This window comes from Eurosta solidaginis, chromosome 5 (assembly GCF_040869045.1).
Source record: "Eurosta solidaginis isolate ZX-2024a chromosome 5, ASM4086904v1, whole genome shotgun sequence".
NCBI lineage: Eukaryota > Metazoa > Arthropoda > Insecta > Diptera > Tephritidae > Eurosta > Eurosta solidaginis.
Window position 1 is genome coordinate 273,720,024 of NC_090323.1, and position 72,089 is coordinate 273,792,112.

At 36.2% G+C, this 72,089-nt stretch overlaps 4 protein-coding genes across 6 annotated transcripts; 1 reads left to right on the plus strand and 3 right to left on the minus strand.

Annotated features, from left to right (window-relative positions):
* Positions 1-8,708: 8,708 nt before the first annotated feature.
* On the minus strand, positions 8,709-54,489 carry ZnT63C (zinc transporter 63C). Of its 3 annotated transcripts, none has more exons than XM_067790849.1 (11): positions 54,348-54,489; positions 12,412-12,598; positions 12,209-12,333; positions 12,057-12,154; positions 11,863-11,993; positions 11,672-11,797; positions 11,448-11,594; positions 11,265-11,377; positions 10,089-10,320; positions 9,922-10,003; positions 8,709-9,335 (listed from the first exon to the last, which is right to left on the minus strand). In XM_067790849.1, exons 1-11 carry the CDS (start codon positions 54,428-54,430, stop codon positions 9,241-9,243), a joined length of 1,419 nt encoding a protein of 472 aa, XP_067646950.1. In that variant the 5' UTR covers positions 54,431-54,489; the 3' UTR covers positions 8,709-9,240. The 3 variants fall into 3 exon arrangements, with proteins under 3 accessions (XP_067646950.1, XP_067646951.1, XP_067646952.1); XM_067790850.1 differs by having other exon boundaries at positions 54,111-54,463; XM_067790851.1 differs by lacking the exon at positions 54,348-54,489 and adding an exon at positions 19,052-19,630.
* LOC137253600 (piggyBac transposable element-derived protein 3-like) lies at positions 20,164-26,351 on the minus strand. The gene is made up of 2 exons (XM_067790848.1): positions 25,988-26,351; positions 20,164-25,904 (listed from the first exon to the last, which is right to left on the minus strand). The coding sequence occupies exons 1-2, from the start codon at positions 26,349-26,351 to the stop codon at positions 24,649-24,651; spliced, it is 1,620 nt and encodes a 539-aa protein (XP_067646949.1). The 3' UTR covers positions 20,164-24,648.
* LOC137253030 (uncharacterized) lies at positions 21,052-28,930 on the minus strand. The gene is made up of 2 exons (XM_067789268.1): positions 27,608-28,930; positions 21,052-27,536 (listed from the first exon to the last, which is right to left on the minus strand). The coding sequence occupies exons 1-2, from the start codon at positions 28,928-28,930 to the stop codon at positions 27,528-27,530; spliced, it is 1,332 nt and encodes a 443-aa protein (XP_067645369.1). The 3' UTR covers positions 21,052-27,527.
* Positions 54,490-62,957: 8,468 nt separating the features above from the next.
* Positions 62,958-67,904, plus strand: LOC137253599 (uncharacterized). The gene is made up of 8 exons (XM_067790847.1): positions 62,958-65,040; positions 65,823-66,017; positions 66,077-66,446; positions 66,523-66,728; positions 66,794-67,184; positions 67,237-67,373; positions 67,430-67,600; positions 67,656-67,904. The coding sequence occupies exons 1-8, from the start codon at positions 63,104-63,106 to the stop codon at positions 67,834-67,836; spliced, it is 3,588 nt and encodes a 1,195-aa protein (XP_067646948.1). The 5' UTR covers positions 62,958-63,103; the 3' UTR covers positions 67,837-67,904.
* Positions 67,905-72,089: the final 4,185 nt, after the last annotated feature.

A 72,089-nucleotide genomic window follows, 5' to 3' on the forward strand; every position in this document is an offset into this window, starting at 1 on the left:
CCGAATTGTATCAAAAATTAAAAACATTGGAACCGACCCCTACAACATCGTGCATCCACGGTAATAACCACCCACTACAACTTAAATTTGCAGAATTGCCTTTGGTAGATCGACTTCCCTCGTTCCGAGGTAATCATCGTGAGTGGATTCAGTTCCGCGATATATTTACTGCTGAAGTTATTCAAAATCCACACCTTACCAATCTGCAACGGCTTCGTCGCCTGCAGAGCTGTGTGAAAGACGATGCGGCTAGAGCATTGGGTTATTGACCACAGCGAGACAACAGCTTCGTTGACGCATGGAAAACATTATGCATGACATATGATAATGAATATTTGTGCCATGCAGCCCATTGCTCAGCTATTTACGATTTACCAGTATGGTCACAGGCTACTCATGCATTGATTAGGGATATGCTTGATGTTACTAGGAATAGTATGCGAATGGTGGCAAGACAGTTGGGAGCTGAGGAACAACGCGATTTATTTATATTGAACTTTCTAGAGTCCAGATTAGATAGCGTGTCACGTAGTCAGTGGGAATTGTTTCGGCCCACAGATCGAATTCCGAACTTGCAAAAAGATTTTTTCTCTTGGCTTGAGCGTCGTGGTAGCGGGCTGTTAAGCCAAACCATACCGGCCGTCGGTAAGTATAGTGAGAAGCGCACAAACAATCCTGTCATGGATCAGCGTGCAAAGTTAAACAGTTCGTCCATGGTTAAGTACAAGCCATGTCTCAGCTGCTCAGGAGATCATGCATTCCATAGATGCCCTACAATTGGACGTATGAGTCGTGACCAGAAAATTAAGCGAATTTTTGAGCTGGGGTTATGTCAAAATTGCTTGCGGAAAGGACATACAGCTCGGAACTGTCTATCTAGTCGCTGTCCCAGGAGTGAAAGGGCACCCCATAATAGCATTATTTGTCCGAAGTTAGGTCCGAACTCCAAAGGGGAAGTTCCGCATGAGTTAATGGTAGCAACTGTGGAGGCGAGTTTCGATAAGGACCAATAGCAACCAAAAAGCGAAGTGGAAACTGGCCTCGGGGATTCCAGTGCTGTTACTCCATCAGAATTCTGCGAACCTGTGAATAAGCCCGTCATAATGCGATCATCACCTATCAATCCTTGCTCCACTCTATTGGCTACTGCTCAGGTTCGTTTTGTAACGCAGGGTTGTATGACTATAAGACTACGTGCCATATGTGACACTGGCGCAAAAGTGAACCTGATCAGCAAGGATGTCGTAGCTGATAATCAAATTTGCACGCATCGAACAAAGGTTAATGTTTCGTCGGCTATTGGAGCGCAATCCCAAGTTTATAACAAGGCAATATCGGGTCATCTCATGTCACTTTACCTGGACGATTTGAGCATCTTTGTCACTTGTCTAGTGGTTCCATCGATTTTAGGTAAAATGTTATTGCCTCAAACACGATTACGGAAGCAAGATTTGCCCAGCGATATATCAACGTTTTTGGCTGATCCAACTTTCGACCAACCATCACCAGTACAAATGCTTTTGGGCGTGGGTATATGGGCTCAACTGATGCAGGAAAATATGCGTCGATTAGCGTCATGCTTTGTAGCACAGGAGACTCGTTTTGGCTGGTTTTTATTCGGCGAAATGCCGACTAACGCTAGCGTTGTGGCAGTCCATGTAGCAGGAGTGGTAGATAGAATGGAAAATGAGTATCAACTTGAGCACTTAGTACAACGTTTCTTTGAAGTAGAAAGCTCGCCAGTTGATGACTCCAATTGGACGACGGAGCAACAGGAATGTGAAACCCATTTCTTGGAGACCCACACTTTCGACCCACAGGAGGGGCTCTATACTCTAGAAATTCCCTTACGACGCGACTGGGATCGTATTAGATTTTTTTTTTGAACCCCCCTAAAGACAACATTTTTTTATTTATTTAACTGCCCCCAAGGTAATTTACTTGCTACGCCCCTGAATCAGTTTATGAAGGAACATTACCTCTAGTAATTATTTTTTTTTGGAATAGGTCGGTCCCTTGTCCAGTTCCCGGAAAAGGTTTTCCTTATTATTAACCTAAGCCAAAAGCTACTTATGTACAAAATTTCAAGCAAATCGCTCTCCAAATGTGAACCTTAGCCAAAAGCTAGCTCTGTAGCAAGTTTGAACCGAGTCGTTAAAGAAATAAGCCCTCTAAACTAAAATTCTTGCCCTGACTGGAATTGTGCGTGGATTCCATTTCGAATATTAGAATCACATTCAAACTTATACCGAATCACAATTTCGTTTAATGAAATAACTAAGTTCACCTTTTCACACAGGGTCACTTGCTTCATTAAGCTAACATCTGTCATCAGCCCAAAAAAAAAAATATTACGCTTTTAGAAAAAATAGTTTAGATGGATGGCAGTGGTTTCCTCCTTAATTATTAAGGCAATCAAAATAAAATTATTGATGTTGCACCTAGCCAAATATGTGCATATTCTCCCAACAGCAATTGCAGCGAAAACAACATTTTTAATTTTTTTGAAGTTTTTCTATTTTGTGTAAATTATTGAAAATAATTTATTTTTGATTGTCCTTTGTTATATCGACAATAAAATTATTATAATCTCACGGTTTTACAATAATAATTATTTTGAAATTATATTAAGCGATACGGAAAACAGTTTAAATTATGGTAAGAAAAATCTTCGACTGAAAAAATATGACAAAAACATTTTTTTCTTCATAAACTTGAATTACATAAATTGCTACAATTTCGACACCCCTTCTCAAGCATGTAATCCTAGCTTACAACATAAATTATTAAATCTACTTGTATTTAAACCTTTTGTAAATAAATCTGCTAACTGGTCTTCGGTACTGATTGCAGTCGGTTTTATCATGTCTCTTAGAAAATGATGTTTTATGTCAATATGTTTTGTGCGTTTAATTTCAAAAGTGTTTGCCATTCCAATGCATCCGTTATTATGTTCAAGTATTTCTATTGCTTGATCTGTGATTTGTTTTAGGTCATTCAATAAACCATGTAACCATACTGCTTCAGTTACTGCCGCACTCAATGCTATGTATTCTGATTCGCTAGAAGAAAGCGCAACGGTCGGTTGTTTCTTACTTGACCAAGAAACCGTACATCCATATACTTGAAATACAAAACCGCTCACTGATTTCCGATCAGTCACATCACTTCCCCAATCTGCATCAGCGAAACCAATAAGAGGCTTGTTAAGAGTTTCCTTGAATATCAACTTCTTTCCTTTGGTGCTTTTGAGATACCTCAAAACTCTCTTTAGGCATTGCCAATGCTCTTCACTTGCATTCTGCTGATATCTCCCCATGTAGTCAATTGAAAAAACAAATATTAGGTCTTACGCAAAGCATAATGTACATTAGGCTCCCTAGCAATTCTCTATAGGGCTTGTCACAACTGATTTTTTCTTTACTTTGCAATAGTTGTAATCCTTTTTCCATAGGACTTCGCACATTATTACAGTCTTCCATTCCAAATTTTCCCAATACTTTATCAATACTAGCTTCTTGTGATAAAGTAATATGATCACCAAAATTATCAATTTTAATTCCCAGAAAATATTTCAATTACCACAATCTGAAATTTTTCATTCAGTCTTTTTCAACCAGTTAATAGAAGCAATCGGCTTACCAGCAATAAGGAGGTCATAGACATACATTGTTACAATTAAGAAATCCCCATTAGAAAATTTAGTGTATAAACAATAATCATGATTTGATCTTTTGAATCCTATACTTAACAAAGGTTTATTGAATTTTTGGTTCCAGCATCGTGGTGCTTGTTTTAACCCATACAAAGATTTACGTAGTTTGGACAGTTTGTCTGGTTCTGCTTCAAATGCCTTCTGGAATAGCCATATAAATATCTTCTTGCAATTCATCATGTAAAAATGCTGTTTTTATATCTAGTTGGTGAAACAACAAATGCTCATGTACACCAACTGCTAGCACAACTCTAATTGTTTTAAATTTGGCTACTGGAGCATATGTTTCATTGTAATCAATTCCTTCCTTTTGCAAGAAACCTTTTGCCATTCCCATCTTCTTTTACTCGGAAAATCCATTTACTTTTAAGTGGCTTAACATCCTTCGGAAGAGATACTATGTCCCAGACATTATTTTTGTACATAGATTCCAATTCCTCATAAATAGCTTTCATCCAAAACAACTCACATCACTTCTACTTTCAATTTATCTATATGTTTCAGGATAATCTGTAGTATAGGCAGCCGAAGTAGCTCTATATCTAATAAAATAATCAAACAGCTTTCGTGAAGTTCGGCGCTCTCGTTCACTACGTCTAAGAGTATGCTCATTTGGAACATCGTTATTCTCTGAAGGAATTTCTTCACCATCATTCTCATTTACAACGTCATTAAATGTATTTGTTTCACTTTGCCCTAGTTCTTGCTGCTGTTACTTTCGTTGTTGTTGTTGTTGCTGTATCATCTCTTCGCTGGAAATTTCTCTGCGTACTGGAACACAATCGGAAACACCATCTGCCACGATAACCTCATCATCTTTTTCCCCTTCTTGCTCGTGGTAGCGTTTAATACGTACTTCTTTATTATCAGCTTTGTTAAATACTTCCTCTTTAAGCAGGAAAACTGATTCATCGAATACGACATCTCGTGCAATTAATATCTTCTGATTTTTTATGTCCCACAGTCTATACCCATTAGCAACATAACCAATCATTACTGTCTTACAGCTCTTCGAATCTAACTTCTTCCTCTTCTGATTGGGTATCCATGCGAATGCCTTACAACCAAATATACGCAATTTACTTACATCTGGCTTTACACCATACCACATCTCAGCTGGTGTAATGAAACCATCCAATGACATTGTTGGACTACGATTTATGATATATACACCTGTATATACCGCTTCACACCACATTCGCTTTGGCACGTTAGATTCAATCAACATTGATCTAACTTTTTCCAACAAAGTCCTATTAAATCGCTCGGCAACTCCATTTTGCTGAGGTGAATAGGCAACCGTTGATTCCACTTGAATCCCCTTCTTTTTGTACCAATCTTGTTGCTCATTGGAAAAGTATTCCCTACCTTGATCAACAGTTAATTTCGATATGGAGGTTCCAAATTTAGCAGTTACCATAGCTTCATATTGCTTCAACATTTTAAAAACATCGGACTTCTTTTTAATATTATAGACGAATGCAAAATGCGCATAATCGTCTGTAAACGAAACATAGTACTTTGATCCATCCCATGCAACAGGATCAAATGGTCCACATACGTCAGAGTGGATCCTTTCAAGTGGCCGTTTAGCTCGAATACGATGTCCATTGAAAGAATCTCGAGAATATTTAGCTTCAACACAAACATTGCAAAAATTTAATTTTTCTCTATTTACTTCTAACCCATTTACCATTTGTTTGGTAATTAAATCATCAAATGCTTGTTGGCCAATGTGACCAAATCGTTTATGCCAAAGTTTAACCTTATCCTGATTACACATTAATGCTGACGACCGTTCATCGTCACAAGAAGTAGCAGACGGCTCAACTTCAATTTCAATTTCATACAACCCATTCCGTAGATGTGCAGTTGCTAAGAGTTCTCCATTCTTTATATTTGCCTTCCTTTTGCAAAATATCACATCAACACCGGCGTTTGTAAGTTTTCGAACTGACAACAAATTGTCCCTTAACTCTAGCACATACAGGACATCTTGCATAATAAACCATACCTTTATTACTCAACCCACTGATTTGCCCTGAATATCTAGCAATTAGTCTGATTATCTTTAGCTACATCAATGAGAACATGGTTATCCAATTTAATTAGATTTTTATAATACCATTTCTCATTAGCCATATGGTCACTCGCTCCAGAGTCAAATTTAAATTTAAGGTTTGAACCATACGCTTTCTTCGAATCGTTTCCACGATCAGCAACAAAACAAATACTATTCGATTTTTTTATTATTTACTGCGCTTTTAGCTTCTACTTGCCGACAATCTTTGGCTCTATGACCAACTTTTCCGCATTTAAAACACTTGCCTTGAAACTTTGGAGGCTTTTTCACGTATTTCTTACTACTGAATGCTGTCTTCTCAGAATAATCCCTTTGATGGCGATCAACACTACTTTACAACACTAATCGTCAACTTAGCATCACTTAAGTTTTGCAAAGCAGTTACAAGCGAATCAAATTTTTCCGGTAACGTTAAAAATAACTGCGCCAACAGATCTTCTTCATTGATTGTAGCACCCACCATCTTCAGCTGTCTCACAAAATTTTCAAAAATATTCAAATGACTGATCACAGAATCGTCTTCCCTCATTCGGAGCGTTGCTAGCTGCTTCCGCACCAACAGCTGGCTCACAATTGATTTTCGTGCAAAACTAATTTGGAGATTATCCCACATTTCTTTAGTCGTTGTCTTTTCGCGAACATAGCCCAAACAATCGTTATGAATAAATCCAACTAACAAGTCTTTGGCCTTCTTGTCCTTCTTTAAAAATTCTGCCTTCGCCGCTTCTTCATTTGGAGGATAGCCCATTAAAACGTCGCCCAAACCAACCAAGAGCATCAAAATGCATTTCGACACGGAATCGCCAGTCGTCGAAACCAGTACCATTAAACTGAAGTATCCCGTGATCTTTTAGTTCGCCCATAACCTATTATAATCTCAGGGTTTTATAATAATAATTTATTTAAAATTATATTAAGCGATATAGAAAACAGTTTAAATTATGGTAAGAAAAATCTTCGACTGAAAAAATATGTTAAAAACATTTTTTTCTTCATAAACTTGAATTACATAGATTGCTACAATTTCAACAAAAATCCGACCCAATCAGCAAAGTACTAGATTTTTGATCCATTGAGCTTTCAATAAAGCAATAACGAGATAAAAGAGGATTTTTATTTTGTATGAAAGATCGAGTTCAATAAGGGCTTTAATGTAGAAAAATTGATTATTTAATTAACCCTCTGTATGAAATTGGTATTAGATGCAAATAAAAAAAAAACAACGTGACATCAGGACGGACAAGGCGACAGCTGTTTCGATTATACCTTGTAAATCTCTTCAAAACCTTTTTTCCCGGGAGTGGGATTCGAACCCGCACTCCTACGATAGTTGAAATGGTTACAAAGGCTTTCAGCTACGTCATGCCTTAGTTGTTGCAACTGTTGTCCTGATGTCACGTTGTTTAAAATTTTCCCAAATTATTAAATAAATTATAAAATTAAAAATTGCTTGGAATAAATGTTTTCATACATTTAAAGCAATGCGGGCAATCCCCGATAAACTCATATAAAAAAAAAAAAAAACAATCAAAAAAACACCATATCAACATACAAACATTATTGATGACCAACCTTTTACGGAGAATTACTCAATTCTTTATTCATATTTTATATGCACTATGTATATGTATATAAATTTGAATAAAAATGTCTTTTTATTGTAGTCACAAAACGTGAAAAAATCCGTACATTTCTTAAAACTACGTTTGACATTCATTATCGGGCCAAACTATAGCACCAAAAGTCGCTTTGCTATATTTAATTATATTATAAGGACTGGTTTTTACTTACGCTGATTGGCAGTTGAATTCTCTTTCATTGAAAGGTTTCTGCCAATTAAACTGCCGGCCCGTTTTAACCAGAAGTTCCCAATTGAAATTTGCATTTATTGGGAAAGACGAGACACCAACTCTACCTGCAGAGACTCTCAATTCATACTGCCTCGGACTACACCGTTTACTCCAAACATCATCGAACAAAGGTTCGAGGTGTCAAACTAATCGCTCCCGCGAAAGTTGGCCAGTATTAGATGGTGCTAGTACTGGAGCGTAACAGATTCCCAGTGTCTTGTTAGGGTGATTTTTACCAGGTTATCAAATACGCCAAATACTATACAAGTTCCTTTTTTACTGAAATACAGCCAACCAGTGCACACACCATAGAAATCATTCTTCACATCTGCCGTGTAATTGACGTATAAGTCTGTCTTTCTCTTTTAGCCAGTTTATATTAAAAACACCCAACAATATGAACAAAATCCCACGTTTAAGCATCACTTTATTTTAATAAAAAAAAAAAAAAAATAAATGTAAGGCGCGATAACCTCCGAAGAGATCTAAGGCCGAGCTTCTCTTCCAATTTGCGTCGTGCTCCTCTTGATTTTCCCTACAAATTGGCCGGACGGGACCTACATGTTTTATGCCGACTCCGAACGGCATCTGCAAAGCAGATGAGTTTTCACTGAGAGCTTTTCATGGCAGAAATACACCCGGAGTGCTTGCCAAACACTGCCGAGGGGCGACCCCGCTTAGAAAAATTTTCTTCTAATTGAAAAATCTTATTTCTAAAATTTTGATGTTGCTTTGCCCGGGAGTTGAACCCAGGGCATACGGTGTGATAGGCGGAGCACGCTACCATCACACCACGGTGGCCGTGTCAATTGGACCCCACAATGTTGGTGGCGTTTCAGTTTTGTTGTTTCAGCTTTTAAAGCTTATCGAACGCATTGAAAGAATGAAACATAAAATTGATTCTAATTAATCTTAAATAAGGAGAACTAAGCATTGTAGAACGTATACTTGAAGTTCTATTGTTTTAAATTAGTTTTATTGTTTGAAGGAATTTTGGTGCTTTAGTTCTATCCGACATGGCCTGGATACTTACGATAGAAAATATTAAGAACTGTATCACTCTAACTTACATAATTTCGTTTTAATGTATCATTAGATATTACGATCGTTTATGTTTTTACTTCAAGTTATTAATGGACTACAGGTAATATATTAAATAGGGACTATATCTATACTAATTAACGAAATACTTAACTGCAAAAGTACAATTTATAATTTTACTACTAAATTTTGTGTATTTATATTTTTGGTTACTACAATAACAAAAAAACAAAACATTTCACTAATTGCACCTGTCGTATCCTCTTTCTATTATATAAGCATCAGTTGGGTCCTTACTTTTGAAGTTTTGAAGACACATTTTGTTTTTAAACTGTTCTAAAACAAATTGTCGCAGTATGTCTCGTGGCTGCGATTTTAAAAGTGTAAACAATCTTTGGTTCTATCATATTTTGAAGCCCGTCCGATTCGAAGACAATCGCCTATGATTGTAATGGGAGTATTTTAAGAATAAAATGAATTTGTGTGCGCATAATCGCTTTTCTGTCTTCCACGCCTTGTTATTTTTGTCACATGTCCAGAAGATGAAGCTGTCACACTTCTTCTCCATTCACACCGGGAAGGGACTCTAAATTTCCATTGGTGGCTGAATTTGATGTACTAGCCAAACATTCCAAAAGTGATGATCCTAAGTTAAAACAAGACAAAAAGTTAGATTTGTGGGGGAATTCGTTAAGTTTCCAAGAAGTAAACCCTTCAATATTCCAGGAGTTTTAGCAAGCATCGCCTTTTTTTATTCTTCTTTCAGTTCCGACTGAATATTCCTTTTTTGCGAAGTGGCTATTCGTTTGGAAACTTTTTGTCTCGTCCGGAATAGAAAATAACAGCAAAAGCAGAAAGAAAAAATCTAGACCAATAGGGAATTATATGAAAGAAAAATAATGCATCCAAGATTTCCGAAGGAATAAAAAAAATCTTCGGCCAGAACTTTCGAATAAAAATCCACTTCGAAAAAAATTATACGGATTTTTGTAAAATTTTTTTTTAGATAATAATTTTAATCGATTATATTTGAGGAACCCCAAATCAAAACCCAATAATTACAATCGTACAGATTCGACTAAATTCAGAAAATGTAATAAAAAAATGTAATGTCCAAGTACAAATGTAATTTTATAGTGTGAATTTTACGTAGGCTAGACCAATTGTCCTTACATTTTTCAGTTGCTATCTTGAAGATATTGGAAGGGGGAATATGAAAGTATACTCCATACCTGCTTCAATATCGCTAGGATTTTTTGTTGAATTCCTTTGACGGCATGTGTAGGGCGAATTGGTTGGCGAAGGCAACTGATTCTGAAAAAAAAAAAATAATAATAATGTAACGTTTAACTTGTTAATACATATTTAATAAAATTAATTGTTGATTGATTTCAATTACCGTTTTGCTATTATTTTGGCAGCAAGTGGCTTTGACACATCCTTCTGCTGTACTTGGACAATCTAATGCGCAATCAGAACCACTCATATTTAGACTTGATGTACCATCCGACATGTTACAGCCCTCTATTTCAACGAATTCGGGTTGTATTGTGGTCGAATGTATGCCTTCATTATGAAAGAATTCTTTAACCTTTTCAGCGATCTTCATATATTCCGATAGATTGCGGCATCTATTTTTAATTATTTAAACTTAGTTGATAAATACCTTTATATATAAATAAATGTGTAAGTGTGTATTCTCAACTCATCTTCAAGAAACTTTCATAGCAAGTTCTCGTAATCACACAGTATTTTTACAGTTATACAAACAATAAGTTATGGGGAAGTCGGTTTGGGTCACGCTGAAAGGAAAAAGGGCGGTGCCAGGTTCCAAATAGGAAAGGTTAAGTTATCAAAATCTCCGCAATTTTTTTGAAGTAACTATCCAATATTTGGTGTGGAGATTATATATGTGCATATAAAGGGGTTGTGGTGGGAGTGGTAGAGGAAATGGGAGTGAATTATCTACAGTATATCTACTTAATTTCAAATAAGTTATCGAGCGTGTTGATATGAAATGTAGTTGTAACTTGAGCTCTTCGCTAAAATTAGTTTACACTTGCGCCTGAAACATGAAAAAGCTACTTATACCCGTCCGCATGTGTTCATAGTTTCAACCGCATTAACTATAGATTATTTGTGCGTAAAGTTTACGCGTTGTACATCACAACATTTTGAATATGCAATTTTAGTTAAGTTTTAGGTGACTGTAGTTTTTTGGATTCTTTCAAAAATATTTTATATTAGAGTGTATAACGACTTTTGATTTTTTGATAACGTTGTTGTTGTTTAAGCGATAAAGACACCCCTCGAAGGTTTTGGGGAGGGTTGTCGATGTTGATGGTCTTTTCCGGTACACTCCGGTAACAAGCACAATTGAGGTAGAAGCCTGACCATCTCGGGGGGAACTTGGGGTGGCCAAAACCTCACGTGCTAAAGAAACAGGACTGGGGAAGTTGAGGTTCTCATTTGGGTTGGATAAGCTATAAATTGTGCTGGCAACCCATTGGAAGAGTTGCGCTATACAACCCCCTGATACTGTCAAATGTGAATACATTCATATGTATATTAATACCTTATGTGAGCTGAGGCGATAATACGATCTCCGGCCAATTGCCAAACGTGAAATTCATGAACTGCTAAAACTCCATCAACTTTTTCCAACAGACGTTTTTGAATAGCATCGACCTAAATAAGTATAATAAAAAGTTTTCTTTCTTTCGTGTCTTTTTTTAAATCTTAAAACGGATTAATTTACTTGGATATGTGTCGGCACAGTTTGTAAAAGTATCAAAGCCGATTCTCTAAGGAGCGGCCATACGGAATGTAAAATCAAACAAACCAAAACTATAGAAAGCGCTGGGTCCATATAGAATCTATACCTCCAATCTGTTAACCACACAACCTAATGTAATTTAAAAAAATATGTAGGTATTACTACATTATCTTACATTTCAATATTTACTTATATGAAACTCATACCAATGCGCTAATCACCACAATTATACTGCCTAATGCATCACTTAAGACATGTAAAAAGGCTCCACGCATATTCATATGACCTGCATCGTGACTATGGCCATGACTCGACTTCTTTATTGATTTTTTCTTAAAATAAGTTGGAAAATATGTTTTTATAAGAACATCAATCATAAATATACAAATACACATACTTCTTTTTCATATGCGAATTCATTGGGCTCACCATCCATATCGCCATCATCAATATTTGCTAATTCTGTGAGTTTGCTATGATTTCGAGTAAGACCTCCGCCATGAGAATGTCCATGATGGCCGCCATGTTCTAAAAAATATATTGATCAGAATTGAACAGCTATAATATAGCAAATAAGAGCTATTTACTAACCGTACAGTAAGCACAGTCCAATAACATTTACCAACAAACCTAAGCAACCAACTATCACTAGCAATTTAGGTTCATGTATTTCCTCTTCCTCTATAAACCTGTGTACAAAAATATTGCATGTTTGTATGTATGTAAATATGTATAAAAATTACCTTTTACATGCCTCTATAGTAATACTAAAGCACAAAGCCACCAAGAAAACGGCATTCACCAGAGCGCCTAATACTTCAGCTCGAGCCCAGCCAAACGTATTTTTTGACCATTTCTTCGGAGACATCTAAATTAGAAACAGGAACGGAATATATATGTAAATAAGCATAAGTTTAAAATAAATATTTATGAACTTTGTACTCACCTTTACTGATAAAAAAGATATTACAAGTGCAGCAATATCACCAAGCATATGAAAACTATCCGCTACTAATGCCATTGAATTCGTCACATAGCCAACAACAATTTCAACAAAAAAGAAGAACGCAGTCAACCACATCATTGATAACAAGCGGCATTTCTTTCCTGAATATTTTGACATTTTTCTAGTACTAAAAAAGAGAGACTTCGTCAAAGCATCACCTTTTATATGATATAAAGCAAAGGAGATAATTATGATTGCTTATAGATATTTTTTTTATAAACGCCTTATCTCAGCTCTTAATGCATTGATTTGTCAAAATAAAAAAAGGTTTTAATTTTAGTTGTAGCTTTTTTGACAGATATCTTAAAAATAATTATGTCAAAATGGAATTCAATTAAGAACCTATTTTATTTTAACTATGACTATGGGGTATTGAATTTATGCTGACGTAGGACTTAGTAGTGAAAACGTGTTTTAAAACGTAATCTTGCCATTTATTAGCTGTATTTAATTGTAAAATAAAGGCCAAATAATAAATCATATTTTTTATAGAATTTGAGATGCTGAACTGAATGTGTGAAAAAAATATCCATTAAAACAATAATTTTCCCGAAAAGTACTAACAAAGTGTATGCCATTGTGTTAGTTGCAATTTAAATGAGCGAGAATTCCTTAGAATTTCGAAAGAATTAATCGAGTATCGAGTTAAATGTTCGCTCATTTAAAATGCACTGATAACCAATGGCATAAACTTTGGCGACATTTAAATTGAACATATCTATTGTGATCTGTACTTTTTTACACATTCGAGTACAGCATCTCAAAAACTATAGTAGGGTAGGATTGATTTTTAAGACAAAAAGGTTTTAGTTTATTGTTAATAATTAAAAAATGGTAAAAAATACAAAATGGTTCTTTAAAAAATGTTTTCCAATGTATAGTATTTAAGTATTTATCAATGGCCGATTTTTCTTATATCGTTGATGGAATTTTTGATTTTGAGACACCATTTTCCAATTTGCCCCATAGTGCAGCGAGTACCGAAAAAAATTTAATGACGAGCTGTACGAGCTTTACGCAGGCATGAACATAGTGCAGCGAATTAAAACACAGCGGCTACGCTGGCTGGTTATGCCAATGAAAGATGATGCTCCGGCTATGAAAGTATTTTTATCGGAACCCACCTATGGAATTACAGAAAGAGGGTCGCTTCCACTCCGCTGGATAGATCAGGTAGAAAACAATTTAAATTCCCTAGGTGTTACTATTGGCACCAGTTAGCACAGCGAAAAAGCGACTGGCGCGTATTATTCAACGGCAAATTATGTAAGTAAAGACGTTGTTAAAACAAATTCTGGCAGCGAATTTGATGATAAGGCGTTGTTGGATATAATTCAATTCTCAAAAAAAAAGATTTTTGAAATACATACATATGTACTATGTCTGTTTTCAAAAGTCGAAGATTGTTCAATCGAACTAAAATTTATAAAAACAAAAAAAATCACCCTGAATAGTACCTTTTCATACCTGAGCGGACATATGGTTTGAAATGAAAGATGTCGTAAGAATATAGAATAGGTCTTAAAGCATACAAGAGAAGAGTTCTCCGTAAGATTTATGATCCTTCCACCGAAGTCAGTGACGGGTATCGAAGGAATTAAATAAAGCTTTACGAGCTGTGAGCAAAGTAAAAGCCCAACGGCGTTGCTGCCTAATCAAATTATGCGAATAGATACAGACGCAGTGGAATTGAACCCAGTCTACTAAGTTGAGACAAACTCGCCTAGGCGGTCCAATTATTTAATTAAAAGAATAAACATTTAACTTATTTTTAAGAACTAAGCCTCTGACACCCTGGAGTTGCCCATAGATTAAGAGTGTTATCATATGAATTTATAAACATAACCCACTTTTAATTAACTGAAAACTTATTTATGTCTTGTATGTACATATAAATACGTATCTACATTCCACTGTACAGTGTTTTGCAAAACTAAAGCAATTTATTTATTTATTTTATCTACAGGACATAGTCCTCACAGATAGGTAACCATTTGAAAATAACATTAAAAATTAAAAATAATTTAACATAACAAAGATAACAATGCAATTAAAATAAAATTATATAATTACAAGATCACAATACATAAAATTCAATATAACAGATGGAGCGCACTATATACATACATTTATATATTTATCGATCAACGAATCAAACAATTGAACATTTATACTGACCAAAAAGCAAACAATTAACTAAATGATATAGGCGCATAGTCAAAGTCAACATAAAATAAGTTTCAAATTTTAGAATGCGTGGATGTTGGTTTTATTATTTGTTTTATTTGGATTTTAGTTTTCCACGTTGTCGACGCTTTTCTCCTCTAGTCGGAAGTGCTCCGCCATCTTCTTCTATATTAAAATTTAGTTGCAGCTTTTATATGTCAGGCCACAGAGCTTAATTAAACGTTAAACAACCTCAAATTCATAAAGTATACAGAAGTTGAAAAGAAATTTAATACAGAGTTATAGGGGGTCATAACCCATTCGATTTGACCTACGTGTTTAAGGTAGTAAGCAGATATTTTTTAATTCCGAATATCGAGTCGCAAGAGTCTAATTTTTTACAGTGTTTATTGAAATCCTGTAATAGGGCGGTTCATGCATTTCAAAGTTTGATCTACAAATGATTATGTGCAGTAGTTGAAAATGTCTAGATGGTCTGACTGGAACATTGAATTGAATTTTGCCGAGCAACCATTCTACTAGGTTGTTAAGATCCTACTGAAGAAGTGCTCTACAATCTGGTGAGATATTGTGGTGAGCTCGATTTATGTACGCTCGCGGCTATGCCGACGACTTCATATCTTTCATGAATGGAACTGAGCAATAATCTTGTTCCATTCGCAATATCCGAATAATCGGCTGTATAAGGTAATTTACATATATACATATAGAGAACAGATGTACACACTTAAGCTATATTTTCGATAAATATAAAATAAACATGTAAAGAAGGCTAAGTTCGGGTGTAACCGAACATTACATACTCAGCTGAGAGCTTTGGAGACAAAATAAGGGTAAATAATCAGAGTTCAGATAAGTACGTGAGCTAAGTTTAGTAAAGATATATCGATTTTTGCTCAAGTTATCGTGTTAAAGGCCGAGCGGAAGGACATACGGTCGACTGTGTATAAAAACTGGGCGTGGCTTCAACCGATTTCGCCCATTTTACAGTTATCATCAGAGAAGCTATGCCCTTACCAAATTTCACAAGGATTGGTAAATTTTTGTTCGACTTATGGCATTAAAAGTATTTTAGACAAATTAATTTAAAAGGGGCGAAGCCACTCTCATTTTGAAATTTTGTTTTATTTTTGTATTTTGTTGCACCTATCATTACTGGAGATGAATGTAGACATAATTTATTTATATACTGTAAAGATATTAAATTTTTTGTTAAAATTTGACTTAAAATTTTTTTTTTTAAATGTTTATTTAGCACACATTAGTAATAGGAGTAACGTTCCTGCCAAATTTCATCATGATATCCTCAACGACTGCCAAATTACAGCTTGCAAAACTTTTAAATTACCTTCTTTTAAAAGTGGGCGGTGCCACGCCCATTGTCCAAAATTTTACTAATTTTCTATTCTGCGTCATAAGGTCCACCCACATACAAAATTTCATCGCTTTGTCCGTCTTTGGCAATCAGTTATCGCACTTTTCCGATTTTTCGACATTTTAGATATCGAAAAAGTGGGCGGGGTTATAGTCCGATTTCGTTCATTTTAAATAGCAATCTGAGCTGAGTGCCCAGGAACCTACATACCAAATTTCATTACGATACCTCAAAATTTACTCAAGTTATCGTGTTTACGGACAGACGGATGGCTAAATGAATTTCTTTTTTCGCCTAGATCATTTTTATATATAGAAGTCTATATCTATCTCGATTAGTTTATGCCGTTACGGGGTACCTTCATGCGAACAAAGTTAATATACTCTGTGAGCTCTGCTCAGCTAAATAGATCGGTAGTTATTGTGACGATCAAAGTTTCACGTTTCTTGTGGCTGCATAAGATAGCTATGACCGTGAATCACTTATCTGAACAATATACGTCTCCGTAAGTATTTGATGAAATTTTAAGATTCTAGCTGTTAAAAAGGCGCAGAAATGACGATAAGCTCCTTATCTGACCAATCAGTTTGTATGGATATGGGATATAACTATATATACGACCGATCTCAACGATTTTTTCAGACAACAATATATACTATATATGGTAACGGATTTACTTGCAATTCCCCTTATTTGCAATCTTCTACTAAGTTCGAATCACTAAACTGTTGAATAAATAACTCCAATATTGAGTAATGAAAAAATGGCCTTTATTAAAGTACTTCACAATAAATAATACTGCTATTGCTCGCCAGATAGCGTCTTAATTGAAACTGCTCGCCTGTCTGTCGCTGCCTTTTATACTCTTTGATTTCCTCGTTCGCATCTTCTAGGTGCTTCCATTTCCAGAATCTACTAGTTGACCATCAGCTATCAAATTTCTCAGCTGTAACTACAATTGCACGATTTTATAGCTTCTCTCATTGCATACTTTCGGGAGTATCTCAGATATATGCATGTGGTTGTGCGTTGCTCAGCTGCGTATACGTACATATATACGTGTAGACATAATTATTGATTCATTTATGCAGATACAAGTGACTGTCTGATTCATTGTTGTTGTGACTTCATTTACTTAGCATCAGACTAGGGATGTGAGTATCACTTAGTGTCACTCACATTCGTCACAATATGTAATCGTTTGGTGAAATTTCAAGCTTATGGCTGTTAAAATGGTGTAGAAATTGGAAATTTTTTTTATGTCGTTGCTGTTGTAGTGATAAGGACGCTCCCCGACGTCCTTGGGGAGTGTTATCGATGTTGATGGTCCTTTGCCGGATGTAGATCCAGTACGTTCCGGTATGACTACATGAAACCTTCTAGGCCATACCGCTCTCCCACAACCTAGATCCATGGGGAAATTGGGTTCGTCAGAACCTAGGCTGATAAAGAAACAGGATTATCTGAACAATCGGTTGTATGGCATATATTCTATGTATACGACCTATCTCTACGATTTTTTCCGACAACAATATGTGCTACATATGGGGAAATCCGCCAAACTTTGGTTTTTTTGGAGAAAAAAATTTTTTTTGAAACATGGTATCACGCAAATATCTTTTTGTTAGGAACATTGAGGGGTAAATTGGAGCTATAGTGCATCGCCGTTACTCGTCTTTCATAATGCCTCAAAAAGATATAGTCAAAAGATCGAGCAAAATATAAATATTATTTATAAAAAGAGAGAACATTCGTAAATTTTGGTATGTAAGTCATATGATGATGAAAAGTCGAAAAGGTATTATTTTAGTTATATAAGTTTTAGAAAAATTCAATCAGCCCTATTCTGCATTTCGACTTGGATTAGAATTTTTCCGATTTGGCAATTTTGGTATTCTGTGTTCCAATCGTTCGATTTTTTGTATTCTGCATTTCGATCGTAGTTCCGTTTTTCTAAGTTGCAAATTAGTTGGCGGAAAAATATTTTCTTTTTATTTTTTTATTAATTTATAACAGAATTTTAACAAAAATGTAAGTAAAACTTGTTAAGAAACGTAGAAGGCTTGATGATGATTGTTTTTTATATGTTTCCAGGTCAAAAACAACATGTCGATGTCGAAGTCCTTGGACGTATTTGCCCCGTAAAAGTATCTAACACATACTTGAAAGCATCCTTGTTAAGTCGAGAGTTTTTTTTGAACCTAAATAAGAGAATAAGTCTTTAAACTTTACCACTTTTAAGTTCAATTTCTTACAATTCGTCACTCATCTCAAATGGATTACACAAATGTCGCAATATTTGCCTTTCCATTCTCGTCTGGCCATTTTCGTATGCGTTGCTTTCCAACTCCACAAATATGCCGCGGCTATTGATTCCATTATAATAGACAGCTATAATTTGTGTCTGTTCGTTGGGTCCAGTTATATGCCAAAGCAAGCTGCCGGCGTAGAGGAAGGTGAAGCGAAAACGTAAACAATCCTTGCGGAAGGAATAAATAAACCTTTATAAAGTATTTTAGGCCAGTGCAATGAAATTAGCATCCTTAAAATTCAGAAAATGTCAACTATATTCGTGCAGGAATCCGTTTTAACAAAACTTGGTGGCCACGGCAGGGAATTTGCCAAAAGAACGACAAAAACACACTTACAATTATGAAAGCACTTCACTCAAAAAAATATAACACTGCGGCAATATATTCTATTGCTTTTTTTTGTACAAAATGGCGTGGATAATAAAATATAAACGTTTTTCAGTGTTTTTTACAAATTTGCTTTAATTTATTTTGTTCCAATGTTCACACATTCCGTACCAACAGATGATTTCGAAAAATCATTTCCTCTTCCTCTTCTCTTTACGATTCCGTCGTAATGCAGAATACCAAACTTCGATTAAAGCGGAGCGGAGAACGGGAACGTAATCGAAATGCAGAATAGGGGTGAATATATACATATATTTCATAAAAGGTTTAAACTATTATTTTTTTCTCAATGTTAAAACTCCAAATTATATATACATACATATTATACCGATTGATTCCGCTTTTTTTCTGCTGCTGCTGTTAACCCTGCTCAGCTTCGGCTGCTGCCCCATTTCTGTCGCTGCTGCTGGGTTCTGCTGCTGCTATTCTATAAGCCGTTGTGGATGGCATTTTTGTGGTTTTGTGGTGGTATTTACGCCGTTATACTTGGCATATGTAGTAGGAAGCGTGATTTTGTATAATTGCAATGATATAATGTTCCGTTATTTAGCATATTATTGTGGCGGCGTGGCTAGTGCCGTTTTTTGTTTTTTCTCACCAAGTTTTTTGGTACAGTTTTTCAAGTGTGTATCGTTGTTGTTGTTTTAAATGTAATTGTTTCTAATTTATGTATTATTTCTGCTTCCTATTAGTTTCTTTTATTATTACCTCAAAAATTTCTTATTATTTCCGTTTTTTAATTAGTTTTTGTATTATACGTAATATGTATTCTTTATCGTTTTTCCAACTAATAATTTTTCACTAGCCACTGGCATAAACCACCAACACTGCCTCATTTCAAATTTTGTAATTTTTGTAGCTGTTTTAAATGCTTGTATTTTTCGTAATTGGCGGCCACCGTGGTGTGATGGTAGCGTGCTCCGCCTATCACACCGTATGCCCTGGGTTCAACTCCCGGGCAAAGCAACATCAAAATTTTAGAAATAAGATTTTTCAATTAGAAGAAAATTTTTCTAAGCGGGGTCGCCCCTCGGCAGTGTCTGGCAAGCGCTCCGATTGTATTTCTGCCATGAAAAGCTCTCAGTGAAAACTCATCTGCCTTGCAGATGCCGTTCGGAGTCGGCATAAAACATGTAGGTCCCGTCCGGCCAATTTGTAGGGAAAAATCAAGAGGAGCACGACGCAAATTGGAAGAGAAGCTCGGCCTTAGATCTCTTCGGAGGTTATCGCGCCTTACATTTATTTTTATTTTTTTTTTTTTTTCGTAATTTTTTGACTTTGTACTTTTTTTGTAGAGATTTTTAAATGCTTGTATTTTTCGTAATTTTTTGACTTTGTACTTTTTTTGTAGAGATTTTTAAATATTTTGTAATTTTTAAATGTTTTTAATTTTTTTTGTAATTTTCCCCATATTTGTAAGGTTTTTCTAAATTTTGTATTTTTTTGTAATTTTTATAGTTTTTTTTTAAAGAACATTTTTCGTTGTGTAGTTTTTAAAGTTTTTAAATTTTTTGTAAAATTTTTGCATTTTTATATTTTTTTTAGGATTTTTATTTGATTTTATGATTTTTTTGTAGATTTTTAAATTTTTGTAAGTAAATTAAATTTTAATTCACGAAAAATTTTTGTGTGTTTAAATAAATAATTAATTCATTTTTAAATAATAAAATTTTTTTTTGATTTTAGATTGTTCTTTTACCCTTTTCAGGTTTTAAGAGGCCTGCCTCTTCGCCACTATGGCCGCCATTGCTAGGCCTGGCGTCACGGTCGCCATGAAAGGTGTCCATCTTGGACACTATGAAAATTGTTCTGCTACACACACTCGCTGTTTCTACACACCCACACTTACTTTTTCTAAATTTTTGGTCCTTTAGCTTCTTCCTTTTTGTTTAAATAAATGAAATGTTGTTTTTATGTTTTACAATAGAGTTTTTTTTCCGTTTTGGGAATTGAATCTTTCAATTCCAATAAATGGCAAGAGGACCTTTAAATTGCCTCTTAAATCGCCAGGTTAACAAACGTATAAGGGTAATATACTTGCAACATTTAGACGTGCATAAGCAGCTAACATACATATGTCGCAAAGTAAAAACCCGTAGCACAAATTTTCTCCTTGTAATTGCTAAATATATGGCTTGTTGCCATGTGCTTTTTCAAAATTTGCAATTCATCGTAAATAAAATTTTTATGTATGTATCATAATTTCACTCCCATCCAGCAAGTGGTACCCCTATCATGCCCAAGCCAGTGGCTTCAGACATCCTCCCATTGTAATAGCAATGTTAATATAGTCATCATGTGTCATGTTAATTTGTTAAATAATTCAGCTTTTTGGGTAATTCCAAGTGGTGACTTGTTTTCTTTATGTAGATTATTGATTTTTTAATTGTAAAGTTGTAATTATAATCTTATTTTTGTAAATAAATTTTCGTCATATCAGGTGTTATATTTTAATGAATTTATATTCATTCTGGTATATATTAGGTTTATATAGCGTAGCAATTATATGTAAAATGTGAATATATGAATATAATACATAATTAAATGTACGGTTATACATTTAGTTATGTATTATGTGAATTTCTATCCGGTTACATGTGTACATGACTGTACATTAATATATAATAAGGGTATTTTCAATCCCGTTACTTGTACTTTTTGTCCTTTGTGGAGTTATATGTTATCACAATTTATATGTAAGGTATAATCTCTACCCCGTTATATGAATAGTTCATATAATAAATTAAACTTTTATCGTATCCAATCTTTGTACTTTTGTCCAATTTAGTTTATATTTTTCCAATTTACAGTTAATGTCTCATGTCAAGTTGTATTCATACACAATTTAAAAAGTTCCAGAGTAATAGATATATCTCTTTTGATTATCCATGTAGCTTCATGCGAAGATTTTGTATTAAATGTTGTCCATAACTGTTTTATTTATCTAGATTACTAATTTTTTGTAGTAGTATTAAAAAGCTTTCTTCTTTGCTTATTTAATGTTTTATTTTAATATTTAAAAGTTGTTTTTCCAATTATCAAATATTTTCAATGAATATTTTTTATACTTCAAAAAAATGAATATTAGAGAAAAATATATAAAAACATATTTCACATAAATTACAAACATAGTTATTTAAAAGTTGATAATGCTCAAGTGTATATTATGGTTTACAACTCGGCCAACCTGCCTTAAGACCGTCCCCGGTCATATATCTTAAAAACTAAATTAAGTTTTAAAAAAAAAAAATATTTTTAAAATTGTTTACATATTTTAAAATTCTTTATGTATAACAGTTAATTATAATTGAGATAACAATCCGATAAAAGCTAATATTTCATAACTCATTTAATTCTTCAGCAGAAACGATACCATTACTTTTATTTCCAAGCCACTTTCTCATTTTATTAGCTTCAACAACGCCATCATAAGGTAATTGAGTCAACTGACAGTTTTCTACGTCTCGCACCACATATCTATCATTTCCTAAAATCTTATGTATTACGTAAGGGCCTTTAAACCTCGGTATGAGTTTTTTATTTGTTCCCACAACCGAATCTACATTTCTTATGATTACAAAATCTCCCACTTCATATTCTTTTGCCCTCACACTTTTTTTTAAGAAATAGTTTAAATTATATTCCTGCTTTTTCTTAATCGTTTCAGATGCATTTAATCTAATTTGTTCCAGATCACGCGTTTCATTAACATTTATTCTATTATCTAAGTACTCTGTAAACTCATCCACTATTTCACCCCTCTGTTCTACGCCGAATAAAAGTTTACTAGGAGAATTTCCCGTAGTACTGTGAACAGAATTATTAATGGCATATTCTACTTGGAGAAGTTTGTTGGACCAATCTGCATGGTTAAGTGGATGACTAAGCTTACCTAACATTGTTTTCAAAACTCTATTTACTCGCTCCACTTGCCCATTTGCTTGTGGAGAGGCGGTAGCTACTTTAGTATGTAATATGTTTCGCTTTAATAAAAAGTTTTCAAAATCCAATGACGTAAAACATGTACCTCTGTCGCTTACAATGCGCCTTGGACGACTATAATAACTAAAATATTTATCTAAAGCAGCAGTAACTTCTTTACTACTTGTTGAATTTGTCGGATAAAGTTTAACGAATTTTGTAAAAGCATCAATCACGACTAACAAGTGTTTCCGTTTAGATTGAATTGAAGGAAGAGGACCAAAATGATCAATATGAATTGTGTCAAATGGTTCAGGTTTTGTAGGTATATTAAACAAATTTCGTTCATTTACTCGAACAGGCTCTGCATAAATAATACACTTGAGACAGTTTTGTATAAATTTGTCAACTTTTTGTTTCATTTTCGGAAACCAATAATGTAAACATAACGTCATCACGGTTTTTTGAACAGATTGATGCCCTATTTTTTCATGCATCAGTCTTATAATATTGTCCTCCATTTCTTTTGGCACATAAAGTGCTACTTTTCCTTCTCCTTTGTCTTTATAAATTAAACCATTTGAAAATTTAAAGTCTATTACTTCCTCTTTTTCCATGCGTTCTTTTAATCTCTAATAATCTCTTATTTCATTGTCACGTTCTTGGGCTAGCTGTATTTGAAATTCAGCTTCACTAATATCTATGCAGGCAACTTGACATCGACTTAACGCATCAACATGTCCCATGGATGCACCAATTCTATGTTGAATAGTATAATTAAAACTTTCAAGTTCTAATGCCCATCTTGCAATACGAGCATTCACCTGTTTCTTCCCTAAAGTCAATGCAAGTGAATTGCAATCTGTAACAATTTTAAATGGAATACCTTCAAGATATACTCTAAATCTTTTCAACGCATAAATTATTGCTAGAGTTTCAAGTTCAAAACTATGGTATCTGCTTTCAGCACTTGTAGCAGTTTTTGAAAAATAAGAAACTGGATGAAATTTACTAAGATTTAACTTTGTTAAGATTTAACTTTAGGCCTTTTTCTGAAATACGTTTCAAAACTAAATCTAATAATTCTTTATGTTCCTTAAAATTTCGCGAAGCTATTATTATATCATCCATATATATAATTAGTTGTTTTGAATCAATGAAGTCTCTAAAAATCGTATTTATAAATCTTTGGAAAACAGCAGGTGCATTTTTTAATCCAAATGGCATTCTTAAATACTCATATTGCCCATTCGGAGTTACAAAAGCAGTATATTGAACAGATTCTGGAGACATCTTGACTTGATGAAATCCACTTTTTAAGTCTAATACTGTAAATATATTTTTCCCTTCTAAATATTCAATGCAGTCATCTGTTCAAGGTAGCGGGTAATTATCCCTTACTGTCAATTTATTTAAACCTCTGTAATCTATACACATTCTCATTTTACCTTTTCTATTAACCCATTAACGCCGGGGTACATAACCCGTGGACCGATTTTTATGATTTTTTATGCACCAGTTACTTTCGTCCCCTGTATGCAAAAAATGATTTTAAAAAATTTTTTTTTGTGGCCACGCCCATTTCCCAGGCTGTACTTTTTAAAGTACAACCGGCATTAGTATATACTATTTTTCATGAAATCACATATTTGTTTATACAGAGCAAATGATTTTAGTTTTATTGAAATATAAGTTTATAACATAAAAGTACACTTTCGACTTCAACATAAATTACAAAAAAACTCATAAACACAAAAAAATAAGAGTAATATAAGAAAATTAGGTATGATATTGAGCGAAACAATCTCGTATTATGCAAAGCGTTTTTTTTGCACATGGCACATGACCAAATACTCCGCTGATGGCACACGACGCAACGCAATTGTCCTTCATTTTTTTGTGGAATATGTCCATTAGTACTCCTTTCCACAGATGAAGATGGTGCACGTCTTTTTCTTGGGCCCCGTGCCTTTCCTTCTATCAAATATTTCCGAACTATTTCACGCCTGAATTGCAGTTGCGTGTAGAATTTATCGCATTTGCGATTGACTGACATATAAAACTTCCATTTGTCATGGCCATATCAATAAGATAGGTAAAAATCACCCACCACCATTTCTTCCCTCTTATTGCTATACGATAGGCACTTACATTTTGGTCAATGTTGTCAACTCCACCCATATGCTTATTATATGTAGCACACACATTTGGTTGTGGTACGTTTATTTTACTTTGGCTCTCGCGAGACCAGCGTTTAACATAATGCATAGGTGTCATTTTATCAAAATTTGTAAGAATTGAACAAACGTTATTGTCCACCCACTTAACTGCAAGAATATCGTTGAGAGTATCATACCTGCAATCATAACTTCCACGGGAACGCCTCTTAAAAATTTTATTATTATCAAGCTTGCAATTAGAAATTCGGTTTTCTCGAACTGTGCCACTTGCTTTTAACTTCATGTCTGCTAGCTGTCTCATAAGAGAATGCGTAGTGAAATAATTGTCGAAAAAAATTGCATGTCTCTCGGGGTTGGGAATCTTTTCGACAAAGTTCAGCACAACGCTTGCGCCTAATGGAATATTTCGAGCTTCGACGCTATTTTTTCCACAATACACATCCAAATCATAACAATAGCCGCAAGAGCTAGCAAGCATCCACGCCTTATAACCAAAACGTATTGGTTTACCTCTAATAAATTGTTTCGCAGAATGCCTGCCGAAGTATTTAATCATTGATTCATCAATTGACAAATTGGAATGAAAATAACCTATTTGTTGAAAACGTCCAATCAACATGTTCATCAGTGGCCTTACTTCATACATTTTGTCTGTGGAATTATTGATCTTGGTGTTGTCTGCAAGATGAAGGTATCTTTTTATTTCGATATAACGATCTCTAGTCATGGCTTCTGAGACTAAGGGCACACCAAGATCCTCGTCGAGCGACCAGTATGCACGTTCTGTTGGTAACTTATGGTAACCAGTAAAAAACAAAATAGCTATAAAGACTCTCATCTCCTCAACGTCAATTCTAAACTTGGGATTATTTTTATGGGAGTGTGCATATAACATGGTTTGATCACACATGTATTGAACTATTTCGTCCGTTAAAAATTCTTTGAAAACCATGATTGGTGTATACTCAGCAAAACTCTCTTTAGTTGTATCAAATGTTTCAATATATATATTGTCATTGTATTCGATGGAGTATCTTGAATCTTTTTTTAGCAATTTACAATTTCGTGTATCTATAAAAGAGAAGTAAGCAAGCAGTGAATGATTAGGGTAAAAAATATTCCATAACTAGCTAAAAGCATAGGTAACCAATTACCGATTGCTAGGTATTTCTCTGAAATGGAGTTCGATGAAGATGTTGAAAGTTGATCTTGCGTTTCTAACGGGGAGTTTATTACTGATGATGAGCCCGTTGATTGATCACACTCAATCATATCCTCATCGATGTCAAGCTCAACACATCCTGACAAATCTGTTGGCAGCATATTATCATCTAAATTGTCCTCATCAAATTCTTCGGAGTCGGTTAGTGGGTCTAGCTCGGGAGGAATGATGATCAAGTCGGGGTTTGCCACATCATTATTCTCACTATCATCCCACAATAGTGCATTAACAGCTTCTTCAAGCCCTCTGAAATCATTTTTTGCGTGGAAAGAATTTTTTCTTTTTGTTGCAGACATTTCTAAATTCGGGGTAGAAAGAAGAAAATATGAAACCGTATATGCCGGTTGTACTTTATAAAGTACACCAAATTTTCACACGTGAAAAGTTAAATATGATTCCACTTCTCAAAAAACCTTCACTATAGGATGTCTACTCTTACCTTATGGAACACTTTTATAATTACCAAACTTATTCAAAACAAAACAATACACTTTTATATCACTTTATAGGAGCACACCTCTTGAAACACGGAATTTTTTTGTAACTGATTAGATTTGACACTTCATAAATGTCAAAATGTAAATCCAGTGGCTTTCAAAAAATTATACGGTGTACGTTAGACTGTCAACTAACTTAACAAGTAATAACTTTACAAAAATCGATAATTGTTTGTCCATGAAAATTGTTGGAAAGTACCCCAATTTTCTGTACTTTGTAAAGTACAGCCGGCGTTAATGGGTTAACTAAAACTATTGCAGAAGCATACGGTGAGTTACTAGGTCTAATGATCCCTTCCTTCATCAGCTCATCAATAGTAGTTTGTACCTCAGTTTTTTCTAAATAAGATAAACGTCGCGGGGTGCAATAAAACGGGGTTTCGGTCGTCAAATGAATTTTCATTTCATAATCGAGTGGACGAACGGTTATATCCTTTGGTTTAAGGTAGGATTTTGTTATTATATCATGCAAAATTAATTTCTTAGTTTTATCTAATTTAAGGTTTATATCTGGTTCTGGCAAATCGGAAAAAATATCAATGCAAAATATATCATTAGTATCTGCACTTTCATTATGACATCCATTTACTAGAGATAAAGTAGGCTTCGGACTATCATTGATTGATCTTAAAAGATCGTATCTGCTGACATTATGAGTTAATTTTTTTTTTATTTACAATACCACAAGTTTTCCTTATTTGCATAAATTTTTCCTTGGAATATCTTAGTTTAAGTTTTTTTAAACAAATATTAAATTTATACACGAAATCTCGCCCCAAAATTACTGGCATGAGCAAACATTCATGTGATAGTATGAAAAACTTAATTGTTTTAATTTCATTTTTAAAATTTACTAAACAATCTAACTCATTTTTAATTGATAATTTATTTCCTCCAACACCAATAAAATTTGAATTCAATGGACGTCTGCTTGCTCTTGTCAGCTCAACTGGAACATCAGATTCACGAATCAAACTAACCGGACTACCGGTGTCAAAGAGAGAAATATACTTATTAAAAACTGCTTTTTCATTATTAGTGAACTTAATACATACTTCATTAAAAGCGTCTATTACTTCATAACGGTCTACATCTTCGAAATCGTTAATTGCAGCTACTTGTTGCTTAACTAGCTTGTGTAAAATTTTCTTGGGATTTGGACATGAACGATACTCATGACCCATTTCCCAGCATCGGAAACAAGATCCTTTTGGTCTCATAGGGTATGGACAGTTATGCTTTATATGTCCTGTTTGTGAGCAATTAAAACAGATATTTGTATGCACTTTATTTTCAACTTTGCTTTCCTTGAACGGTAGCTTAGTTATTTCTTCCCTTTCACGGCTCAAATATTTCTTTTCATACCGGGACACCAACATCTTTAACTCATTGATTGTTCGAGCACTTAAAAGAAGGGTTATATTGGAAACATTATTCTCCAAACCATCAATAATAAATTCAATCACTTCTGATTCCGTGATATCAGAACGTCTTGCAATTGATTGCATGCACAGAATATAGCAATGAAGAGATTCATTCTTCTTCTGCCAACGTCGTTGACGCAGCATTTTGTACACATCTTGTCGGCTGACATTTCTGTCAAATTCATTAATAAGTTGCTCACAAAGCTGTTTATATGTTACAGCAGATATTGTAGAAAGGAATACTCTTGCTGTGCCAGTCAGAGAACGACGTAAACTCAAAAACCGAAAATGGTCATCGGCATTTACCGTGTTCATTATTTCTTCAAAATCGTTTATAAAAAATCTAACAGAATATGTAATATCATCGCCACTGAATTTTGTAATGGCATGTTCGATATCACAAAAACTGTTTTTATTATTAATGTATACTTCTGGCACACCTGCGGCTTGTTCTAATTCACGTAAATGTCTTTTTAAATTAACTATTTCAATTTGTTTTCTTAAACGAGATAATTCTTGATCAACAGTATCAACGATAATGTTAATGGAACTGCCTGCTTTCATGTTATTATTAGAACAATGATTAAATTTTCCCGCGGAACTACCGCCATACACACGACTAGAACTTAATTCGTGTCTCGAAACAGATACTTTAGAGATAGCACCATTAACACGATAAATATTATTGACAGAGACGCCAGCAGCGGAAATATCATTGGCAGAAACACCAATAACGGAAGTATTATTGGAATATACACCAACAGTAGAAACATCATAAATAGAGTTACCAACGGCAGATGTATTAACGGCAGCGGCATCAATGATAGCGGTACATTCAGCAGTAGTAACAATGGCAGCGGCATCAACGACAGCGGTACACTCGGCAGTAGTACCAACGGCAGAAACATCAGCAGTTATAACATTAACGGGAGACGCCAGCGGCAGGAACTTCATTGGAAACTGAAACACCAACTATCTCAGCGGTCATACGCTTGAGTTGCGATAGCGTAGCAGTGGACGGGAATACGACGCCTGCATCAGTTAAAATTTGTGCGTAATTTTCTTTTAAAGATGACATTATAGTTGAATCGCCCCCACACCTGATGTTAAAAAGCTTTCTTCTTTGCTTATTTAATGTTTTATTTTAATATTTAAAAGTTGTTTTTGCAATTATCAAATATTTTCAATGAATATTTTTTATACTTCAAAAAAATGAATATTAGAGAAAAGTATATAAAAACATATTTCACATAAATTACAAACATAGTTATTTAAAAGTTGATAATGCCCAAGTGTATATTATGGTTTACAGTATATTATGTATTTATTTTAACTTTCGATTTTAATGTTACGTAGAACTAATCGCACATGCAGTAAAGGCAATTGATGAGTGGAAAGTAGCATTACTGTTCTTTTTACAGTTTCTTAGCTCCGTTATTTCATACAGCATATTTCTTCCATTATACAAAGTTTAAAGTCTTGTTTTGTAGCTCCATTATCTTTTACAAATTCAATTTTAATGTTACATATTATTATTGTTTTTTATACACGAATGCCTTTTTAATTAGACAAAAAGTTAATTTTAATTGAACAAATTCTATAAATTTTACTCTATATAGCACATTTCTTTTTCACAAAACCGTTTTACACTTAAACGAATGTGTAATTATGGCGACATTTTTAACAAAACGATGTTACTGCTTCGGCGGTATACTTGCGATATACAATAGAGTTTTTCTTTTTATTTTATTTGGCATTGCTGTTCAGCAACAGCTGACAGCGATGCCATTTGCACTCAGGGGTGAGTTTAGTGCGTAAAGGCTGGGTAGCGCAGTGCGGTTATAACAGAGAATTTAAATTCTCTGGTTATAATAAATTGAGGTCGCAATGTTAAATATACATTTATTTCAACACTTTTGTACCGATTATATCGAAATTTTAACAGAATATGGAGATATGTGCAGCTGTTAGTTATGTAAAATTTTTTTGATACACGAGACCCGGTTTGTAGATATCGGTAAAAATATAAAACCGAATAACCGCTAAATATTTTTTACTGCAAAGTTTGCAACACATTTATTTTAACACCTTTCTACCGATTCTTTTGAAACTTTAAAAACATATAGATATGTGAACGAAGTATGTTTAGGTAAAAAAATTTTAATACTCGAGATCCGGTTTTGGAGTTATTGATAAAAATATAAACGCGGAAAACCTTAAATTTTGTATACTTATTTAAACACTTCTTAACCGATTGTGTTGAAATTTCATCAGGATATACATACCTATATGGGGTATATTTAGGTAAAATTTTGTTGATAACCGAAACCCAGTTTTAGAGATATCGGCAAAAATATGAAACCGGGTAACCTTCAAATATTTCATACCCGTTTGTTAATTTTTTCTCTACACCACACTAGTATACCATCAATTGCCTCATCTTGGAATATTCGCTCAAGGAAAGTTATTGATGTTTGTACATGGGGCAAATATACGAAATTTTCGCCAAAAATTGGTAAACGTCAAAAAGTGTAGAAAAACATTTTATTTTTTTTTTTATTAATTTTTGTACCAAATTTGTGTTTATTTTCATTTACTTTTAAATGAAAACTGAATTAAAAAAATACAAAAAAAAAATGTCTGAACTTTTTGACGATTGCCAATTTTTGTCGGAAATTTCGTATATTTGCCCCATGTACAAACATCAATAACTTTCCTTGCGTGAATATTCCAAGATGAGACAATTGATGGTATACTACTGTGGTGTAGAGAAAAAATTAACAAACGGGTATGAAGTGATAAAAGTAAAATTGTAGCTGTGCCCATGAAAAAACATGCTCTTGAAAAAAATTTACGCAACCAAGTGCTTCCACTTTTCTGCCTCTACCTTCAAAACTGAAAGGGGCACATTGAATTTGAAGCCCCACGTATTTTTAGTCCCTGATAGGCTATTATCGTGCATAATCCAAATTTCAATACTCAGTTGCCTCAAAAAGCTATAAGCAAAAAACTGTTAATATTGAAAATGACAATAAAAGTATCGCTACTTTGATTGCTGATATTTTTGAGTATTGGAGGGGCACATTAATTTTGCTCATACTCTTAGAATCCCCGTCTCAAAAACAACATTCAGTTTGAATTCCATAGCGTTTCAGCGATGCCTCAAAATTTTATTGAAAAAAAAAAAAAAAAAAAATCAAGGGTATCGTTTGAAAAAGTGTAAAAATCGACGTTTTTCACGTTTCGAAGTTCTGCAAAAGCTTACTATCAACTTTCTTGATTTTTAAAATCATCACATGGGATAGTCAAAAGGTCAAACTTAATGTGCTTGTACTTTTTTCTGGCCTTAAGTTTTTTGCTCGTGTGTAAAACCCGAGTATCCAAAAAAGTAAAAGTTGTTGGGATTTGCCCATATATACGAAATCAGTTCGTGAAACTTTAAGCTTTTAACTGATAAATTGCAAAAAAACCTCTTTTCTCAAAAATCGGTTGTATGGGGGATATATGCTATGGCGGTCCGATCCGATCGATTCCGAAAAATGTCTAGTCCGACACCAAAATATACTTGCTGACAAAATTTCATGAAGATATCCCAAAATTGAGGGACTAGTTTGCGCTCAAACAGACAGACGGGCGTGGCTAAATCAAATCGTCATCCTGATCAGTTCGGTATATTTATTTATACATATATATTTATTTGGGGGTCTATCGCTTCTCCTTAAAGGACTTACAATTTTGAGATTCGCGACAAACTTAATATACCATTTTCTTTTCAAAAAAAGTATACAATTCTTTTAAATATCGCTGGCTGTAAGTCCACTTTTTATGAGAATTGAGATTTGAATGCATTTATACTCTGAGTAGTAGGTAAAGAGACAATATTAATAATAAGTACTTGGAAACTCCCGAAAATCGAATAAACTTTAATTTGGCGTGACTATCATATAACCAAGGCGAATCTATACTAGGTGGTGGCAAAGCGAATTCAACCAATTCGCCGTACGGAAGAATGTCAAGTCAAAAGAAAATTTTCATTGATTTCGATTAACTGACATGTTGTAGTACAAGGCTTTGTATGGAAAATTATCAAGAAGAAGCAATCAGCTGATGGGATAACACCACCTGTAATGAATTCGCTTTGCATATTACCAATAATATCAATATAACTTTCCAACACTGCAATAATTTAGGTAGAAAGCTGTCAGGACTGTGCGAGTTGTTTTCTTTCTAAATTCTAAATTGTTTTTTATGCTGATATATCATACAAATAACACCAGAAACTTTTATTAAATTTGCAATGTGCAGAAATATATGCTTCAAATAGACATGGGAGGGATCCACGGTAGCAATTCCCAAGACAGCAAACCATGCAAATGCATCGACTCCAACTCATAGGCCCTTTTTCGCCGAGAGTCGTGGTGCACATCTTGAGGGATGTCTTCCTCTATCTAAGTAGGAATAGGATGTGGGTAATATAAGGCATGCCACTGATTACACATTTTTGGTCAAATAGTGACCACTTCAGACAAATTTGCACCGATTTGATTCACAGCAGCCACCATAATCGTGGGACAATTTGCTGCCACTACAAAAACCCAAACAGGTACCATATTCACCAATAGATCGCCACTCCGACCCTACGCGACCTCAGCTACATTATCGTGGTTATACATACATATATGTGTGCAGATGCGCATTTCATATGCATTAAAAATGGAAAAACAAAATTGTAGTGAAATCAAAAATTTTGTTTATTTTTAAAACTTGACTTTTCAATTTAGGTGGAAAAGTTAATAAAAAGGTTTATAATATAATAAAGCTTATATTTCTTAGGCATATACATATTTCTGCACATTACAAATACAATAAAAGTTTTTGGTATTACTTGTATGATATATCAGCATAAAAAACAATTTAGAATGTCAAAACAACTCGCACAGTTCTGAAAGCTTTTTACCTAAATTATTGCAGTGCTGGAAAGTATGAATGGTATCAAAAATGCAAAATTTTCTTGAACGTTTGCTTTTGATCTGCGTACAGCGCTTAATAATACCAAAATGTAAGCTTTCGATTTCAAAGTATTTTCGAAAGTATGTATGTATTCTGTTTTTAAATACTTTCAGGGACGCGGAGAGGGGGGGGGGGGAGGGCAACCATGGCAATTGCCCTGGGCCCGGAAGGTTTTTCGGGGTCCGGCAAGGCAAAGCAGTATTGATAGTACTCTAACTAGGATTTCATAGATACATACATATTTTGTTGCTACAAAAAATTGTTTTAAAATTTAAAATCACTTAACTAAAATCATAAGCATCCGATCAAATACTATAGGGCATAGTCATAGTCGAAATAAAATGTGATTTTAAGTTAGATAGACGTTTTTGACACAATTTGATAAGCGCTATCTGTCAAAACTGCTTCAACTAACTTAAAATCACATTTTATTTCGACTTCCCAACGACTTAAGTGGTCGCCATTTCCTTCAAATCATACTCCATACTATTCTAAAAAAACGGAGAAAAAGTAAAGCATGATTGGCCCGTTTGGAGTGCAACAAAAAAGCAGCTCGCTGGAGAGAGATACTTCGCAGAATTCTAGATGTTGTTTTATTTCTTGGAGAAAATGGATTGGCATTTAGAGGCTATAATTCATTGATCGGAAATCCAAAAAATGGAAACTTTCTTGGTATTTTGGAACTGATCAGCAATTATGACCCCCTATTGCATGAACATTTGGAGAAAGTGAGGGAATCTCAAACGAAAAAGAATTGTCTCCAAGCACATTATTTGTCTGATGGAATACAAAATGAGTTCATAGAAATCTGTGCAAGTCAAGTAATTAGAAAGATAGAAGGCGAGAAAAACTCCGTCAAGTATTACACAGTAATAGTGGATGCAACCCCTGATTCGGCGCATATTGAGCAGACTGTTTTTATATTGCGTTATGTTTTATTAGACAGGGACTCCGGAAAATGGAAAATCCAAGAACGCTTCTTAGAGTTTGTCGATTGTAACGCAAAAACAGGAGAAGCTATCGCTGAGCTGATTCGGGTGGGAGGGTGGTAATGTCCCCTATTCCCCCGTAGATCCGCGCCTGTGTATTACCACTACGGTTGCATTACCATCCCTACAAGAAACGCTGATAGTTTTACTAATACACTCACACTTGTAATTGACAATGCTGATCCTGCGATCATTGCGACATTGATACTCAAATTTATGTATGTTCCTTTGTTCGCTCACGCATGTCCGCATGTTCCCAACGACAGCCTATAATCATGAAAAAGGACTCAAACTGGGAAAGCTTCGGACACCTGGTACAGAACAAAAGAACATACAGCAGATACCATTATGCATGTGAGACAGATACATAATTCTCAACGGAATTTTATGTATGCGAGAACAGTTTATCCGAATTAATCATGTTGTCACTACTGACTGTCATATGACAATCAAATGATTATCACGGTTGTTTTGTTATTTTTTAAATTCCGCCATTTTCAACCGACGAAAACCATATAAAAAATAAGTTTAAAAAATGAAAAAGAGAGCATTTCAAAGCTCCATGCTAAAAGAAAAAAATTTAAAATGATATTAAAAAATACCAAAAGCTGTCAGAATGTATGGGGCGCACTCAAAAAATTGATACGCGAAAAATAATAGTGGTTAGTCGTGATTCATTTTTAAATGTGTTTCCGCATGAGGAAAGCGCTTTTCTGTTGTTTTCTTATTTTCTGAATTTAAATTGAACATTCTGAAGTCGAATTCTTATAAAACTATTTATTTTAAACAAATAAGAAACGCGTATGCTTTTATCACGCACAAAATTAAAAACGTAATGAAATAAAGTAAATAAAAAGCAAAAAGCATTGTTTCATTTTTGGCGGAATATAAATTGTCATTTATGATAGTATAACAGTCAAACCTGATATCTACAGTAAACTATCATTTATGACTCTTTTCGATAGTTAGAGTGCCAGTACTGATCCAGGAAATGGATTGAGAGTGAGCAGTACGGCTATATACTTAATCAGTAGGCGATGTTGGTGTATAAGAAGGAGACAAAAACTCACACGTACACAGTTGTTTACATCACATTTGCGCAAGTCCCCTTAAGTTTGTGATAGAAAGTTTGTATGAGGCGCTGATCGTTAGGTTGGTATTGCTGACAATCAGATGATAGTCATATGATAGTCAGTATTCTTGTAGGGATGTTATCATTTGGGGCCAAATTTATTGAACAAAGGACCACATCCCAAACAAATGGACCAAATTTTTGTACCGAATTTGTTGCAAAATCTTAAATTTCAGGTCGTTTCCATGGTTTTCTACAAAAAAGTTTGATTAAATGAATAGAAGACTTTACGAATTGCCTAAATATGTATATGTTAAAAATAACAAAAGGTTGCACAAACAAAAATAATGTCTGTTTTTAGGTATTACTTTTCCACATTTCTAGGATTAGTCTGTTTTGGTAAAGTACAATGGCGAGAACAACCAAGTAGGCCCCTTCCAACCTTTGATTCGGGGGGATGGTATAATGGTGTAAGGATGATAGCGTGCGACAACATCGCGAGCTTGCGGTGGCTGGAGGAAGTGGTTCCAAACCTCCAAAGGCAAGGCACGAATGCGCGGTTAGAGGTGGTGGATAAAGCGCAAATCCCCACGGTACCAAAAGTTAAGGTATGGATACCATGCATGATGAAGTCGGAGGATACACTGCGACTTCTGCAGAATCAGAATCCGAACATACCGACACAGGATTGGAAGGTACTTACTGTATCTCGGCCTACAGAGGAAGGTCAGTTGTACATCTTCCAAATAAACAAGCAGGCGGAGGATATATTGTACACGCAGCTTGGCAAAATGTCCTTTGTCACAGGCAAAATGTACATGCGACTCAGGAAAAGAAGTCCCGAGGATAAAAATCCTAACACGCTAGAGGTGGGCGAAGGACCAACCGCCAAATGGTGCTGTGACTCGCACAGAGGAACACCCGGTACAACAGTTACGAGAGGCTGAAGGGGGCCTCGAATACTCTAAACCAAAAGGGCAAGGGGAGGACGACGACGTCACGACAAAGGTGCTAGAGGGGGACAAACAGCCCAATGGTATTGCGGGTCCTACAGATAAACCTCCAACACAGTAAAGTGGCGTCGAGCCAACTCCTCCTAACCCTTGAGGAGGGTTCGTTTGACGTGGCGCTGATCCAGGAGCCGTGGGTCTCATCGGGAGGAAAGGTTTCTGGACTTAGCGGGCGCGGGTTTGGCGTTTACTAAGCGCAAACGGAAGGACGGGCGCGAGCTGTAGTAATGGTAAGGAAACAGCTGCATTCATATATGCTGCCTAATTACACTACTGAGGACCTCGTAGTGGTGGCCGTTGAGCAAAAGAATAAGCAGGCATTTATCCTGGCGTCCTCCTAAATGGCCCATCCTGCGGAGGTTCCACCGATGGAGTGCAAAAGGCTAGTACAGGAGGAAGGGCGCAAAGGGCGGTTGGTCATAAGCGCAGATACAAATGGCACCACAATGCGTGGGGAGGAGCAGATACGAACGAGAGAGGCGAATCTCTATTTTGTTACATCCTGCAAACCAATTTGCAGATAGCCAAAAGGGGAAATGTCCCTACATACATTGGTCCAACATCCAGCAATGTTTTGGATATTACATTGAGCTCCGAGCGTAATATATCAAGGTATGATTGGATGGTTCTTGATAGACCATCCTTCTCCGACCATGCGTATGTCAGCTTCAGCATCCCCCTTAAGAGAGTAGAGAAGGGAGGGACCTTTAGAAACCCTAGGTCAACGAACTCCACTAAATTCCAGAAAGAGGTAGAAACAAAACTGGGACAACCCAAAGAGATTGCCAATGTGGAGGAACTGGCGGAGTCGAATGAATTCCTAACAAGGACGCTTATGACTGCGTACACCAAGGATTACCCTCTAAGAAGATTCAGAGGAAAAGCAAAGCCGTCACGGTGGAGCAATGAGCTGAGTCTTTTAAGAAGACAGGTAAAAGAAATGTTTAAGCTCGCAAAGACCGCGGAAAGCTGAGGGTGTCGGGACGAGTACAGGGATCTATTGAGGATCTACAAGCGTGAAATTTCCAGGGCGAAGATAATATCATGGAAAAGTTTCTGTACGGACATACAGTGCTCCAGCGAAACAGCACGGTTGAAAAAAGTCCTAGCAAGGGGAAACATAGTCCAGGGACTAATAAAGAAAGAGAACGGGGAATGGTCACGTAATAGTGAGGAATCCCTTGAGGTGCTTTTTGACACACATTTCCCATCGGGAGACGGTTCAGAAGAGCCAGCTGACATCACTCACACTTCGATCACGGAGCGGGTAGTGCCGTGCTTTGTGACCGATACCAAGATCGAATGGGCAGTGAAGACGTTTTCTAAGTTTAAATCGCCGGGCCCAGATGGTATATTCCCGGCCATGCTACAAGTTTCAAGTATGGCGGCATGTACCGCACACTTGGAGAAATGCTCGTGTAGTTTTCCTACCAAAGGCGGAAAGATCGGTCACGTATATCCCAAAGACTATAGACCCATCAGATTAACATCATTTCTGCTCAAAACCTTTGAGAGGCTGATAGATGTGTACATAAAGTCCAACGTGGATGAAAAGCTGCTCTCCACAACACAGCATGCGTACACCAAAGGCAAGTCGGTAGACACCGCATTGCATAGGGTGGTAATAAGCATAGAGAAATCTCTGGAATATAAGGAATATGCTCTAGGAGTCTTCTTGGATATTGCCGGGGCTTTCAATAATGTTTATAAGTGAGCGATTATGGATGGTCTTAATTAAATTAAAGTACATCCAGTCTTAACCAGATGGATCGGCTGCATGTTAAATTGCAGGAAGATTACATCACAAGGGGATTGTACGAGGTCACGAAGTCAGTAGACAGGGACACACCGCAGGGAGGGGTGCTATCACCTCTGCTGTGGACGCTGGTCATCAACCAACTGCTCAGGCGATTCGACGAGGGACCCGTAAAACTTACGGCTTACGCAGATGACGTTGCAATTGTCCTAAGTGGAAAGTGCCTTCCAACGATTAGTTCTTTGATGGATCGGGCGCTGCGCCGACCATACTGCCATAGTAGTATAGCGTCATTAAATAGACTACCTGATTCCCTATCTGCGCTTTGAGGGAGATCTTAAGGCCACAAGAGAGGTGGACGGTTGGCGCAAGGGTGCGCAAATGGCGGACGAGGCGATACATGTGTACACAGATGGTTCCAAAGTAGTGGAAGGAGTAGGGTCTGCGGTATACTGTGCTGATCCCGAAATAAGCAGATCCTACAGGCTGCCGGATTACTGTAGCGTTTTCCAAGCGGAAATATTAGCCGTAACCAAAGTAGTAGAAAGCCTGGAAGAGAATAGCTTAAGCTGAAACCGTGTTAACTTTTATATTGACAGTCAAGCAGAAATTAAGGCAATAATCTGGCATAGCACAGCATCTAAATTCGTGGAAGAGTGTAAGCAGTCTGTGGAGAGAATCGGGACAGGGAGAAGCATACATCTATATTGGGTCCCAGGGCATATGGGAATAGATGAGAATGAAAACGCGGATGAACTAGCTAAAAAGGGCGCATCCCTTGAAGCTTGTTCCGTAGAGGTCCCAATTAGACTGGGCGAGATTAAGCGAAGGCGAGAGGTGCACATGATCGACCAAGCGGTAAAGGCGTGGGTTCAAGCGCGGGGCTGTAAAGTGTCGAAGATTATGTGTAGGTCTTACAACCTTAGACTAAGAAAGTTGCTTCTATCATTAAAAAGAGAGGACTGTAGACTCATGACGGGTATTCTGACTGGACACTGCCTTCTGGCGTCACATGCCTTCAGATTAGGCTTGGTCAGTGATAGCATATGTAGAAAGTGCGGGTTGGAGGAGGAAACGATCGAGCACGTTTTGTGCTCGTGCCCTGCACTTGCCAGGCTAAGACTCCAGCTATTGGGAGTGATACAGCTGTCAGATCTAGAAGCAGCAAGTGGCTTAAGTCCTAGGAAGTAGTATTTGCCAAGAGGACGGAGTTATTTTATAACATAGGTCCTGGTTTTTGATAGGGTTTTTCAGTTTGGTCGTTAAAACAAACTTCTGGTAACACTACGGACTCAATAAGTCTATGTGAGGTCCTCATGGACCGGCAAGTTCAACCTAACCTAACAATGCTACACAAACTTTCGTTTTAACAAGAATCCTTATATATGTTCTAACGAAAAACCTAATAGGAAAACACGTGCAGCTAGCCAAACTAGTTCAGTTTTATTTGCATACAAATTTTCTTTTTAAACTAAATTTCTCTAGATCTAGGTTGTATCAATTTTATCATAAAATCTGCCCAAAAAGTTATAAAAAAGATAGTTTTCAATAGCTGGGTGTTCCAAATTTTTTTGATACGCAAATTTAATTATTTACTCTTCCGTTTACCAATACACCCTCACGCTTCAATTTTTCCATCTATGGCCTAGATTCAGTAAGTTCGAGTTTTGAAATGTTATGTACATTTTTTCCATATATGTAATTTGTTTTACAGAAAAATGTACATTTCAAAACTCACATTTATTGAATCTAGCCACAGTCCTCAGTTTAACCATTGACAAGTCTTAAAAGTTTCAACTGTGTAATAATGTAATTTTGATCACACTAAACTAGGTACGAGATAATGTAAGGGGCAATGACCCCGAAGAGATTTTAGGGGAACTTCTCTTCCGATTTGCGTCCTTTAATTTTCCCTACAAATTGGCCGGACGCGACCTACTTGTTTTATGCCAACTCCGAACGGCAGATGACTTTTCACTAAGAGCTTTACTTGGCAGAAATACACTCTGAGTGCTTGTCAAACACTGACGAGGGGCGACCGCGCCTAATGGCATAAAAAGTTGTTAGACTAGGCAACTTCAACCGACATTGTTTTTGACAGGTTGAGTTGTAATCTGTAATACCTAATTGCAAAATTTCCATGGTATAAAAAAGAAGGTAGTTCAACTCAAAATATTTTTACGTACATATTTGGGGATTTTTGAAGTTTCATAATGTTTGTTGTTTTGCTAGAAGTGTTGCCATGCCGCTCGCTATTGTTAAGGGCGACATTGTGGGTTTTCGGGATGGAAATTTCTTTCAGGATAAAAACGTAATTGTCATCTAAGACAATAATAATATGTTTTAGCACGATTTTTGTGCAAACATATCTATTGAGAATACAGTGTAATTTTATTGAAAAACAGTTATAATGACTCATACTTTGGTTAATGACTCATATCTTTATGGCAGCTTGAACCCGAGACACAAAAAAACACACGAAAAATTCTGTTTTGAAATAAAGTGTACCTCCAAAGTCTTCAGTGAGTGGTAGGTGTTTAATTTGTTACGTTTGTGGGACGTCACATCCATGTCAATGCTAAAAGGGTACAGAATGTGTATAGGCGGGGCTTGCCCCGAGGTGACTCCTGGTACAACGGGCAAAAGAACTCTCATAACTAGTGGCTAACCTGCAGAGCTACAGGGAAATGGTTTCCCTAAAAAATGGTTTAAAAATTCCCTCAAGCGCTACGCTTGAATTATACAATTGATAAAAAATGTGGACTTGTAGGCAATTTATTAAAATTTAATTCCATAAAAATTGCGTTCAAGTATGCTGAACTCTTTAGAAATTTCGGTGTCGGTTTATAAGGATCTCCTTTGGGCAATCAATTTTTCACACACACTTAAGAAGTTTATATTCCTTTGCTTTGTCTACTTCGATGCATGTTTCTTCCGCCAAAACAAATTTTCGGGAGCTCGAAAAACTTATTAAAAAAGTTCTTTTATAGGCTGATATTTCGTATTAAAATATTTCCAAGACATGTGGCTATTTTTTTGGTTTTGTTTTTTTAAATAGCTATGAAAGTAGTTTAGTCGTATCCATGGTATAAATATTACCAGGTAAAACCATTTACTCTTCTTGGCGGCCATAATGGTTTTTTGATTTTTAAAAAAAATTTAAAATCACTCTCTTAAACTTTGTGGAAATGCCAAACCAAAGTAAACACAAAAAAAGTTGGTTTGACATTTTTATTTCTTTAATACCAAAAAAATAAAATGCTTATGAAATAAGTTAAAAAATATTTCGAAATTTTTGAAATCGGTTTATGTATATGGCAAAAAATGAGTTACCAATATAATGGATGCCTCAACACGTGCTATTTTTGCAAAGGGAAAAAGAACAAATGTTGGAGATCACCCCTATTGATTTTTCGTTCATCCTTCTTCACTTGGTTGATACGTCTTTAGCCCTTAAATATGCTGACACTTCACTTTATAAGAGATCACCAGTCTCAAGTGTCCTCGCTACTGCGGAAAAAACGATCTTGTAGATATTTTTTGGTTTGTTTTAGTCCTTTTCCTCGCGGTTGGAAGATACATTTTTTAATTGGCGCTTAACCGTTTAGTAGATGCTGGTCGTTGCGTAACAAGTCACTCCAACTAACCCTGTTTCGCGATAAATGACGCCAACAGGGGGGCACCAAGAGATATCACAGTCTTCCCCCACCTTTTGTAGCAATATAAGGAGTATTACATATATGGTAATAGGGGACATTTATTTTAAAAAGCTGGTAACTTTTTGCACCACCTAATTTTTATCAAAAATTATCAAAGGTGATATCAAAAGACTCGTCTCGACCTCCGTTATAAGAATCCCGAAGCGGAAATCAAAAATTTTATTTCTGTCGAACGTTATTTACAAAAACCCGTAAAATGACCCCGTGAGGGTCCGAAATATGGACCGATCCATACTTTTTTTGTAAAGCACACCTTTCTGCGTTGGGAGCCTTCGGCCGCGATTTAAAAAAATAACCCTGGGTGGATGCGACACCGGTTTGGGGACCAAAACTAAATGCGCGCAGAACACGTTTATGTGTGTGTGTATACAACCAATCGGGTAAAAAAACAACAACCACATGAAAATTTGACCCGATTTATTTCTTATATCTTTTGACAGAAATAAATAATTTAAATTTTCGCTTTCGGATTCTAAGAACGGAAGTCGAGACGCGTCTTTTGATACCACCTTTGATAAAAATTTGGTGGTGCACCGTCTTGTAAAACGTTACCAAAAAGCTTTAAGGCCAAATTAAACTTCCTTAACCCTATCGGCATAGTCGTAACCATACCCATCTCCAATGTGATCGATTAACGGTGCCTTAACCTAAAAATCGTGAAGATTTCATAAAAATGAAGAAAACGCAAAAAAAATACAAACATATTCCCCAAAAAAATAGTTTCTTAGTCAAAACGTATCCAAAACAATAAATAAAATATGCAAAGAGTTAATAAATTCCCCAACTCAAATATTTTTAGGTTATGGATATGGCGAAAAACCAAAAATCAATTGGTTGGCTATGGTATGGTTATGGCGTTAGCGTTATGGTATGGCACCATTAATCGATCACGTTGATTCCCATAACGTAGGTTCGATCAGCTGTTTTATCTGGTTATGGTTTTATGGTTATAAGTAGAGTTGTCACGAATATTCGGCAACTATTCGGTATTCGGCTTATTCGGCCACTTTTTTTGCTATTCGGTATTCGGCCGAATAGTACGTATTATTCGGTCGAATACCGAATACCAAATCATGTAAAAAAGACACGCTATATTACTCAAAAGTATGTACTTATTTGCAAATTACAACACTTTAGTATTTAAAATTGATCAGTGGTAAGTTATGTTAGATAAAAATAAGCTTTTCATCATTTTTGGGTAGTAAAAGATTATGCTTTTCATCGTTAATGTTACCAGCATCAGAAAATAAGGTCTCACTATACTCGCTACTTCCAGGAGAAGAAATATAAACTTTAGCAAACTTTTAAACTTTGCCACAGCATTCTTCTCCACGTCCTCCGCATTATTAGCATTTCGCATATTATCTGTAGCGACTTCCTCAAAGCAGTTCCAGAAACTGTCGTGTATTTCAGTAGTCCTATCATTTTCATTCAGGTTTCTTTTCTTACGAACTGGAGAAGAATCGTCATCGGTACTATTTTCAGAGCTCCTAGAAGAATTTTTTGTCTTGCTCTTTCTGCTTGAACCAATCTTAGGAAACACGGTTTGAAGCGAGGATCCAGAAAAGCAGCAACCAGATATTTGTTTTTTTCATCGAAGCTGAATCGCCTTTCAAACTTGCTTTGCAGTGAAGATCTCATTGTTACTAAATTTGGTACTTTCTCAGCTGTCTCTGCTTTTCCCAGATATTTTAATAAATTTACTGCATGTGGAATCACTTCAGAGATGCAACAGATACATGAGCTCCTTATTTTTGTAATCTCTTCGAATGGTTTGAGGAGTTTGAAACATTGTTCCAATAGTTCCCATTGTCAGATTTATTAAAGTTTCATGATCTGTTATGTACAAGCAGGAAAACAGGTGTCCACTTGTCTTAATCCAGCTAACGCGCCCCGATAAGCATGTATTTCGTGCCGAATATTCGGCGCTTCGGCCGACAGCGTTGCCGAATATTCGGTATTCGGCCAATTCACTATTCGTCAGGGCATTTTTTAAGGATTTTTCACTAGGTGGCCAAAAGAAAAATATCTCCTCGACATGATGACCATACCGGTCAGCTTTTGAATATTGCCATTTTTGGTCAAAAAAAAAACATGCTGTGGCAACCGTGGTTGTGACTCACTCATACCAAAACATTTGCAATAAAACAAGTAATCCCAGGAATAGTTATTTTTCATATCCAACTTATTACATACTTGGCCAAAATTTTTTTATTATATGCTGACAAAAAACCCTCGAGCACGTGCAGAATTTGTAGAATTTATATATGTCACGGAAGTCGTGAGTACCTATGTTCTTTTCCATATAAATCCTCATTGATAGTATATTTGATGAACTATCATTAGAGTTGGGATTCTACCGGGTATTTACCATTTTTATGGGTAAATACCGGGAAAATACCCGGAATATTCCTTTTTTGTATCTTTTTTTGCGTATTTAAAAATCGTTTGAATCGAGGCTGCTTGGAATTACAATTCAGCAATAAAATTTATACGCCATTTGAAATTAAAAAATTTCGTTTTTATTTTAAACAAACAACCCAGCAAACACTCGGAGTCAACAATTAGTCTGAAAGGAGTCCAAACTTTGGATCGTTTGCACTCGTTATGAACTCATTTACGAACCTGAAGCGAATGCTATATGCTTATATTTTGCCTCTAACATAAGTCTTATACTGACCTTCTTCCGATATCATATATGAGCCTTATTGGCGTCATATACCGCTAATTTTGAGCCTTTTAATGACACTACTTCAGGGCTTTTAGGAAGAATTTTTGACATATATCCGAAGCGGAAAACATAGGGGAGAATGTCATAAAACTCACATGAGGATAAGATAGCAATGAAATAAGTATTAGTTGAGTTAATTATTTATTTAGAATAAATTGTCGCAGAAAAATTTCAGAGTTTTTTTCCGGAGCTGCCTAGTTTACTAATTCTAAGATTTTTCGTTTGTTTATAATTTCATCAAATCGGAGTCATAAAAGACTCTAAGGTGATAGCATTTTTGAAGCTTTTGAACCATATTAAACTCCAGAACTGTAAGAGAATATTTATAAGGGACACATATTTACCCAAACAAACAGACTCACGGCGCTCATAATTTAAGAATCCGAAACGAATCCAAAATAAGTGGGCAATATAGGAATCAGAAAAGCGTCGAAACGCGTAGGAGGGTAAAAGAAAATTTAATTTTTGCCTTTTATTTAACGGCCTAAAAGCTCCTAATCTTGCATGCAAAAATTATCATTTATCAACTATTTATGTTCGTCACAGCGAGTTTGGAACAAATTTTGAAACTTTGTTACGATCACTGTTCATTTTAATACAAAATGAATTACATTTGTACATTATTTTTACCCTTCCTATTCTTTTATTGTATAATAGGCCGGGTCGATTTATGGGGAGGCAAAAAAATCGCCCATTGATCTGTGAAAATCATATTCTAGGGATCAAAATAAGAAACTTTGCCGAAGGAACCATACCTCTAAAACGAATTCTGATGCCCCCCCTTTGGGTCGAACTTGCAAATTTTGAAAAATCCCACTTTGAAATGCCTATGTTTTTTTTTCCTTTTGGAGTTTATTTTTCTCTTTAGAAATTTATTTAGTCAGAACATATGTAAATGAAAAAATGAATTTAACTTAGTAATAGAAAAGAAATTAAAAAATTATTAGAAATTAGCGTTTTTACAACCCCCTTTTAAAAGTAAGGCATCACTGTGATGCATTTGCATGTCGTAAAATTACTTGTGTTGTTGTTTTTAAGCCACCACAAGACACAGCAGGTAGAATTAAAATTGCCCCTACCCAAAAGTTCGACCCAAAGGGGGGGGGGGGGGGGGGGGGACATCAGAATTCGTTTTAGAGGTATGGTTCCTTCGTCAAAGTTCCTTATTTTGATCCCTAGAATACGATTTTCACAGAGCAATGAGCGATTTTTAAATCGACCCGCCCTACTGTATAAGCATCTTTTTTAGGCTCAAATGATTTACGTTAATAGGCTCATATAGGACGACCATTGCAAGAAGGAAATACATTGGTTTCGGCCTCCCAAATGAGCACATACCGGCTGTAAAGGCTTCAATTTAGATATTTTTCCGACTCTTTTTCGACTCAAAATGTTTACTGGGTAAACTTAAATATTTGCAACGGCATGCATTATTGGCTAAATATTTTTGAAAAACGCTGGATTACAGATTAAAACTAATTCAACCGATAGCATAATGGATAACTACCCACCAATATAGGACAAATTGGATACATTTTGGAATGAATTTGTGTGTTGGTTTCCCATATTTTCCAAAAGATTATTTTTACCCTTAAAAATAAATAAATAAATGTAAGGCGCGATAACCTCCGTAGAGATCTAAGGCCGAGCTTCTCTTCCAATTTGCGTCGTGCTCCTCTTGATTTTCCCTACAAATTGGCCGGACGGGACCTACATGATTTTATGCCGACTCCGAACGGCATCTGCAAGGCAGATGAGTTTTCACTGAGAGCTTTTCATGGCAGAAATACACCCGGAGCGCTTGCCAAACACTGCCGAGGGGCGACCCCGCTTAGAGAAATTTTCTTCTAATTGAAAAACCTTATTTCTAAAATGTTTGATGTTGCTTTGCCCGGGGTTTGAACCCAGGACACCGGTGTGCTAGGCGGAGCACGCTACCATCACACCACGGTGGCCGTCGTGGGTATTTATTTTGGGTAAATATTTGGGACTTTACCCATTTTTACCATGTATAACCAATTTACCGTGTATTTACCATTTGGGTATTTACCCCTTTCCCATATCTAACTATCATTCATTCGTTGATAAATTTCTTCGATTAGTACCAAAAACTTCATTAGAATTAGCAAGTTATATATTTTTTGACATTTTGGGGAAATCATGTATGTTCAGAAAATTTCTGACATTATTTCAGTTAGGTGTTGTTCACGCATTTTCGAAATTTAGTTGTGGCCAGATTATGATTACTACGTGGCCACGGCGGACTACTACGTGGCCATTTGGCCACGTTCGTATTACTTAAAAAATGCCCTGCTATTCGTGGCATCTCTAGTTATAAGTCACCATTAATTAGCGCTTTATGAACGTTTTGTATTTTTTTATGACGAAGGGCATGTGATTGAAACCTAAATATATTGCAAGCTTGAGAAGTTTCCAGATTACATCCTGGCAAGACCTCAACCATTCGCTTATATTGTTGCTAGGGAGTATAGAAATTAAATCTTCTATTGATATCTATCTCGTTCTGCTAGATGGAAAATCGTCAAGGTGATTGGAAGTGAATATCGTCGTCCTATTACCAGAAACATCAATGTATGTACATATGACCATATGAATATATATATTAGTATGTATATTAGACTGGCTCGGTTAATTAACCGATATCGCGCCATCGATTTTTCGATAGGATTTGGGCTCAGGAAAAAAGTTCCACTACGCATGCCCAAAAAATTAATTTTCGAGCCTGCGCTTCCATAGGCGGGTTCCGATAGATACACTTTCTTCGCCGGAGCATCATCTTTCATTCGCATAATATGGCCTAGCCAGCGCAGCCGCTGCGTTTTAATTCGCTGGACTATGTTGATGTCTGCGTATAGCTCGTACAGCTCATCATTAAATCTTCTTCGGTACTCGCCATCGCCAACGCGTAGAGGTCCATAAATCTTTCGAAGAACTTTTCTCTCGAACACACCCAAAGCCGCTTCATCTGCTGATGTCATGGTCCATGCTTCTGCCCCATATAGCAGGACGGGTACGATAAGTGACTTGTAGAGTATGATTTTCGTTCGCCGAGAGGACTCCAAAGTAGCATTTATTGGCAAGATTGATTCTTCGCTGTATTGCAGTGCTGATGTTGTTGCTAGTGTTGACGCTGGTTCCCAAATAAACGAAGTCTTTTACTATTTCGAAATTATGGCTGCCAACAGTAGCGTGGTTGCCAAGGGGCGTATGCGCTGACTCTTTGCTCGATAACAGCAGGTACCTCGTTTTGTCCTCATTCACCATCAAACCCATTTTTACCGCTTCTGTTTCCAGTTTGGAGTAAGCAGAACTAACAGCGCAGGTGTTTAGGCCGACGATATCAATGTCATCAGCATATGCCAGTAATTGCACGCTTTTATAGTATACTTTTTCTGTGCGGTTAAGTTCTGCAGCTTGTATAATTTTCTCCAGCATCAAACTAAAGAAATCGCAAGATATGGAGTCACCCTCTCTGAAACCTCGTTTAGTTTCGAACGGCTCGGAGAGGTCCTTCCCAATTCTGACTGAGCTGATGGTGTTGCTCAACGTCATTTTGCACAGCCGTATAAGTTTTGCGGGGAAATCAAATTCAGACATAGCGGCATATAGGCAGCTCCTTTTCGTGCTGTCGAAGGCGGCTTTAAAGTCGACGAAGAGGTGATGTGTGTCGATTCTCTTTTCACGGGTTTTTTCCAAGATTTGGCGCATTGTGAAAATCTAGTCGATGGAAGATTTACCAGGTCTGTGGCCGCACTGATAAGGTCCAATCAGGCGGTTCACGGTGGGCTTCAACCTTTCGCACAATACACTTGAAAGGACCTTATATGCGATATTAAGAAGGCTGATTCCACGATAGTTGGTGCATTTTGCAGTATCCCCCTTCTTGTGGACTGGGCAAAGAACACTTAGATTCCAACCGTCGGGCATGCACTCGTCCGCCCATATTTTGCTAAGAAGCTGCTGCATGCGCCTTACCAACTCCTCGCCGCCGTACTTGAATAGCTCAGCAGGCAATCCATCAGCGCCCACGGCCTTGTTTTTCAATCTGGTTATTGCTGTTCTAACTTCGTCATAATCGGGCGGGGGACATATATTCCATCATCATCGATTGCGGGATCGGGTTCATCTCTGCGCGGTGAATTGCTGCCTCCATTTAGGAGAGCAGAGAAGTGTTCCCTACATAATCTAAGCACTCTCTGGACATCAGTTACAAGGTCGCCGTTTTCGTTCCTACAGGAGTTTGTCCCGGTCTTAAAACCTTCCGTATGTCGTCGTATTTTTTGGTAAAATTTTCGGGCGTTATTCCTGGTGGCTAGCAGCTCAAGCTCCGCGCACTCACGCCTTTCTGCTTCTGCTTTTTTCTTCCTGAAAAAAAAAAGGCGTCTCGCTTCCCTTTTCAATTCACGATAGCGTTCACACACTCCTCTTGTCGCGCTCGCTTTTAACGTAGCCCTGTAGGAAGCGTCTTTTCTTTCGGTTGCAGCGCGACATTCTTCATCGCACCAGTTGTTTTTTCGTGGCCGCCGGTAATCAATTTTTTCCTCGGCGGCAGTACGAAGTGCTTTGGAGATATGCTCCCACTGCTCCTGTATTCCTTCAGGTTGAGTTGTGCTCTCAGAGAGCAGGTGTGAGAGTCGAGTTGCGAAATTATTAGCAGTCTGTTGTGATTGAAGCTTTTCGACGTCCAGCTTTGCTTGTGTTTTTTGTTCCTTGGTTTTAGCCGCGCTGAGGCGGGTGCGTATTTTGGTTGCAACGAGATAATGGTCCGAGTCGATGTTAGGTCCTCGGATCGTGCGCACATCTAAAACACTGGGGGCATGCCGTCCGTCTATCACAACGTGATCGATCTGATTGCGAGTATTTCGATCAGGAGACAGCCATGTAGCTTGATGTATCTTTTTATGATGAATCTCGTGCTGGATATGACCATGTTTCGAGCACCGGCAAAGTCAATCAGCCTCAGTCCGTTATGAGAAGTTTCAGCATTTAGATGCTTAAATTTTGAATTTACCTGCATATCAATACAATTTGATTACTCTTTCTGACTAAATAATGAGTTGTCATACAATTGAACAAAAGAAATAATCAAATATGAATACTTTTGATGATAAAAAACTGAAAATCATTTTTCGATCACTTTTTGGAATCATTTTTGAAGTCTTTTGTTGATTAAATTTTCATATTTCTTAAAAAAACAACAAAAGGAATAATAAAATATGCTTACCTTTGATGATCAAAAACTGAATATAGTTTTTCAATGACATTTTGGAATTATATTTGAATCAAATGTGTTTACTTTAGGTGATCAAAAATTTATAATCATTTTTAATTCAGCTTCTTGAATCTTTTATGAATATATTTGTTGACTGAATAATGAATTTTATACTTGTTAAAACTTTACTTTTCAATGAAAATCTTATTTTTTTCACATACACATAAAAAAAATATATAAAATGTTTATTATTTATACAATTATACCCACTCAGCATTTATTTATTTATTTATTTATTTATTTAATTATTTAAAGTCAACTAACAAGAGTGGTCGACTAACAAAATACAAAGGAAAGTAACATAAAAAAAAAGATAGCGTAAAAATATATACAAGTATAGAATTAAAAATGGAATAAATTAAAAATTTACAATTTATTTTAACATTGAACAAGAACTTAAATTAAACTATCATTACAAATTAAACAAATAAACTTTAAGATATCAGTTGAGACTGAAAAGTATACCATTGCGTAAGGCAACAAACGAACATTCGATACTAATGCAATTATACAAGTCGTTATAGTACGAGCACCAAACACGTATAGGATCATTTTTGTCAAAATTTCTACGACACAGGGGTAAATGGAAGGGCACGTAGTGTCTGGACGTCCTAGCAGGAACTGCAAAGCTCAATCGACTTAGCAGCTCAGAGGAGTCAACCTCACCTAGAATTAGCTTATGCAGGAACATTACCCCGAGTAATATTCTACGATTTTCCAGAGTTGGCAAATTAATGAGAAGAAGTCTACTTCTATAAGACGGAAGATGAAGATTTGAGTCCCAGTTAAAGGCCCGTAGAGCAAAAATTAAAAATTGTTTCTGCACAGACTCAATACGCTTTATATGAGTAGTATATAATGGACACCAAACACACGAGCAATACTCAAGTATTGGGCGGACCAGCGAAGTGTAGAGGACTTTGGTCAGATACGGATCCTTGAACTCCTTAGCCCAGCGTTTCACAAAACCAAGGGTACCCATTGCTTTATTAGTAATAGCAGAAATATGTGAGTTGAAGCTCAGTTTCGAGTCAAACAGAACCCCTAAATCGTTAATCGAAGATATACGCTCCATAAGAGTGCCATAAAGTGCATAAGACGACAGGACAGGCTTCACGCGATGAAATGTCATGAACTTACATTTGGAACAGTTTAGAACTAATGCATTAATTGTACACCAGCGTTGAAATGAGTCCAAATCAACCTGAAGTAGATTTGAGCGAGTTAACTCCGAAGGCAAGCATGTATAGCAAATTTTTACATCATCGGCATACATTAGAGCTCGTGAATGATTCAAAATCTGTGGCAGATCATTTATAAAAAGAGTAAAAAGCTTTAGGTGATTAAATTTTGAATTTCCCTACATTTCAATACAATTTGATTACTCTTTCTGACTAAATAACGAGTTATCATACAACTGAATAAAAGACATAATCAAATATGAATACTGAGTATAGTTTTTCAATCACATTTTACAATCATATTTGAATCAAATGTGTTTACTTTAGGTGAACAAAAATTTTAATCATTTTTCATTCAGCTTTCTGAATCTTTCCTGACAATCTTTGTTGACTGAATAATGAATTTTATACTTGTTAAAATTTTACTTTTCATTGAAAATCTTATTTTTTTTTTCACATACACACATTTTTTCAATCATGATTCATGAAGTTCAGAAAAAATATGTATGTATATAAAATTTTTATTATTAAGACATTCTTCAAGACAATGTAATGCAAATGCTGCTCTTGCCCGAAGATTTCCCCAACCATTTCTCCACCTTCGGCTTCCCAGAAAATACATAAATAGTTGGACAATACAAAAGTTGTGAACTATTTGAACCCCAGGTAAGTGAAACTCTCTTGACATATGTACCTGGATATGGCTTCAACATCCCATACCATATCGTATTTTAAGATGTTGACAATCATAGCTGATGCTGGATGTTGTAGTCCCAGGTGTATAGTGGTCTAGTTTGTTTGCGAATTAACTTTGGTTCAAATAGATCACTTCCGCATGCTTTCTTCCCCTGATGAAATAAGATTAGCATGTATTATCTTATTTTGTATGAGATATGAAGAATAAATGCATGATAATCGCATTCAAAAATGATTCAAAAATCTCAACCAAAATGATTGAAATATGTTCACGAATATGATCAGAAAATTACCGTGAAAAGCATTCAAATATTACTCTAAAGCAATTAAAGCCCAATTTTACAATGATATCAGATATGAACAAAAAGCGTTTCGAAATATGAATCATAAATGATTATTCAAGAATAATCACATTTATGGTACATTTTTCTCCCGACAATACGTTAATTTGATCAAAATTTTCAAAAAATGCTGACTGAGTACATATTCTTCAAGACAAGAAATAACGTAAATGCTGCTCGTGACCGAAGATTTCCCCAACCATTTGTCCACCTTCGGCTTCCCCGAAAATACATAATAGTTGGACAATACAAAGGTTGTGAGCTATTTGAACCCCAGGTAAGTGAAACTATCTTGACATACCTGGATACGGCTTCAACATCCCGTATCGTATCCGTATTTTAAGATGCAGACGATAATGCTGATGTTGAATGTTGTAGTCGCAGGTGTATATCGGTCAAGTTTGTTTGCGAGTTAGCTGTGGTTCGAATAGCTCATTTTCGCATGCTTTCTTTCCCTGATGAAATAAGATTATTATGTAGTATCTTATTTTGAATGAGATATGAAGAATAAATGCATGATAATCGCATTCAAAAATTCCTCAAAAATCTCAACCAAAACAATTGAAATATGTTCACGAATATAATCAGAAATAAATGATTATTCAAGAATAATCACATTTAAGGTACATTTTTCTCCCGACGATACAGTTAGAACAGAAAATGCTTTTAAATTTGAACGTTTTTAATCATCTTGGGGTATGATATTTAAATATTTTTTGATCAAAATTTTCAAAAAATACAGTCTGATATTCACGAATTAATGAAAAAAATTTGTCTAATTTCCCTAATTAATATGCAATCAATAAGGTAAAGAAAATGCAGAAAATATACTCTAATCACTTGATTCGTTGTTGAAGAAAAACACCTGATGGTGAACAGTGCTGCCAGATGAGCATTAATAAAAGAAATTAACTGAACAAGAAATTACTCTTGTTTTTCTCAAGTCAGAACAATGGAAGGTGGAATAGAGATAAAAAATCACGCTCTATGTATTTTGTTTTTGTAATTGTCTGAATGGTTAGCAGTTCAATATTCTTCCGGAGAAGAGAAGATACGTTGTTATTTTATCGAACCAAAGCGTCGAAGGTGTAAATTTGGAAAAAATAATTGGGCGACATTAAAACCAACAAAATCGCTCAATTTTTCATTCCAAATTGTCATATTTTCCGATACGTATTGATGTTGTATAGCTCTTACGACTGCAAAAAGTAAAATAAATAAAAATATCGAAAAAAGCGGCGCAGGCGAAATTTTTTATTCGAAACTCTTGTATTTGTTTTCAAAAAAGCGCCACAGGCGAAAATTTTATTTTTTTAAGCTCTGGTATCTCTTTTCAAAAAAGAATTTGGAATAAAAAATCGCATGATGGTAGCGAAGGGAAGAGAAGATAAGAGAAGAGGGGAGGAGAGAAGACTGCTCCTAAATAAAAATGAAAATTCCAAATATTTACCAGCGTCACATTATTTTTATAAATCAAAAACGTATTCTCCTCTCTTTTAACATATATGTAATACTCCTAATTGCTACGAAAGGTTAGGTACATTCCCAAACACCAGAGTGCCGATTTATTGCTGTTTAAACGTTTTTGTTTTTGTATTCAATAATCGAATGTACCTAAATTTAAATTTTTTCTTGTCACACTTATGCTGATACAATCACAAAAATTTTATAGGCGGTCTTGTTTTGATTTCCAATTCGAAACACATTGCGACCATTTTCTATTAGCAATATAGGAGTATTACATATACGGATAACTTTTAAACGGGTGAAAAAGGTTAACTTCCGCTTTCGGATTCTTAATCTGGACATATATACGCGTCTTTTAATACCTCACTCGAAAATCTTGGCCGTACTTTAAGGTGGGGCCCCTAATCTGCACTGCTACCAACATTTTTCGCTAAAAAGAAATGGGCTTGAAATCGATCCATTTAAAAGTCTAGCCATAAATAGTACACCTATCATTTCTCTACGACTTGCAAGGGTCCATACAATTCGACCACCCTAATGTATATATGTACATACGTATGTATATTCGAAAATGAATGGGAAATCAAGTTTATTGAATTCGTAGAACGTGCATAGGTATTTTTCCGTTTATCCATAATGTTTAATCTTTTATGCTCACACGGTTAGCAATACATATAGATTACTGCAAGTAAATGTTCAATTCAGAAATATTTATGCAATTTTGCGGGTGAAGAACCTTCAGAAATGTTACTACTACTTTGTTCTTTTTGTTTCGTGTGGAAGCAGTAGAATGGCAATAAGTTAGGAGTGCAAAACAAAATAATACGGAATGTGATGAATCACGATAATGAAATTTATATAGAACTTACATTCAATTCACAGCCAGCTACAACTTAAATTATGAAGAAATAACTATGAACACCAATTTAAATCCCCCGAAGGGAAAAAACATCTAGTAATTTTAACACAAGTTTCTCCCGTTATTTTCGTGAAAACTGAAAAATTCACTGTATATTTTGAAAGTCCGTGCTCTCATTAATAATTCATCACCCGACACAATTATATTCGAACAAATAAATTACAATCACGAAATATTTCGCCATTACCTTCGAGGAAAAAATAAAATATCTATATGGCAATGGAATATATCTTCGTATTGACATAATGTCAAAATCAGCAGGTATCTCATAAATGTCTATACATATTGGGCGCTTTTAAAAACTCCGTGAGTTTTCTTGACAGCCAGTGTTCACTATTGTGACCATTGTTTACTATATAGCATTGTTTACTATATAGTTGGCTGCTTAGGTAATGGGAATATTGCGGAGTGGGGGCAGTGAAATATGCAGTCAAATGACATATAATGAAGGAATGGTGTTCGGAGTTTTATCAAAGTTAAAAAAATGATAAAAGCTTTAATATAAATAAGAATATTGTTTTAATAACAACAAAAACGCCTTATATACATAAATTCGTTAGGATTATCTCACTTTAAAATTTTAACGAAATAATCTAAAGTTTTTTTTGAACTGAGTCGAGAACTGTGCGTGTGATAAATGTCCATACACATTGGGCGCTTTTAAAAACTCCGTGAGATTTCTTGACAGCCAGTGTACGCTATTGTGACATTCAAAACTCATACGCCCTGTTGCAGAAAAAAATTTTCTTTTCATGTCGTTTGATAAACATTTTCTCCATTGTAAACTTTACCAAGTAGCGCAACTAACACCCTTCAAAAAACGCGAGTACTCCATAAATAATGTAAGGAATACCCCTTTGCGAGTATAGGAGTGTTCCAAAAGTACTCTGAATTCATACAAAAAATGTGCTCCAATTAACATTGCGATGTCCTAGGAGAGGAGTAGGTAGAGTTGGGTCATTTCGTTCTGAACTTGTTCAATTGACCGGGTCTCTCAACTGAACAAGTGAACTAGATCTTCGATTTCTGTTCTTTTTGTTCTTTTAGTTCATTTGTTCTTTTAGTTCGTTTTATCTAATGTTATTCTTTCTCTCTTCTCGTTCGCGAACATTGTAAATTCATACATACATACGCAGAAATTCACAGTGAGCACGAATGTCGATGATGACACTTACACTAAAGATATGTGTGGTCATCTTTGTGTGACACTGCTACAAAAATATATGTATGGACTATTTATGAAAAACATGTTTTATAAGAAACTAATCATTACATTTATTAAACTTGAATATATACATATATTACCTTATTTATTCATTACTCATTTAAATATACCTACACAAAGCATTGCTGCATACACACCCCCCTCTATACTTGTTGGCTTTTTTCGCGGGTGCGAGCAGCATTGATCAAATTTGCTTGAAAAAAAAAGAACAGATGAACAAAAAGAACAACTTGTTCGTTCATCAGAAAAAGAACGAAAGATTCGAATCTCTGAAATGAACGAAAAAGCACAACTCTAGGAGTAGGTGATCCCACTTTCGCTTTGTTTGTGAGTATTCCATAGAGTACATGCGTGAAAGTACTTTCACTGTAGTACTCCATGGAGCACCCACAGAGGATCATATGCCAAAGTACTAAAGAGGAATTGTGTTGGAAAGAATTATCGGAGTGAATTTAATTTAAAATGAAAATAAATGAAGAGGGGCAATACAACTTTTATATTTTTTACTACGAATATTCTAATGTTATTTAGCATTTGCGTGAATAAAGAAACTAATATTTCTCTATACTATAGTATGTATACATAAAAACAGTGCGCGGTTGCATTTTATCAGAGTTGCCATAGTAAAATTTTATTATCTGTTATTTGTATGCAACATTTCACTTTTGGCAACTCTGTTCGATCGTCATCGTGTCGTGATCACGGTCGCTAAAAAACGAGCAATGATCGGCTGATGGTGTTCCGCAAACGCATTGCAAAGGAGTATTGTTAGAGTCATTGTGAATGATGACTTATGCGGCAGTTACCCACCGACGTGTGCCGTACGTAAGGACGTTTGTCGTACGAAGCACGTTTGACCGAACTCTCAAGCCCGTAGGAATCAATGTGTGCGTCTGTGTACATGTACATAACATATTTGTGTGTGTATTGTTTACAGATAAGCACTGTTGCCATTGACCATTTTGCTTGTATGCTTATGGAAACATCAACTTTTTCCAATTTAATTTTTGATATTGTAAAAGGCCGGAATACATATTAAATAAGTATAAATAGATAAAATATTTATAATCAGCACTTTTGCATAATTATTTCGAATTATTTTCACAATTTTTCAAACTTTAATTAGGCGTTTTTGCATAAAATTGCTGACACGTTCTTACGGCAAAAATCAAAATTGTTTTGATTTCTACGTTCCGGGCTACGTACGTACGGGCGTTGCACGTCGGTGAGTTTTCGTTTACATTGCACACTCATAAGATAGGTCGTGTCAGCTGACACGTTTTTGGTACATACGTTCGTGAGTAACTGACGCATAAGTGTGATATCTTCTGCATAAACGTCAAAATTCCAAAGTGATTGGATCACCTGATTCGTATTTGACTATCGCTGTCTCATTCTGTATCTCTTTCTATCACCCGCTGAAGATAGGCGCCGCCATATTGAACAGCCTGTCAGGCAGTTGACAGATAAGATAACACACTTTGTCATCATTCACAATGGTTAGAGTACTCCAACATGAAGAAAATGGAACACGTAATCCAACAATTTTTCCAGGGTTGCTGATCGCTCAAAATTTGCACACACACAAACATCACTAACGGCCATATTACGGAAATCTTAGGGAAATTGAAGTTAAATTTTTAAACAGACATAAAATGTTATAATTTTGGAATATATAGCATCTAGGACACATTCATTGCAGTAATTAAAAGTTTGCTTATACTCAAGTATTTAATTATTTTTTCTAAATTTATCTTTAATATTGATGCATTCGTAGACGTGTTCTCTGTAAATAATGAAAGGCTTCTTATCGGCTGTGCATAAAGACCTAATCGTGGAGTTGACTTCTCTGGCTTTATTGAATTTCTCTACTTATAAGCTATGGTAATATAATCATCGCTGGGGATTTCAACTCCAACCTTCTCGTCGACTCAACTCTAAAGCTAAGTATGGAGTCTCTTAGACTTTTTCCCACAAATTTAACTTCACCTACACACTTTACTGACTCAAATTCTTCTTTGCTGGAATTATTTTTTGTGAATGATCCTCTGAAATTGCTCCACTACGATCAATTGTCTGCATCATGCTTTTCAAAACACGATTTGATATTTCTTAGTTACAACTTTCAAACGTCACACATCCAATGTTCATTTACGTGTCGTGATTTTAGAAGCATAGATTACATTTCCTTTAATGCAGCCGTGGAGTCGGTCGAATGGAGCTTGATTCGTACGCTGACATAGGTCGATGATCAGGCATCATCCCTACAGAACCATATTATTAGGCTTTTCGATAACCATGTGCCAGTAAAACTGAAAGCTGCTACACACATAATACCCCTTGGTTTAGTGCCAATCTAAAACACTTAATTCACCAGCGTAACCTTGCTTACTCACGATGGAAAAGATACAAAACCCTGGAGGCTCACAACTGCTTCAAAGCAGCTAGGATCGCTGCAAACAAAGCCATTAGGTCAGCTAAGCAGACATTTTATAATAACAAGTTTGGTGCTGCTTTGAGTTCGAAGGAAACCTGGAAGTCGATTAAAGATATTGGTATCGGAAAATCCAAATGTGATATTTCTGTCCTCCCTGATGTAGACATTAACGAGATAAATATAAATTTTGTAAATCTGCCAATCTCAACTGACAATATATGTGCTGACAATTATTGTATTCGCGCTAATGTTGATTTTGGTCCTCTTGAGTTTGCTAGTGTCGATCATTGTGATGTCGTTCAAGCCATTCTTTCAGTAAAGTCTAATGCTATGGGGTTCGATGGTATATGTCCGAAATTTTTAAAAATAATTCTTCCTAAAATCCTTCCTCACTTAACCTACTTGGTTAACTCTGTGCTGATTTCCTGTGTATTTCCCAAATGTTGGAAAGTTGCTAAGGTAATTCTAATCCCCAAGCAAAACAAGGAGTATAGACCTATAGCTATTCTGCCTTTCCTTTCTAAGGTCGTCGAACGAGTATTCCACTGCCAGATAAATGCTTATGTGCAGGATAATAACCTTCTCACAGATTCCCAGTCCGGATTCAGGTCAAATCGTAGATGTAAATCGGCGCTCCTATCGGTGATAGAGGATATTCGAGAACAAGTTGACAAACATGTTACTGCTTTCCTAATTCTTCTCGACGATTCAAAAGCGTTTGACTCCAACTGTGCAACAGCCCTAATCAGATCGTATTTGGCCGACCGAACTCAGGCAGTAAGTGTTGGTAGCAGAAAGTCTGACTTCGTCAGTGTTTTAAAAGGCGTCCCACAAGGTTCAATCCTTATTCCCCAGTTATTTGTAATATTCACATTTATGCTGACGACGTACAATTGTATATGTGCTGTCCTAGTGATCGTACCAGTTCGTGTATTAATAACTTAAATTACGATTTGTGTCAAATTGGTATGTGGGCTTCTATGAACGGCTTATGTCTTAACCCTAAGAAGTCGAAATGTATAGTCATTCATAGAAGGTCACTAGATAAAAGTGGAATGGAAATTTTAATTTTAAACAACACTATTATAGAATACGTTGACACGGCAAAAAATGTAGGTGTAGTTTTTAACAAAACCTTGACATGGAAAGATCACATCTTCCGCACAGTGGGAAAAGTGTATGGGATGCTTCGTACACTCTGGCTTACACAATATTTTACTGCGTTACATATTCGTCTACTAATACTTAATACCTACGCACCTTTATGGTTGTGAAATTTACTGTAATTGTGACTATGCATGTAATAGGAAACTTAATGTTGTTTATAACAACTTTGCTAGATACGTCTATGGGTTGAAAAGAATTGACCACGTCTCTCATCATGCTTACAGGTTGCTAAACATTTCTTTCGATAATCTTATTAAACTTAAAGCGCTCACTACGCTACATAAATTAATATATATGAAGGAACCTGACTATCTGTATCGGAGGCTAAATTTTCTCCAGTCGTTTAGATCTGTTCTCCTTACCCACTTCAGACATCGTATGCTAATATTTGATCGCCGGTTCTTCATTACTTCCATATGTCTTTGGAACTCGCTCCCTTCTAGACTTAGGTTTATAAGCAATGCTCTGCTCTTCAATAAAGAATTAACAAGTTTCTATAATAACCTAGACAATTAAAATACTGATTTCTTCTAAGCAAATGTACTCTATAATTCGTTTATTTATTTATTATTTATTAAATAGATTATTTATTGTAACCTTTTCTTAGCCATAGTCATAAGCTTTAAGTTTAAAGTTTAAATTGTTCCTATTTTATGCATTTTACCGACTAGCACTATAAAATAATTTTTGCCAAATTGTTGTGCTGGGATGAATTGCCTAATAAATACAAATACAAATACAATGATTGAAGTTATATTAATCCAATGCAACTCTGCTCTTACTACTGTTCTTCATTCCACTCCATTCGAGTGTCTCTTCCACTGAATTCGAGTGCCTTCCACACTATTCGCAACATAACCTCAATTTAAGCTGCCAAACTATATAGTAAACAATGATTTTCTCACTGAAATATGCCGTCTTTCAGTGAGTTTTACAGCTCCGGCTCACGCTCAATTCTCACGGGAATGCTCTGGATCATTGAGAGACTTGAGAAGCAGATGTCGTGAAATTTTCGCACACGTGAAATGTGATAGGCAGATGTCGCCGCTGTTTCTCATTTAACTCATACGGCGAAAAGCTAAGCAGCGACATCTATTTTTGAAAAAGTAGGTATATTAAAGGCCGTGTTGCCAACCTAAAAAGAAATAATTAACAAATTATCTGGCTCACAAATTGAACCAGACTTCTATCTGGATTTATCTGGCTCAAATCGTTGTTGTTGCATTAATATGCAAAATTATTTATCTGGCTCAGGATTTTGCCACCGGATGACAGCTATAGCTGCAGACATTGGTGCGTTATCGGCAACCGTATCGGTAACCTTATAACAGCTGATTCGACCAACGTTATGGGAATCAATGTATTCGGTTATTGTTGCCATGATTGGTGCAATATCGTAACGGTAAGGTTGTAACCGTATCGTATCCAACCATGATGGAATTATAAAAGGTGGCGCATTGCGCATGTAAATATTATTTTATGGGCAATTTTTACTTCATTTTCCTTTAGCTCTTGTTTTTTTTCTTTCTTTCATTCAGCAGTCAAGTGTGACGTAGATGCGCAGAACGAAGCAATTATGAACTCGTGAATTGTGGTAGCCAACCAATTGGGGTTTGGTTTTCCGCCGTAACGATAACCTAAAAGTATTTGAGTTGGTGAATGCAATAACTTTTTGTAGATTTTGATTTTATTCATTGCCTTGAACATTGTGAATGAAACTAAGTGTGATATCTTCTGCATTGACGTCAAAATTCCAAAGTGATTGGATCACCTGATTTGTAATTGACTATCGCTGTCTCATTCTGTATCTCTTTCTATCACCCGCTGAAGATAGCCGGCTCTATGCGCCGCCATATTGAACACGCTGTCAAAACGCTCAAAAGTAGCCATATTGAACACCCTGTCAAAACGCTTAAAAGTAGCCATATTGAATATCCTGTCAGGCAGTTGACGGATAAGATATCACACTTGTTTTATCCACAATGGCCAAAACGCTAAAAAGTAGCCATTTGAACATCCTCTCAGGCTGTTGACGGATAAAGGGCCAATTAAACTTCCTTAACCCTAACGCGACGTAACCATACCCATATCCATAACCATCGCCAATGTAATCGATTAATGGTGCCTTAACCTAAAAATCGTGAAAATTTCATATAAGTGAAGAAAACGCAAAGAATTACAAACATATTCAACAAAAAATAAGTCTCTTAGTCATAACATATCCAAAAAAAAGAATAAAATCTACAAAAAAATATTAAATTCACCAACTCAAATATTTTTAGGTTATGGACATGGCGAGAAACCAAAAACTAATTGGTTGGCTATGGTATGGTTATGGCGTTAGCGTTATGGTATGGCACCATTAATCGATTACATTGATTTCCATAAGGAAGGTTCGATCAGCTGTTTTATCTGGTTATGGTTAAAAGTCACCATTAATTAAATTATTTTTTGTGGAATATGTTTGTAGTTTTTGCGTTTTCTTCATTGTTATGAAATTTTCACGATTTTTAGGTTAAGGCACAATTAATAGATCATATTGAAGATGGTTATGGATATGGGTATGGTTACGACGATGGCGTTAGGGTTAAAGGGCGAAATAATAGTGACTTATAACCATAAAGCCATAACAAGATAAAATAGCTGATCACACCTACCTTATGGAAATCAATGTAATCGAGTTATGCGGCAGTTACTGACGAACGTACGTACCAAAAACGTGTCAGGTGACACGACCTATCTTATGAGTGTGCAATGTAAATGAAAACTCATAGATGTGCAACGCCCGTACGTACATAGCCCGGAACGTAGAAATCAAAACAATTTAGATATTTTCCGTAAGAACGTGTCAGCTGATCGCTCCCTCACTAGACAGAGTTGCCTAGTAAACTTTTGTATGCTAATTTTTGACCGTTTGCAGTTTTATGCAAAAACACCTAATTAAAGTTTGAAAAATTGTGATAATTCGAAATAAATATGTAAAAGTGCAGATTATAAATATGTAATCTATTTATATTTATTTAATATTAATTCCAGTCTTTTACAACATCAAAAATTAAATTGGAAAAAGTTGATGTTTCCATAAGCATGAATGCAAACTGGTCAATGGCAACAGTGCTTATCTGTAAACAAACACACAAATATGTTATGTACATGTACATAGACGCACACATTAGCTATCATCCGATGGCAAAATCCTGAGCCAGATAAATAATTTTGCATGTAAATGCAACAACAACGATTTGAGCCAGATAAATCCAGATAGAAGTCTGGTTCAATTTGTGAGCCAGATCATTTGTAAACTACTTCTTTTTAGGTTGGCAACGCGGCCTTTAATATACCTAATTTTACAAAAATAGATGTCGCTGCTTAGCCTTTCGCCGTATGAGTTAAATGAAAAACAGCGGCGACATCTGCCTGTCACATTTCACGTGTGCGAATATTTCACGACATCTGCTTTTCAAGTCTCTCAATGATCCAGATCTTTCCCGTGGGAATTGAGCGTGAGCCGGAGCTGTAAAACTCACTGAAAGACGGCATTTGATTCCTAAGGGCTTGAAGCTGGAGACATTGGTGCTTTATCGGTAACCGTATCGGTAACCTTATAACAGCTGATTCGACCAACCTTATAAGAATCAATGCAATCGTTTGTTGGTGCCGCCAAGGTCGTAACCGTATCGTAGCCAACCAATTGGGTTTTGGTTTACCGTCGTAACGATAAACAGCTTATTACGTTAGGGATACGGCTTGAGGGTTCGGTCAAACGTGTTTCGTACGACAAACGTTCGTACGTACGGGACACGTCGGTGGGTAATTGCCGCTTTAGCGTTATGGTATGGCACCATTAATGTATTACATTGGTTTCCATAAGTTAGGTTCGATCAGCTGTTTTATCTGGTTATGGCTTTATGGTTAGAAGTCCCCATTAATTCGCCCTTATGGAAGTTTAATTCGCCCTTAACACACACAACCTCATTGTAAATTTTATAGTAAACAATGCACAACATTGTGGAAATGTAATATCTCATTCCTATTTTTATAGGTTTCTTAACAATTATACCATTTGTTGAGATTTTATTCAAACTAATATAATTATATAGCCAAGGAGTATAAAATGGATGCAGCTGAATTTTCGGACTCTTCCTATTTTGAGTTTACAGTCCAACTTAAAGCTTTGAAGGATGCACTGGAAGCGGCGAATATATTGCGAACAAATAATTCGGCCGACACAAATAGAGTCAAGTCAAACCCTTTGAACGGTGGCGAACATAGAAAGGGAACCTCTCTGGATTTTAGCGATAGTTTCACACGTTTATTAAGTTTGTACCAGCAGGTTGAAGGAGCTACGCATCGAATATTGCAATTGATTTACCAAGTACTCAAATCATTTGATGAGAATAGATCGCGTGAGCTGAATACAATAATAACCACTCAATTTGCATATCTGCTAGTAGATCTCATATTTTTCAACTCCTTGGATAAAATAATAATTTCAGATGCACTGTTATGTTTAAAGTTATATACAAAAATCTTGGATAACAATGAAATAGTTTACCGTCTTTGGCAACGATTCCTCTTCAATAATAAAAAAAAAGATTATTCAGAAGCTAGTATGCATGTTTTCATACAATTCATTGATGAATTCAAAACGGTTGTAAAGGATTTAAATATTAATGATGTTGAGCAATTCATTTACAATCTGTTGTTGTCTGATGAACGGGAAAAGCGCAAGGCTGCTTTATATTTGATGAAGAAAATATATTATACCAATGGAAAGTTATACACTTTTTGGACATCTTACATTACCGTACTGGAAAACTTGGAAGAAAATCAATCACATCTTATATTACCATCTTTGAATAGTTACAAGCAAAATGATATGCAAAATATGGTTAACTTGCAAATGTGGACAGATGCCCTTATTATAAAAATACTGTCACACCAAAATATACTCGTAATCCGATGGGCAATCGAATATATAGTGGAATTTTTCACTTGTACCCAAATAAGTCTAAATGTTTTGATGCAATTTATAAAATCCAGCAATAACACAAACTTATACAATCACGAAGGTTACTTCATACCCACGGAAAATATTCAAAAGTTCATAAAAGATGATATTGCACGACTTATGGAATGTATGGCACAAGTTAATTTTAAATGTGTTCCCCTACACTTTTGGCTCACCCGCTTGTATATGTGCGACGCAACTTCTGGTATTAATAACTATCAGTTAATTTTAAAAATTGCTGCGAAAATTCGTTCACTACAAAATCCATCCATTCGTTTAAAATCAATTGAAACTTTCGAGAAAATATATCACGAGACCATTTTAGGCATGCCGTTTTATGAATATGTTACTCTGATTGAAGCTTTATACAATGTGACAGATCCTTTCAATTATTTCCAAGATTTTTCCTTTAAACTATTGGAGAGCTTGAATAATGGTGAAAAGATTTCTATAAGGCAACGATTTTACGAGATAATTACCAATAATTTAGATGGTACATTCACATATATCCATCCACAATTGAGATGTGTGCAAGGAACGCAGTTCAAGGAAGAACGATCGGTTACTACGCAAATAAATAAACTAAATGAAATTTCTCACTTTTTAATAAATACAAAAAGCTCATCAAATGATATTATATGGATATTGCTTATGATAGTCTTTGAGTCTAGAGATTCAGAAGTTGTGCATAGGGTTTGTCAATCATTTTGGGACATAAATTTGAATGAATATTCAAGCAAAACATTTGAAGTACTGAGTAACGAAATAATTCCAAAAATAACTAGTGGAAACGACACCGCTACGTTTGTTCGCAAAAAATTTGCTGACTTTTTTGTTAAAGAGTATTTAACATGTTTCAAGGACTTACGTACTTACGAAATCAAGGCAGAAGATATTTTGGCAATGGGCTCACATAAAACACTCCTTAAACTATCCCAATTGTTGGCTAATAATAATGATAAAGTCGTAACAGCTGTTATAGAAACATTTTTAATAGAACTCAAACGATACTCTCGCGTGCCAATACTTTGTTACAAAGTGTAGGTAAATGGAGGCTTAAAGTAATATAGATATAGATATGTAATTCTCTTTCAATCGAATTAACAAAAATTATAATGGCGTAGTCATTGGTAAAATGAAGAAAGTCTTCAAGTTAGTTCCATGCTATTTGATAGATCGCGCACAGGGAATTATGTTAAAAAGCTGCAACTAACTGAAGCACCTACTTTATTTTGACAATGAATATGTATATGCTATAGTATCTAAATATCTCGACCGACATATTTCAGAAACCTTTCGGGATTTACGTTATCTGGGCTAAAGTGAAAATATCCACTAATCTTTATATTTTTATAAAATAGTTACATTTCTATTTCCGATGAAAAATTATTACCATGATTTTTAATGCTTTATTTGACATATATTAGAAATATACCTTTAAGGAACACTTAAATACTTCTGTAAATCTTTGCCGAATTAAACTTTTGCGGTAATAGGAATGTAATAATTCGAGTTCATGAAATCACATGTATCTTGCCTTTCTATTTCTCAAATAAAATCCTTTATGATTTAGGGTACGGGTGTTTCTTGAATTGAATATTTTCAACTAAAAAGTATTTTTAATAATATTCCAGTTTGTGTAAGTCCTACGGTTTCGTAACATTTTGAAACGATGTCCTAAAATAAACTAGTCTTTTTAATTCCGGTTATAAAAGCAAAAAATTTATATGGCCAGCATATATACTACATATGTGTTACATACTAACTAATGTATGTATGTAAATATTATATGCGTATCTTAAACAATTATATTATCTCATAGGGCAAAAAATGTATTGAGCTATATTAAACAAATGTACTCATCATCCGAACTAGTGAACTATGCCCAGCAAATATTAAGCATAGATCTTGAAAGTGTTGGTATTTGTGCAGCGGTTTTGAGTTCTGGTATTGTCCTTGATCAAGAAAACTACATCAGGGGAATAATAATCGGCGAAGCAAACTTTGGAGATGCAAGGTAATGTGTAAGCATAATAATTTCTTGATTAAATGTGTTGTTTGTTTATTTTCACTTAGAACTGAGGAACTGTATTTGCTAAAATTAGACGAAAAGCAGAGTTCGCGTCTACACCAAATTCGTTCAATGTATATTCGGTCTGTGCCAGTTCATTTAACGGAAATAATAATACAAAGTTTGCTCAATATTCACAAAGGATTGAATTCAAAAAAACCTCGATACTTTGAATATTCTATGGAACATCGACTTAAGTTGAGAATTGCAAGGGCTGTAATTTTGAAACTACAATTAAAGATAAAGTTTTATGAAGAAGATCTGCTTAATACTTTACTAAGCTTTAATAATCAACTGAATATTAATTATATGCACGAATTTCTTGTTGCGAAATGTTTACCTAAAATCGAATCAATTCTACACAAATTGGACGAGGTAGCTAAAAATTCAAAATAGAGCCATAAAAACATCAAATAATCTAAATATTTAAAATATTTTTTTATCTCTCCAGATTACGAAATACACGCCTAGTCAACAAGTGTCTCTTATAAGCATAATTCATTGCTATTGCATTTTGAATTTTAACACACTTTCCATAGACTTCCGTAATATTATAATCAATAAATTTTTGCCGCTTACAATGGGTGCCCATTTCCAGACTCGTTTATACTCTCAGCTAGTTATTTACAAAATCTTTGATGAATACAAAGCGAACAAGTGTGTTTTATGATTTGCAATTCTCGTTTCCTTTCAAAAAATATATAAACAATTTTTAATTTTAGTAACAACGAAACTGTTAAAGCGGAAGATATAAATTTGCAAGAAGCTATAGCTTTAGCTGTTGGTCCCCAATTGAAAGAATTACTAAACGATGCGCGATTAATATTGCCTCATATATATTTAAATAATCATAAAGAATTTTATGATGTATTAATGTATATAACTGCGGCTCCGGCTGAAGAATATTTGTCAAATTTAGATTATAGCAACTATGATGTTCCAAAGAGTTTATTTTCGAAAAAGAAATCCTCTTCGGCAAATAAGACATTAGCACCAGAGAGAATTAATACTTTTTGTACCAATTGGAACAATTTGCAGCGCAAAATGAACCCAGAAAGCGAACTTATCAACTTGAGCAGCTTAGCGACGCCAGAGATGTCCACGGATTTTGAGGTAAACAAGTTATATAGAAAGTAGTTATTTCATCTAATACAATACTACATAGATGTTTGTAGTGGCCAGCCTAGTTAACAAAATACCGAACCTTGGAGGTATATCGCGCACATGTGAAGTACTTGGTATAAGGAATTTGGTTATAAGTTCAAGAAAACTTGTTGAAAAAGAAGAGTTTAAAAGCGTTAGGTAAATATTGAATACTGTATGTCACAATTTTTATTACTACATAAATTTATACATAGCATGACTGCTGAAAAAAATCTTAATGTCATCGAAGTCCGGCCATCCGATCTACAAGAATTCTTTAAAGAAAAACAAGCGTATGGTTTCAAAATTCTGGGTGCTGAACAAACTGTTGATAGTGTGAACATAATTGGCTTCGAATTTCCCAAAAAATGCGTTTTAGTATTAGGGTATGTATACAGACGAGTACACTCTATATGAAATCACTTATTTATATATTTATAGGCATGAGAAAGAAGGCATTCCTAGCAATATTCTCGGTTTCTTAGACAATACCGTTGAAATACCTCAATTTGGGTTGTTGCGATCTTTGAATGTACATGTAACCGGAGCGATGTTTATGTGGGAATATTGTAAGCAACACATAGTCAAAAACACTTCTGCCACTACGTCATTAGAGCCTTAGCAATACATACACTCATATTATTGAAATTCATGTGCACTAGAACTAACAATATACCTATCACTACTGAATATCCAGAGGAAACTTATTTTGGAAAACATCTCCAGAATTTTAGCATTGCAAGTACCTATATTACATAGAATTGGTGAGTTATAATGGCAATATAAATGGAAAACCTATTTACAGATGTTGTATAAAAACCACAATGTCAGTCTAGAAATCCAGCAAAGAATCACTATCCCAGCGAGTTAGGGGGTCAGAATATACCATCTGTACGTATGTCTGTCGTAAGAGGCGACTAAAATACCAAATTGATTCAAGGGGTTGTGTAGCACAACCCTTTCAAGGGGTTGCCAGTGCAAAATATAGCTTCTCCAACCCAATTGTCAACCTCACCTATCCGTGGCGAATCCTGTTTCATTAATAGCCGAGGCATACCTGCCGCGGATATATTCTAAGCCCCGTAACCCACTGGGGATAATTCCTTTGGTGTTACCAATTGGCGCCAGTTAGCCCAACTTAGGAGATCTGTTATATTCAAATTGTTATGCGCCAATTAGGTAAGTAAGTAATTATGACAAAATCCAAAACTAAATAAGTAACACCAAATAATTCCATTAACTTGAAAAAATGTTTTGCACCTTTAAGTTCTGCCTGCTCCAAATTGGAAAAAGAAGCGAAAAAACTCCAGACATAACGAAGTAGTCAAATTTAGACCGCTCAAATATCCCTTCAAATATGATCCTGTTAGTTTGCCAACTGGTGAAGTTAATCATACACCACTCTGTGCAATATTATATATTTGATCCTGGCATCGACCGCCGGTCAGGCGATGCAAACCTAGAAATCATCAACATCTACATCCCTCCTGCTACCTGTTGCCCCAGTGGATACCGCCCTAATATCAGGGCCTTACTCACTGGCAACAACCGCATTATCTTAGGCGATTTCAATGCCCATCATGATCTATGGCATTCAAACTTGCGGGCGGACAGTAGGGGTGAGATGTTAGCGGATCAAATAGAAGAAACGACGTTCTGCACAATAAACGGAGACGCCCTCAAACGTAGGGTAGGAAGCTGTCACAGCTCGCCAGATATCTCAATCATGAGCGCAGAACTCGTAAACTGCGTCAACTGGCAGCCGATGGTAACATTGGCATCCGACCACCTGCCCATACTTATTTCGCTTGAGCGTACCGCCGACTTCATCGTCACTGAAAAACGCACTTTTATAAACTTCAAAAAAGGAAAGTGGGAAGAATATAAATCCTTTACAGACAACCGCTTTGCTGCCCTCCCTATCCCGACTGATGCCCGCCAAGGGGAGCGTGCCTTCCGTAAGGTCTTTAAATCCGCCTCGGCACATTTCATTCCCACCGGGAGAATTCCCGAAATCCGGCCCACTTCCCGGCGGAGGCCGCAAACTTAGCGAGAGAACGTTACCTTATAAGACAGCTTGATCCAGGCGACCCCCAAATAAGGGACATAAACCAACGCATCAGATTGCTTGTGGATGAACACAAGCGGGCGAAATGGGAGGGGCACCTAAGAGGTTGTAACCTCTCTACCGGGGGGGGGGGGGGTAAACTTTGGTCCACCGTAAGGTCCCTATCGAATCCGACTAAGCACAAAGACAAAGTTTCCATCGCCTTTGGCGACAAAGTGCTGTCGGGCGCGAAAAAATGCGCGAGCGCTTTCTGCCGACAATATATAATGCATCCTATGGTCGACAAAGATAGACGGAGAGCCAATAGACACGCACATAAACACAAATTCAGCGCGTCACCAATCACCATCACCGCTAAAGAGGTTGAGGACGCCATTGGTCGTGCTAAACCATCCAAAGCAGTGGGCCCAGTCTGCATAGCCATGCCGATGCTTAAAAGCCTAGGGAAAGAGGGTTTCAAATATTTAGCGCATGTCTTCAACCTGTCTCTTTCCACCTTTGTCATACCTGAGAAATGGAAAATGGCCAAGGTGGTCCCGCTACTAAAGCCTGGGAAACCAGCTAACATAGGTGAGTCGTATCGTCCGATATCTCTCCTATCGCCAGTGGCAAAGACGCTTGAAGCCATTTTGCTCCCTTATTTCCAAGCAAATTTGCAGCTAGCCCCTCATCAGCATGGCTTCAGAAAACTCCATAGCACTACCACCGCGCTAAATGCCATTAGCACCCAGATAAATTGCGGTTTAAATCAATACCCCCACCATAGAACAGTACTCGTAGCGCTAGACCTATCAAAAGCTTTTGATACGGTCAACCATGGCTCGTTACTGCAAGACCTGGAAGGGTCTACCCTTCCCCCATGTCTTAAAAGGTGGACCGCAAATTATCTGGGTTGTCGGCAGGCATCGGTGCAATTTAGAAACGAAACATCAAAACCAAGGAGAATTAAACAAGGGGTTGTTGTTGTTGTTGTAGCAATGCTCACCCCACCCAATAGGCGCGACCGATCACAAATTGTCATCAATATCCTCTAACGGGAGTCCAAGGAAACTTGCCGTTTCAACAGGGGTGGACCATAAGGAAAGGGGTGTTAGAGGCGTTGGTTCCACATTACAATTAAAGAGATGGTTGGTGTCATGTGGGGACACATTGCAAGCAGGGCATACATTTTGTATGTCGGGGTTGATTCTGGATAGGTAAGAGTTTAACCTGTTACAGTATCCAGAACGAAGTTGAGCAAGAGTGACACGCGTTTCCCTGGGGAGTATGCGTTCCTCTTCTGCGAGTTCTGGATATTTTTCTTCAAGTACTGGATTCACCGGGCAATTCCCGACATAAAGGTCCGACGCCTGTCTATGGAGTTCACCAAGGACCTGCTTGTGTTTTTCCGCTTCATACGGCTGGGTTCTCAGGTGCCGTATTTCCTCAAAATGCTTACGGAGATGACTCCTTAGGCCCCTAGGCGGTGCTGGTTCGTCAATCAGATGTCTGTTGGGATGCCCAGGTTTCTGGGTATTCAACAGAAACTGTTTAGTCAGCATCTCATTTCTCTCCCTGATGGGGAGTATTCTCGCCTCATTATGCAGATGGTGTTCTGGGGACATAAGAAGACAGCCCGTGGCGATTCTGAGAGCAGTATTTTGGCAGGTCTGTAGTTTCTTCCAGTGGGTGGTTTTTAGGCTTGGCGACCATATGGGTGACGCGTAGCACGTAATCGGCTGGCTAATTGCTTTGTATGTGGTCAAGAGCGTTTCTTTATCTTTTCCCCAGGTACTGCCAGCAAGGGATTTGAGGATTTTATTACGGCTCTGAATTCTTGGAACAATTGCGGTTGCGTGCGCACCAAAATGTAGATCCTGATCAAACGTCACACCCAAGATTTTGGGGTGTAGGACAGTCGGTAGCGTAGTGCCATCGACGTGGATGTTCAATATGGTCGACATTTGGGGCGTCCATGTTGTAAATAAGGTCGCGGAAGATTTAGTCGGTGACAATGCCAGGTTTCGCGAGGCGAAAAAACTGGAGAGATCAGGGAGATAGCCGTTTATTTTATTGCATAGCTCATCGATCTTTGGGCCTGGGCCTGTGGCCATTATTGTGCAGTCATCGGCGTAGGAAACGATTGTGACTCCTTCCGGTGGTGAAGGTAGCTTAGATATGTAGAAATTAAACAAAAGCGGGGATAGGACACCACCCTGTGGCACCCCTTGTTTAATTCTCCTTTGTTTTGATGTTTCGTTTCTGAATTGCACCGATGCCTGCCGACCACCCAGATAATTTGCGGTCCACCTTTTAAGACATGGGGGAAGGGTGGACCCTTCCAGGTCTTGCAGTAACGAGCCATGGTTGACCGTATCAAAAGCTTTTGATAGGTCTAACGCTACGAGTACTGTTCTATGGTGGGGATATTGATTCAAACCGCAATTTATCTGGGTGCTAATGACATTTAGCGCGGAGGTAGTGCTATGGAGTTTTCTGAAGCCATGCTGATGAGGGGCTAGCTGCAAATGTGCTTGGAAATAAGGGAGCAAAATGGCTTCAAGCGTATTTGCCACTGGCGATAGGAGAGATATCGGACGATATGACTCACCTACGTTAGCTGGTTTCCCAGGCTTTAGCAGCGGGACCACCTTGGCCATTTTCCATTTCTCGGGTATGACAAAGGTGGAAAGAGACAGGTTGAAGACATGCGCTAAGTATTTGAAACCCTCTTTCCCTAGGTTTTTAAGCATCGGCATGGCTATGCCGTCTGGGCCCACTGCTTTGGATGGTTTAGCGCGACCAATGGCGTCCTCAACCTCTCTAGC

What these genes read in the sequence shown, in the direction of transcription:
- ZnT63C (XM_067790849.1), bottom strand. Translation starts at nt 54,430, where the DNA reads ATGAGATACCTGCTGATTTTGACATTATGTCAATACGAAGATATATTC. An exon ending in ATTTTATTTTTTCCTCGAAG is followed by an intron (nt 12,599 to 54,347) that starts GTAATGGCGAAA and finishes TCTCTTTTTTAG; the next exon opens with TACTAGAAAAATGTCAAAAT. An exon ending in TATCTTTTTTATCAGTAAAG is followed by an intron (nt 12,334 to 12,411) that starts GTGAGTACAAAG and finishes TTTCTAATTTAG; the next exon opens with ATGTCTCCGAAGAAATGGTC.
- LOC137253030 (XM_067789268.1), bottom strand. Translation starts at nt 28,930, where the DNA reads ATGAAGTTCCTGCCGCTGGCGTCTCCCGTTAATGTTATAACTGCTGAT.
- LOC137253599 (XM_067790847.1), top strand. Translation starts at nt 63,104, where the DNA reads ATGGATGCAGCTGAATTTTCGGACTCTTCCTATTTTGAGTTTACAGTC. An exon ending in GCAAACTTTGGAGATGCAAG is followed by an intron (nt 66,018 to 66,076) that starts GTAATGTGTAAG and finishes ATTTTCACTTAG; the next exon opens with AACTGAGGAACTGTATTTGC. An exon ending in GATGAATACAAAGCGAACAA is followed by an intron (nt 66,729 to 66,793) that starts GTGTGTTTTATG and finishes TTTTAATTTTAG; the next exon opens with TAACAACGAAACTGTTAAAG.
- LOC137253600 (XM_067790848.1), bottom strand. Translation starts at nt 26,351, where the DNA reads ATGTCTGCAACAAAAAGAAAAAATTCTTTCCACGCAAAAAATGATTTC. An exon ending in AGAGAAATACCTAGCAATCG is followed by an intron (nt 25,905 to 25,987) that starts GTAATTGGTTAC and finishes TCTCTTTTATAG; the next exon opens with ATACACGAAATTGTAAATTG.